Below are 72089 nucleotides of genomic sequence, written 5' to 3'. Positions count from 1 at the left end.
TCTTCTACCACTTAGTATATGAATATATTTATTTATAAATTATCTTCTATAAATTTAGATAATTCAATACATATGTCTTATTTCTACAACTAACATATAAGACCCTTAAGAGCATAGGGTAATTGATTTTCTATGAGTATTTCTGTTGTTATCTTTAGTGTTCAATAGAGGATTGAAATTTGAGAAAGTTTCTAATAATTGTTTAATAATTGATAATTTTTTTAATATAAACCTCATTTTGTTCCAAAATGATGGTATACTATAGCGACTAAGAGATCACGCTTTGTCCTCAGAAAATATAGGTTTGTATCCCAGCCTCAGCATTTTCTAGCTTTGTATTTGAGTAAATTGCCCAATCTAATTAAACCTATTTTCTTTGCAGTAAAATAGAGATGTGTGGAAACTTTCTCACAGGTCATGATTTGTAGTGAGAATTAAATCTTACCTTAGAAAAGTTCCTATCATAGGAAGTCTCAATATATCAAAACTATTATTTTTATCATTATATGTTGTCATTCAAGAATATTGAGTGACATTTTAAAATGATTCAGAACAATATTAAAGGGAAAATAATAATTTAAAATCATGGCCAGCAAAAACGCAAATAGATCAGGAACATAAAATCAGATGAATATGTAGATATGTAAACCTACAGTCTATGTTGGACGCTAAAATTGACTATCTGGGTTCTGTTAACCAAAGCAGAAAAGGAAACACAACCAATTATAAGGTTTGAAATGGTCATAAAGGAAAAACATACAAATTCTGCTAGAGAAATGAAGCTTTTCCTATTAGCTATAGGAAATAAACTTTTCATGCTGAGACTTCTGTTGGAAACACTGAATGATGTGGCTGGCAACACCCTTAACAATATCCCTGGAATTACTGAGCTAGCGCCATTTCCCTTGCCATTAGCACTTCTACATCTGAGGCACAGTACCGATGCACAAGTCAGTGAAAGCACTGTTGTAGCACTAAAAGAAATGTTCTCCAAAAGTGTGGCTCTCTGTTGACATTTAGCTTAATACATAGAAAACACCTAAGCAATCTAGATAGGTCCTCCAAACAATCCTACTTAAACATCTATAGTGTATTAGAAAGTTACACAGCACAATTCAGGATTGCTCCCAAAACATTTTAGCTCCTTTCTTTTCCTTAATCTTCCCCCAAGCCCTCACTCTGCTAGTTGGATTTGGAGGTAAACATATCCTTAAATTTGCCAAAAGAGGGAATCGCAACTCCATGTCTTCAGTAAATACTCGGTAATTCGGGATTTCTCCTTCATCCTCTTACTCAAGATGACACTAGACAGTAGAGTAAATCTTGGATAATTTCATGAGGATACAGATTTTAAATTCTGTGTCTGTCTTTATCTCCCCTGGATGCTAATTTGCTCTAGTGTCAAAACTCTGTACTGTCTGGTAGTTGGGCATTATGTTAACATCTACTCTCGAAACTGTAGTGCTGAAACTTGAGTCTCTCACTTAGGACACTGAGAATCCAGTGGCCCTCCCTTGTAGACTTGCCCTCACTTCAGCTCTCAATGGCACTGTAGGGTTTCTGAATTTCAATCAGGTTGTTCTTCCCCACTCTTGCTCTGGGCTCTCCGGCTCCATCTGCAGCCTCAGTTAACAAAGTTACTTCACTCTTCATTACAGCCCTCTGTCCCCCAATCCTCTCCACCACTGAAGCATGCTGAAGATTGCTTTCTCTGATACCTGTGATCAGGAAGAGATTTGACATATACTACACCTGCCCTTTTCTCTGCTCAAATATGCCATGTTGCCAATGCCACCATGCCATTCAGAGGTGGGAATGGCATGTTGGTATTGGGCACCCTGCAATGGTTCTCCTCCTAAAAGCCCCAATTAGACGTAAGTTCAAGCCTTTCTATTTTTGGCTCTCTGCTTTGTATACATGAAGTATCTATCCTTTGTCATCCATGCTTCATTATCCGGGACTGTCACCGAGGATGTTGAGTTACAGTTATTGCATCTATCTTCCTGTTCCTTTTCTTTTCTCTGGAACAAGAAAGGCTTTCTTTTTCTTCCTCTTCTGTCTAGAAGGGACTTGTGCTATGTGATAGCATCCTTATCCTTGAGGTGTCAGTAACCCATTCCTTTCCTTGGGGCCACAGTGGCAGTCAGCCTTTGTGGGAACATTATTAATGGGAAGCATAATAATTATTTCAGTTTATTATTTTCAGAATATTAACCCATTATGCAAAATTTTACTCAGCAGAATTTTTCATAACTGTTGATTACCAGATGGTCTGAGGTTGCTATATAATGTCTGGAATGGTACACATTCAAGATATTTTAATGTTCTTTCCATCCCCCTTCACAAGGGCCACATGATTGCACACCTTTAATCATGGTCATTGTGAATGACAAATGATGGACTTTGTGATATATAATCTACCCAATGACTCAAGGCATCCTAATACCACCATCTCCTATGTTCTTTTCTAACTTTTTACTGGGCAGCTAACGAGACTTTCCCACAAAGTTTATCCAGACCTTCTTCACTGTGAAAGGACCAAGCAGAATTGATGACTCTGGCCAGAATGCAGATGGCTTTTGGAGAGTGCAAGTTTTTTCTGGCTGTGTGCTAAGGTCCTGGATTAGAAAAGGGCCATACTGATATAGCATTTGTTTATTTATCAAATTTAACAAACATCTTTTGAATGCCAACTATAGGCAAAGTCTGAAATAATGCCATGAATAAGTGCATTAAAATCTCTCTGTCTACTTGGCCACAGCACAGACCTTTTGGCCTTTATTTTGATACACTCTTGGCACATGGAAAGAAATATCATACCATTGGGTCACTGTGCTGTTCTTCTTTTCTAGAATCAACTTTATCCTAAAGATTAGGGAGAAAAAAATATGTATATATAGCATAGAAGTTTAGGGTTTTTCATCTCCATAAGGTAACCATACAATTTCTGGATGATCCTAATATCCAAGTCCCTTTTCCCTTCATTAAGAAACCAATACTCATACTCTAATTCCAACCAACTCCCTCTAACATAGTTTGCCTCTTTGTGTGTTTTACCAGATATAACCAATATTTCATACCAGAATTTACCATTATAACTTTATATCTTATCTGCTAATCATGAATGTGATTTTTATACCTTCTGAAGCCAGATAGTTATAAATTCAGTTACACACTCTTTCAGATGCATTAAAGTGTCTTAGTGGAAAACAATACAGCTCTCCAACTGGCTATTTTTCTTACATCAACACAAACTCATTAGCTGTTTGAAGAGTCCCTTCATGTTTGTCCTCCTTCAGGGCTGGCAAAGTCTAAATTGATGAAGTGTAGCTAAGCTATGAGATTCTTCTTGATTCACCAGACACTTTGGTCTTAAGAGTCTTGAGATTTCTGAAGATATATATCTAGAGGAAGTAGAGAAAAGTATGTACTCATTTTAAGGATTAATTAGAAAAGAGAAGGTGTGCCTTCCTTTAATACTGATGCTAAAGAAACCATGACTACAGTGTTCATACACTTCGTTTTAAAGCAACAACGTTTTAAAGTCCCTAAGATGAGAGTTATGGCTACCTCCTCTTTATCCAGGACCATGAAACATCCACAACAGCAACTGCTACATATATGTTCCTTCAGGGCCTCATTTTCTCCATTGAAACACAAAAGGATGAAAGCGTAGCCTCAAACTCAGACAAGGAAGGTAGACAAAGACCTATAGGAGAGTTATTCTAGGAGTGAAGCTATTGAATTATTAAGATAAAATGGTCCAGTTAGTTAGAAGCTCCTGTAACATAATCAAATCCAATGAGAGAGAGACCAGGCAAACTCAGCTGTGGTTTCACTTTGATCTTCATCTCCAGTTTTGTCATCTGTTTATTTGCTCAGTAGACATACGTTAATCTGCACTTTTTACCAAATTAATTTGTATTAGTTGATTAATTTTTACTTTAACTAGGTTATAAATATATATACTTTAAAAAGTCTAATAATTCTATAAAGTTGAAATAAAAAAATACATTAGTCTCATGTCCCTCACTTCTACTACATTTCTGCTCCCCAGAAACAGCCACTTTCACCTTTTTAATTTTTTTAATTTAATTTTTATTTTATATTGAGGTATAGTTGATTTACAATGTTGTGTTAGTTTCAGGTGTACGGCAAAATGGTTCAGTTATACCTATACATATATCCATTCCTTTTCAGATTCTTTTCCCACATAGGTTATTAGAGAATATTGAGTAGAGTTCCCTGTGCTATACAGTAGATCCTTATTTGTTAACTATTTTATATATAGTAGTGTGTATATGTTAAAACCAACCCCCTAATTTATCCCTCCTCCCCAACTTTCCCCTTTGGTTACCATGAGTTTGTTTTTGAAGTCTGTGAGTCAGTTTCTGTTTTGTAAATAAGTTCATTTGTATCATCTTTTTAGATTCTACATATAAGTGATATCATATGATATTTGCCTTTCTCTGACTTACTTCACTTAGTATGATAATCTCTAGGTCCATCCAGGTTGCTAAAAATGGCATTATTTCATTATTTTCTATGGCTGAGTAATATTCCATTGTATATATGAACCACATCTTCTTTACTCATTCCTCTGTCAATGGACATTCAGATTGCTTCCCACTTTCACCTCTTTTAATAGTTTTCCTTATAGTTTACTCCATATTTTCAACTAATATACATATGTCTTGATTTTTAAAAAATTAGCTATTTTCCAAAAATTTCCTGTGGTAGCTAGTCTTCAAGACGACCCTCAGTAATTCTCACCTACTATTTCATGGTATTGTACAGTCTCCTCCCTCCTTGAATAGGTCTGAGTGGCTCATGTAACCAGCAGGATATAGTGGAAATGCTGGTGTGTGAGTTCCATAGGTAGGTCGTAAAACACACTGGATCTTCTACCTTGCTCACTCTTGGATCACTGACTATGGAGGAAGCCAGCTTCAATGCTGTGAGGACATTCAAGCAGCTCTATGGAGAGGTCCATGTGGTAAGGTCCATATGTGTTTGCCTCATGCCAACAGCACCAACCTGCCAGGCAAGTGAATGAACCATCTTGGAAGTTAATCCTCCAGCCCTATTAAAGTCTCCCAGCCACATTTTACTACATTTAGTCCCAAGATGTTGACTGGAATGTTATGAGAAACCTTGAGCCAGAACACCAACTAAGCTACTCTCAAATTCCTGACCCACAGAAACTGTGTGAGATAATAAATGTTTACTGTTGTTTTAATCTCTAAGCTTCAGAATAATTTACTTTGCAGTAGTTGATGTCATACATTTACTATAACAGAAGGTGAGTGTTTCAAAGAAGCTCTCTTTCAAGCCCCCCACCTCCTTCCCTGTTAACATACAAATTCACACTTCTTTCTTCATCCTTCTGACAGAGTAATTTCATCTCTTTGGGTTACAGCACTATTCATTGTTTATATTATGCATATATAATTATTCATGGCAGAATCACATAGTATTCTGTGATTATATTTCCTTTCTCCTACATTATTTCACGAGTATATGCTCAACATGTTAAAAAGTATTATGAAATATATCAATCTCATTCTTTTCCCCTTCAGAAATACTCTATATTGGTGTTCTTTGTGCTGCTATTCCAACCTAGACTGGCTGGCCCCTAGGGTACCACAAGTTTTGCTTGAGAATTCCCTCCACCATTATCACAGGAATTTCCATCAATGAGGGAATCTCTTATTCTCATGTTGTGGACCTATTTCTTGAATTCCACATCTATCTTCTTCTTGACTTATTTTGTTTTGTTGCAGCAAATTCTTCAATAGCTTTTCAAAAAAAGTACATGAATGATAAGATTTTAAAAGCTTGTATGAATATAAAATAATTTTATTCTTTTACATTAAATATTTCATTAAACTATCATTCTTTATTACTTTGTATTATTTATTTTAGGAACAAGCTGTGTCAGGGACTTAAAAGGCTGCTTTGGAACCATGCTTTTCAACGGTTTTCAATGAGCTTTCTCATGCTTTTCAATGAGAAAGCTCAAGTTTGGTCACACAAAAGTGTAAATTTTTATGCTTTTTTATTGAAGAATACCTAAAAGTGTTTTTGGCTTTGTTTTTATTTGAGGAAAAATAAACACACAGAAGTTGGAATAATCACACAAATATCATAATGTGATATTTAGTTCCTAATCACTTTTGTAAGAAAGAGAAAAGGAAGAGATAATGGTGAGTTAAGGTACAGATACCCTGAATCTGGTTTCATAATACTAGGTAATATAAGAAATCATAATTATGTGAAGATGGTAGTTCATATGTATCTTACATAATTTCTCAAATATTTCCCCAAATGCTGTATTTTGGTATTACATATCATAAATATATATATTATATAATATATAAAATTTATATAAGTATATAATATATAACCTATACATATTATATATTTATATATAGTATTAATTAGACAGAGGGCTAAAATTTGAAAATATTTTGTATGTTTATTCTGCATATTTTCTGAATTCAATAAATTCACAATCCTCTACATTACAAATTGAAATACACATTAGACATCGAAACATTTTACCATTCTAGCACTTGTCATCAAACTATCCCCTATATATGTTATAGTTTGATTAGTAGTTATTAATGGCTAAACATGGGGGAAAATGTTTGCAAAGCTCATTTAAACATCTGTAGATGTTGGGCACTCTACAATGCTATGTGAGACTTGTAATTAAGAAAATAATTTATTAAACAGAGGTCAATTCACAGCTAATGCAGTGCTATCTGTTTGTTAAGCTCTTTTTATAATAACATACATAATTATAAAATTATCTGTACTAATTATATTATTAAAGGCAAAAAGGTTGCCATCCTACCCAATGAATAAACACACATGGGCTTAACTTACTGAAGCCAACAGAAAAAAAGAGTGGTTAAGTGTAGTGGGGGCATAAAGTGTGGCCAGGGTACAGAAATAGAAGCCATTGATTGAAGCAAATAAAACTTAAAAGGTAAATTGATTTATATTCTCAAGACCCTGGTCAGGCAGGTCAAGGCACTTGAACTTGATTCTATAGACAATGGATTTAGTCGTGGTCAGAGTCTTTTTAAGATCATTGTATAAACCCTATTTGTTATTTAATACATATTAATTTATCACAAGGTGGTTAAGATATGTGACAGTGTTATTTTTTGTTTTATTTTTAAATTTTAATTTAATTTAATTTTTTATACAGCAGGTTCTTATTAGTCATCAATTTTATACACATCAGTGTATACATATCAACCCCAATCGCCCAATTCAGCACACCACCCCCACTACTCCCCCCATACGTTTGTTCTCTACAGCTGTGTCTCCATTTCTGCCCAGCAAACCGGTTCATCTGTACCATTTTTCTAGGTTCCACATATATGCGTTAATATACGGTATTTCTTTTTCTCTTTCTGACTTACTTCACTCTGGAAGACAGTCTCTAGATCCATCCACATCTCAACAAATGACCCAATTTCGTTCCTTTCTATGGCTGAGTAATATTCCATTGTATACATGTACCACATCTTTTTTATCCATTCGTCTGTCGATGGGCATTTAGGTTGCTTCCGTGACCTGGCTATTGTAAATACTGCTGCAATGAACATTGGGATTCATGTGTCGTTTTGAATTATGGTTTTCTCTGGGTATATGCCCAGTAGTGGGATTGCTGGATTATATTGTAAATCTATTTTTAGTTTTTTAAGGAATGTCCATACTGTCCTCCATAGTGGCTGTATCAATTTACATTCTCACCAACAGTGCAAGAGGGTTCCCTTTTCTCCACACCCTCTCCAGCATTTCTTGTTTGTAGATTTTCTGATGATGCCCGTTCTAACTGGTGTGAGTGATACCTCATTGTCATTTTGATTTGCATTTCTCTAATAATTAGTGATGTTGAGCAGCTTTTCATGTGATTCTTGGCCATCTGTATGTCTTCTTTGGAGAAGTTTCTATTTAGGTCTTCTGCACATTTTTGGATTGGGTTGTTTGTTTTTTTAATATTGAGCTGCATGAGCTGTTTATATATATTGGAGATTAATCATTTCTCCATTGATACATTTGCAAATACTTTCTCCCATTCTGAGGGTTGTCTTTTCTTCTTGTTTATGGTTTCCTTTGCTGTGCAAAAGCTTTGAAGTTTCATTAAGTCCCGTTTGTTTATTTTTGTTTTTATTTCCATTACTCTAGGAGGTGGACAAAGAAAGATCTTGCTGTGATTTATGTCAAAGAGTGTGCTTCCTGTGTTTTCCTCTAAGAGTTTTATAGTGTCCAGTCTTACATTTAGGTCTCTAATCATTTTGAGTTTGTTTTTGTGTACGGTGTTAGGGAGTGTTCTAATTTCATTCTTTTACATGTAGCTGTCCAGTTTTCCCAGCACCACTTATTGAAGAGGCTGTCTTTTCTCCATTGTATATCCTTGGCTCCTTTGTCATAGATTAGTTGACCATAAGTGCGTGGGTTTATCTCTGGGCTTTCTATCTTGTTCCATTGATCTATGTTTCTGTTTTTGTGCCAGTACCATATTGTTTTGATTACTGTAGCTTTGTAGTATAGTCTGAAGTCAGGGAGTCTGATTCCTCCAGCTCCATTTTTTTTCCTCAAGAATGCTTTGGCTATTTGGGGTCTTTTTTGTCTCCCTACAAATTTTAAGATGATTTGTCCTAGTTCTGTAAAAAATGCCATTGGTAATTTGATAGGGATTGCACTGAGTCTGTAGATTGCTTTGGGTAGTATAGTCATTTTCACAATATTGATTCTTCCAGTGCAAGAACATGCTATATCTTTCCATCTGTTTATAACATCTTTAATTTCTTTCATCAGTGTCTTGCAGTTTTTTGCATACAGGTCTTTTGTCTCCCCAGGTAGGATTATTCCTACGTATTGTATTCTTTTTTTTGTTGCAATGGTAAACAGGAGTGTTTCCTTAATTTCTCTATCAGATTTTTCATCATTAGTGTATAGGAATGCAAGAGATTTCTGTGCATTAATTTTGTATCCTGCAACTTTACCAAATTCATTGATTAGCTCTAGTAGTTTTCTGGGGGCATCTTTAGGATTCTCTATGTAAAGTATCATGTCATCTGCAAACCGTGACAGTATTACTTCTTCTTTACTAATTTGTATTCCTTTTATTTCTTTTTCTTCTCTGATTGCCATGACTAGGACTTCCAAAGCTATGTTGAATAATAGTGGTGAGAGTGGATATCTTTGTCTTGTTCCTGGTCTTAGAGGAAATGCTTTCAGTTTTTCACCATTGAGAATGATGTTTGCTGTGGGTTTGTCGTATATGGCCTTTATTATGTTGAGGTAGGATTCCTCTATGCCCACTTTCTGGAGGGTTTTTATAATGAATGGGTGTTGAATTTTGTCAAAAGCTTTTTCTGCATCTATTGAGATGATCATATGGTTTTTCTTCTTCAATTTGTTAATATGGTGTATAACACAGATTGATTTGGGTATATTGGAGGATCCTTGCATCCCTGGGATAAGTCCCACTTGATCATGGTGTATGATCCTTTTAATGTGTTGTTGGATTCTGTTTGCTAGTATTTTGTTGAGGATTTCTGCATCTATATTCATCAGTGATATTGGTCTGTAATCTGTTTTTGTAGAATCTTTGTCTGGTTTTGGTATCAGGGTGATGGTGGCCTCATAGAACGAGTTTGGGAGTGTTCCTCCTCTGCAGGTTTTTGGAAGAATTTGAGAAGATTGGCTCTCCTCTAAATGTTTGATAGAATTCACCTATGAAGCCACCTGATCCTGGAATTTTGTTTGTTGGAAGATTTTTAATCACAGTTTCAATTTCAGTACTTGTGATTGGTCTGTTCATATTTTCTATTTCTTCCTGGTGCAGTCTCCAAAGGTTATCCCTTTCTAAGAATTTGTCTGTTTCTTCCAGGTTGTCCATTTTATTGGCATAGAGTTGCTTGTAGTAGTCTCTTAGGATGCTTTGTATTTCTGGGGTTTCTGTTGTAACTTCTCCTTTTTCATTTCTAATTTTATTGATTTGAGTCCTCTCCCCCTTTTTCTTGATGAAACTGGCTAATGGTTTATCAATTTTGTTTCTTCTCAAAGAACCAGCTTTTATTTTTATTGATCTTTGCTAGTTTTTTCTTTGTTTCTATTTCATTTATTTCTGCTCTGATCTTGATGATTTCTTTCCTTCTGCTAACTTTGGGGGGTTCTTTGTTCTTCTTTCTCTAGTTCCTTTAGGTGTAAGGTTAGATGGTTTATTTGAGATTTTTCTCGTTTCTTGAGGTAGGCTTGTATAGCTATAAACTTGCCTCTTAGAACTGCTTTTGCTGCATCCCATAGGTTTTGGATCATCGTGTTTTTATTGTCATTTGTCTCTAGGTACTTTTTGATTTCCTCTTTGATTTCTTCAGTGATCTCTTGGGTATTTACTAACGTATATTTTAGCCTCCATGTGTTTTTGTTTTTTACGTCTTTTTCCCTGTAATTCATTTCTAATCTCATAGTGTTGTTGTCAGAAAAGATGCTTGGTATGATTTCAATTTTCTTAAATTTACTGAGGCTTGACTTGTGACCCAAAATGTGATCTATCCTGGAGAATGTTCTGTGCGCACTTGAGAAGAAAGTGTAATCTGCTGTTTTTGGATGGAATGTAGTAAAAATATCAATTAAATCTATCTGGTCTATTGTGTCATTTAAAGCTTCTGTTTCCTTATTTATTTTCATTTTGGATGATCTGTCCATTGGTGTAAGTGAGGTGTTAATGTCCCCCACTATTATTGTGTTACTATCGATTTCCTCTTTTATAGCTATTAGCAGTTGCCTTATGTATTGAGGTGCTCTATGTTGGGTGCATATATTTTTATAATTGTTTTATCTTCTTCTTGCATTATCCCTTGATCATTATGTAGTGTCCTTCTTTGTCTCTTGTAACATTCTTTATTTTAAAGTCTATTTTATCTGATATGAGTATTGCTACTCCAGCTTTCTTTTGATTTCCATTTGCATGGAATATCTTTTTCCATCCCCTCACTTTCAGTCTGCATGTGTCCCTAGGTCTGAAGTGGGTCTCTTGTAGACAGCATATATATAAGCCTCGTTTTTGTATCCATTCAGTAAGCCCGTGTCTTTTGGTAGGAGCATTTAATCCATTCACATTTAAGGTAATTATCAATATGTATGTTCCTATGACAATTTTCTTAATTGTTTTGGCTTTGTTTCTGTAGGTCCTTTTCTTCTCTTGTGTTTACCACTTAGAGAAGTTCCTTTAGCATTTGTTGTAGAGCTGGTTTGGTGGTGCTGAATTCTCTTAGCTTTTGCTTGTCTGTAAATCTTTTGATTTCTCCATCAAATCTGAAGGACATCTTTGCCGGGTAGAGTAATCTTGGTTGTAGATTCTTCCTTTTCATCACTTTAAGTATATCATGCCACTCCCTTCTGGCTTGTAGAGTTGCTGCTGAGAAATCAGCTGTTAACCTTGTGGGAGTTCCCTTGTATGTTATTTGTTGTTTTTCCCTTGCTGCTTTCAATAATTTTTCTATGTCTTTAATTTTTGCCTATTTGATTACTATGTGTCTCAGCATGTTTCTCCTTTGGTTTATCCTGTATGGGACTCTCTGTGCTTCCTGGACTTCGGTGGCTATTTTCTTTCCCATGATAGGGAAGTTTTCGACTATAATCTCTTCAAATATTTTCTCAGGTCCTTTCTCTCTCTCTTCTCTTTCTGGGACCCCTATAACGTGAATGTTGTTGCGTTTAATGTTGTCCCAGAGGTCTCTTAGGCTGTCTTCATTTCTTTTCATTCTTTTTTCTTTATTCTGTTCCACAGCAGTGAATTTCACCACTCTGTCTTCCAGGTCACCTATCTGTTCTTCTGCCTCGGTTCTTCTGCTATTGATTCCTTCTAGTGTAGTTTTCATTTCAGTTATTGTATTGTTCATCTCTGTTTGTTTGTTCTTGAATTCTTCTAGGTCTTTGTTAAACATTTCTTGCATCTTCTCGATGTTTGCCTCCATTTGTTTTCGAAGGTCCTGGATCATCTTCACTATCATTATTCTGAATTCTTTTTTCTGGAGGGTTGCCTATCTCCACTTCATTTAGTTTTTTTCTGGGGTTTTATCTTGTTCCTTCTTCTGGTACATAGCCCTCTGCCTTTTCATCTTGTCTATCTTTCTGTGAATGTGGTTTTTGCTGAGCTCTTTGTTGGGGCCAATGGCAGTTTCTGGGAGGGCTCACACCAAGGAGTACTTCCCAGAACTTCTGCTGCCTGTGTCCTTGTCCTTATGGTGAGACACAGTCACCCCCGGCTTCTGCAGTAGACTCTCCAACACTAGCAGGTAGGTCTGGTTAGTCTCCCATGGGGTCACTGCTCCTTCCTCTGGGTCCCAATGTGCACACTACTTTGTGTGTGCCCTCCAAGAGTGGAGTCTCTGTTTCCCCCAATCCTGTCGAAGTCCTGCAATCAAATCCCACTAGGCTTCAAAGTCTGATTCCCTAGCTATTCCTCCTCCCATTTCCGGACCCACAGGTTGGGAAGCCTGACATGGGCTCAGAACCTTCACTCCAGTTGGTGGACTTCTGTGGTATAAGTGTTCTCCAGTTTGTGAGTCACCCACCCAGCAGTTATGGGATTTGATTTTAGTGTGATTGTGCCCATCCTACCATCTCATTGTGGCTTCTCCTTTGTCTTTGGAGGTTGGGCATCTTTTTTGGTGAGTTCCAGTGTCTTCCTGTCGATGACTGTCCAGCAGCTAGTTGTGATTCTGGTGTTCTCACAAGAGGGAGTGAGAGCACGCCCTTCTACTCCACCATCTTGGTTCAGGTGGCCGAGTGTGTGTGACAGTGTTTTGTGTTGTGCCATATAAATAGAAATTATAACTTTCTTCTGTCATTTCCAGGACAGAAATCCAAATTATCCATTGTTTATTGTTTCTCACCTTGCTTCGTACATCCGTAGCTTGGCCAAACCTGTGGATTTTTATGCCTGAAATGTCTTGCCAGTTTCTCCCCCCTTTTAAACATTTTTATGACTGCTTAAAGTTAATTCCACAATCTTTTCCTAGTATTACTCTAGTGCCTCTCCTGTCATTCATTATCAACATTGTCTTTTGTTACCTTCCTAAAAAGTGAACTGAATCATTTCACTCATTTTCGTGTAACTCTTTCTTTGTTCTCCATTGATTAGAAATGTTTTAGACTAAAACCATATGTGTATCTGTATCCACACACAAACACTCACAGTACCTTTGCTGAAGCAGTTGTGCCATTCTGGGATACATAATGTATCTGATTTCAATTTTAAAATCGCAACCATTTTCTCACAGGTTTCAAGGTATACAATAGTTGCTGCCAATTGTTTACATATTTCTTCTCAGTAATATAACTGCATTTCCTTTCTGTCCATATTGGCAAGCATTCCCCTAAATGCTTCTATACACATCAATGTTCTTTTTCAAGAAGAGATCTCATAAAGAACCACCTCATTGTTAGTTGTTCATTAGCAGTTCTTTTACTGACAACTTGGATGTATGCCTCTTAATTTTGCAAGTATTTTAAAATTAAAATGACTTCCAAAGCATTTAAAATACTTCTTCTGGCAATAATGTCTGCTTGGAAGCAGAATTCTTAACTCTCCTCCCACAGGTCTTTTCTTTTATGATTCCATACCCTTGGGGGTTTTCTTAATAGTCTGAAATTCCACACTATAATTCATGTTTGTTGAAAGACATCTGAAATCATTGACATCCCTCAGGGTCTCAGGATTAAGTAACTATCATCTCTGTCCTCATGTAATTGGGCATGCTTAGGTCCATCTCAGAAATTCCTTCTTTCTCTTTTTCCTCCTCCATCCCTCCACTTCCTCGTAGAGGAAATCCATTTATGGTTCAGACAAGTTTCTCGAGGGACACATTTTCATCCCTGTGGAAGTACCTCAAGTCAAACTTCAATAGATGAACAATATCTCTTTGTATACATGACAAAGAGGTAACCGTGAAAGCAATGGTTGATTTTTATGAGATTCTAAGCAAGAACTCAGCCACCCTGGAGAAAGAAAGATTCATGTCTGCTGCTTAGGCATTAAAAGTCCTTTAGTCTCCTGTATGCTAGACAGCTATAAGAGATATGTTGAAAAGTATAGGCTAATCAGCGCTGGCACTATTTCTCAAAAGGTCTTGGATCTTTGAGTTGGATGGCCCACAGAGAATATGTCATCTAATCTTCTATTCGATTCAGGAATCTCTGACGCAGCATCCCTGAGATTCATTCAATGTGCCATGAGTCCTTTCTGAAGGGGTGGGACCCTAGCTGGACAGCTCCAGTTGTTAAACATAGGCAGCTGTGAGCAGCCACGTGCATTCCCTGAAGCTGCTCTGATGTTTCATAATACTCATGCTCACTTTCTGTGCTCCTATTAGATGTTCTTGCCTTTTCAATTTAACAGTATTCATTAATTCCTATTTACAGCTTTCAGTATTGCACCTTGAGCTCTTCTCAAATTACTCGAATTTAGTTAGGAACTTAAGGCTCATGAAAATATAGCAAAACCTGAACTTTGGCACATGTTATCAACATCAAAGAATGCATCTCCACACCGAACTTTGAAATTCAGTGGCACTTTCAGTTTCAAACACTGTCCTGCTCTCATAAGGAATTTGATGAAGAATAGAATACACATAGAATACACACCTTTTCCCTCCCATTTTTAGATGCACCAGTGAAGAGCTAAACTATGTGCGTCAGGCCACACATACTGCTAGAGACACGACTGGGAATATAGCCCAGGAAACTTGGCTCCCAGCCTGGTGTGCTTCTTACCACATGATCATCCTTTCTGACAAATATAAATCCACGTAGTACTCCTCCTGCTGAAACATGCAGGAGGCAACACACAATGACCAACTAGACTAGTCGGTGTACGTTACGCAAGTTTAACTGAATAATGTGTAGTTTCTAAGATTCCTGTTGCCACAGACTGGGAATATTCCACATTTTGTTAAAGTTCTCATGACACAGGGTATTTGTGAGGGTCCTTTTGTTACAAATTGCCCTAATAGTCACATTCTTGGCTCTTGTCTTGCCAGACACAGGTTTTGCTCCAATGGCATCTTTCTAGGAAGGCACTTCTGACGGTTGACAGCTGCAGCTGCTGCTGTGACATTCTTCATGGCCTCGGAGCTGTGCCCTCCAATATGCTTCCTGAGAGGCTGGGCTACTCTTTGCTTAAAATTTCAACTCTATGCTTCTAAACCTGAAACAGATGTTATCTTGGCTGCTGTCATTTGTCATAAGCTTCTCTATTTGCATTCTATACAAGGCAGGTAAAAGGCAGGTAATTTGCTGCCTCTCTGTAGAGAAAGGAAAAAAAGGAGAGAGAGTGAAACAAGAGAAAGAGAGAGAGAGAGACTAAATATAAAAATTAGAGGAATAAAGCCACATGGAGACAGAAAGTGCAACCACTTGAGCATCTATTATCCCAATATCATATGCTATAGTTTGACTACTACTGATTTGCTTGGCATCTCTTTTGAATCATATTTGTGGCCACCCAGATTAACTATGTGAGCTGATCTTTTGAGTTAATATCAGCTTGCTCTTTTCAGCTCCCATGTCATTTACTGTCTTAAAAAAAAAAAAATGTACTGCTTGTTACTCAACCTTCTGTGTTTTCAAAAACTCACAGTCCCTTTTTTTTTCTCCTTTTTTTGTATGGGAACCAGGAACTAGAAAGCATTAAATGAGGAAAATTAACCAGTCACAGAAAAGGTGGAAGCTCAGAGAAAAAAGGGTTTGTCTTTTATGGTTTGTACTTTGTAAGCTGTGGGTGTGACTCAATTTCCTCACCACCCACATAAAAAGGTTGCCACCCAATCACTGTTTTTTCTATCCAAAACCCCTCCCCTTTGATTTTGGCTAAGAGAGACCCTAGGAAAGACTGCCCTTTCTGGACGTTGCAGACTGTGACATATAAAAGCTGTTAGCTGCTCCTGTAGCCAGCAGCACTCAAACCTTGCAGAGTTTTGCTCTGAGAGTTTGTAATAAGACACACTCCTCTTACAAGAGTTCATGCTACAACCTAGCAAAGAACTTTAAATTTTTGGAAGAATACTATATTCATTTTGGCATTGTGCAGAGGTAAGCTATTTAGCTCAACAAGTTTATTTTGCATGCATTGCTTTTAAAGTAGCTCACATTTTAATTTTTTTAGAAATGAGATTGGATTATTATAACTTTTTTTTTCTATCTGTTCTATTATTTGGTGTCCATATATGTCTGGGGAACATTATCAGCACATTCTCTGTTATTACCTGTGATGCATTTTTCCTTTTCACTCTCAAGATGAATTTCAATTCCTAAAGATTTCCCTCTGAAAATAAATATGCAGTAATGCATTCTGTGGCTCAGGCGTTTGGGGTAAATGGCTCACATTCATTTTAGGGTTAGTAGCCATGCTGTTTATTTTTCTCTAGCTATAGGAAGTTCCTCTTAGGGGACTGCTTCATAACACCAAGTAAAATGTATAAAGACCACTACAGGTTGTCTTCTAGGCTTGAGTTCAGCATTTGCTTGGATTTTTTTGAAGAAAGTCAAGTCAAGCAATGATTTTGTAAATTCATACCCTCTGGCCCTATTTTTTTTTTTTCCTTTCATAGACCCTAACTCTACCTTTCTGCTTTAAGGCAAACTCTGTGGCCTCTCCCTCTCCACCTCTCAAAATGATAGCAATCTCTGCCATCAGCAGTGCACTCCTGTTCTCCCTTCTCTGTGAAGCAAGTGCCGTCATCTTACTCAATTCCACTGACTCATCCCCGCCAACCAATAATTTCACTGATATTGAAGCAGCTCTAAAAGCACAACTAGATTCTGCGGACATCCCCAAAGCCAGGCGGAAGCGCTACATTTCGCAGAATGACATGATCGCCATTCTTGATTATCATAACCAAGTTCGGGGCAAAGTGTTCCCACCAGCAGCAAACATGGAATATATGGTAAGAGAACCTTGTTTTCTTTGAATTCTGAGTGAGGACGTTTTACTTAAATTGTACATTAGGAGAATCTAAAGAATTCATATGTTAAGGGATATGGGGTTTTTTACACCTTTTAACTTAGGGAATGTTCTTAAGTGCCTGGTAAACTTAAGTACTGTTCCATCATATAATTAAAAGGGAGGAAAGGGGTCTAATATTTTTGTGTGAGTTCCATAACCATTAATGAATCAGGTCTTATATAAGAAAGAGGTAAAGAGTGGGGTGTGATGACTGATCACATTTGGAAGGTCCACTTAAAAAAAAAATTCACATGGAACTTTTTCTGTGCTTTGTTTATCTAATAGTCATATTTATCAGCTAAAATATTTTTTGAAAATGATTTTTTTTAATTATAGGTTTCATGTGCATGAATTATTCTCTGGGTAGGTGTCTCTTCCCTTTCTTGGACAAAGCTCTTCCTGACACTAATCTATTTGTATTCTCAGAGAACATGCTGACTTTTTCCTTCTTGTGATTTAATGCTTTGTCGTTCAGATAACAGTGAAGTCAGCACATTTGCACACTGTTCCAACTTGCCATGAACACATTCTTTGCTCTCTCTTAAAAATAAAAAATAGGCTCTCTGTGTTTAAATCATTTTACTTGGAAAGTTTTTTTAAAAAGTTGGTATTAAAAGGATAGATGTCTTTTTAAAGTTTCTTTGTTTTTGGTTTTGAATTTATACAAGGTTATGGTTTAACTTCCAGCACCTTCCAAGAGCACAGCTTGAAGCCTGTTTAAGGCAATGAAGACCACCAGTATGGTATTTCTAAGTTGGGGTGGGTATGGCAGTACCACTAACAACACTCTGTAAGTGCTGACCTAAAATTTGGGGGTTTCTGTCAGATTCTAAATGTATCTATTTTATTTAAATAAGCTTTTAAAGTTTGACTAATTGTAGAAATCAGTGTCACAAGAAAAATACAGACTTGCAAATGTAAGAGAGTCATGGTTCATAGAAGTACAATTTAGACTCTATGAAAATGCATTTTTCTAGGATTTTTAAATGAAAGTGGAAAAGAAGATGTCATCAGTCCTGGTGTATGAGGGGCAATATAGTCTCATGATTAAGAATATGTAGTCTGGAATCTAAATGTTTGGGTTCAAACCCCAGCCCTGGAATATAAGCTGAGTGAATTCATTAACCTAATTGTGTTTTATTTTCATCATCTCTAATATGAGGATAAAGGTAGTATCTGCCATATGGGGTTGTTATGAGGAATGTATGGAGTTGAGGACTAGAACAATTAGACCAGAGCCTACAGAAAACTAATGTTCAATAAACGTTAGTTTTTATGCGTTTCTGTGAGCTTACCGTGAAAGTGCCTGGTGAAAACCTGTTCAAGATCTAAAAATAGGAACAATTACTCACATTGAACAGGTGTTTCTAGAAGGTGATGCCCAGGTATAGAAAGGAGAGGAACAAACATGTTTTCAAACATCATGCATTATGAGAGAAATATGCATAAGATTCTATGTGAGCTCAAAAAGGTATGTTATCCAGACTGCAGGTTTAGGGAATACTTTCTGGCGGCAATCACATAGCTATGCAGACTAAGGTAAGGATCAAGACAAATGAACCGGCTTTGGAGAGGACTCCATGTGGGGTGAAATCCTAACTCTGCTGTGTACTTTGTGGCCTTGTGCAAGTTACTTAATATGCATAAGACTCAACTTCCTTCTCTGTGAAATGGGAACAATAATTTATATGATAACCAATCAATATATAATGCAATTTATTATTTCAATAATATTGAGGGAAGAGGGATCATCATGAATAATATGTGGGGTACAACGCAGTAGAAATATATTTTAAAAAGCCACATTTTTCTAGTTATACTTTTCCCCACTGATCAAGAATTAATTCGTTCCACATGCATTTATTAAATTGTTTCTATGTGCCAAGGACTTGGCTAATTGTTTCCACAGATGATCTCATTTGATAGCTCAGTCTCCCTGTGAGGTTAAGATTTCGATCCTCATTTTACCAATGAAATCACTTAGACACAGAGAAGTTAATGACTAGGTGAAGGTGGTTTGGATAATGAACGGTATCATTGGAATTAGAGTTAAGGTCTGTGTAATTTCAAATTTTATGCTTGTACTGGGGAGCATCTTTTCATTCTCTAGACCGAGCAAATACTACATTGGGGGAAACTGCTGGAGATGTCAGGATATCACTGTTTCCTTCTTTGCAATGCCAGCTGAAATCATATAGTTTTCATATTCTATTTGTCATTCCTTTCTTATTATTTGCTTTTCAAATATGGGAGCTACTACATAATAATTTATTTTGTAAGAACCAGATACAGTGCTTGTTATATAGTAAATGCTTTATAAATCCTTCTTCACTTAGTAAAGTTAACGAGAAACAGTAGTCAGGATATTAAGCTCTATAAAGTAACATTGTCTCAAATTATCATGTAAATACTGCATACACTTCATCACACATGTATCTATTCACTTAATATTTATGGAGCATTTACTATATGTTAGGTACTATTCTAAGCACCTAGGATAAATTCATGAATAAAATAGACAATCCTTGGCCTCCTGGGTGGGCAATCAGGCAATAAACAAGATAAATAAATTACATAGTATGTTAGAAGGTGATAAGGTTATGAAGAAAAATAAAGCAGGTTGAGGCTGGGACATTTAATAGTGTGGTCAGAGAAGGGCTCCCTGAGATGTCCTGGAGGAAGGTGAGGCAGTAAGCCACACTGATAGATGAGGGAAGACCATTCCAGACAGAGGGAAGAGAGTGGGCAAACTCCCTGAGGTGGGGGGAGAGGAACAGATTACTTCAGTTAGAAAAATGTGCTCAATTTAGTGAAATCCTAAGTCTCTGTGAGTAAATTGACCAACTGAAATAATTCACTGGATCCCTCATGCAGACTCAGAGGAACTTTGAGAGAAATAAAATCTAACAGGTCAGAGCAGGAATGTCAGTGACTTTAACCTGCAGGCCAGGTGAAAAATACAGATCTCAGTTGAACACTGTTACTTTTATTTTAATTTGTTTAACATTGCTTTGGATTGTGAACAATTCGAAAGTGAGTTCAATTCCTAGCCTCAAATATGGACCTCAAAAGCTTAGGACACTTACCTCAGTATGGCTACCAGCCCTGTGTTCAAACTGTCCCCATCAGTGGGTGATATCACTATGGGAGCCTCATAGAAGATGGTCTTCAGCTCAGGGCTCTTTCTATTTTTTTTTAAATTAACTTTTATTGGAGTATGCTTGCTTTACAATGTTGTGTTAGCCTCCACTGCACAACAAAATGAAGCAGCCATGCACATACAGATATCTCCTCCCTTTTGGACTTCCCTCCCATTTAGGTCACCACAGTGCATTAGGTAGAGTTCCCTGTGCTATATGGTATGTTCCCATCAGTTGTCTATTTTATACATAGTATCAATAATATATATGTATCAATCCCAGTCTCCCAATTCCTCCCACCCCACCCCTTTCCCCCTTGGTATCAGGGCTGTTTCTAATTGCACCAGCCTGATTTGCAATCCCCTTCATTCACAACTTTACTCTCTGAGCCTTTTCCCATGCCATTTCCTCACCTTCTAATGTCTCCTCCTTAACTTATTCCAATATTTATAATCCTACCCTTCAAGTTTTATGTAAGGATGTTGTGTCCTTCACTGATGTTTCTTACATTCACAGTCGTATTTGATTTCTCCTTCTTTTGAACCACTGTAGCCTATTACGTTTATCACCCTGCTCTTATTAAAATCAGACTCAATTTACAGTTATTTGTATATTTCTTGCAATCTTCCTAATTTTAAGCTTTCAGGGTGCTCAGTCTATGTTTATTCACCTTTGTATAACTATTTTCTTGGGAAATTTCTTGTGTATAGACAGTAATCAACCATTATTTGGTGAATTTGAAATCCCTATGAATTGTTACATGTTTATAACTTGAATCAATTTTGATATTATTATTTATATTTAAAGTTCGCTCATCATTTATAATAACATTTTATCCTGTGCACCTAAAATACGAAAGAAGTTTTTCAAAATTCTAAAAAACAAAAAGCGCCTTAAAATTAAATGATTTTATCCTCTTTAAGTACCTGGTTACGTTAGTGTATGCTTGAGTAAACTAAGTGGACACAATTTGAACACTAGAGTGTTGACATTCATATTTTAGTGTATAATATCTTCTTTGGGTATATTGGCCATGATTTTCCAAACACTGTATCCTTTCAAAAAATAATAATATAGATAGAGCTTAAGATATGCAAGTCAAACTCTTGGCTTCTGTTCTACGATTAGTTTTTTGACAAATTTCCACAGCTCCTTGGACACCAGCTGTTTTTCATTCTTCCTAAGGGCAACTTAAACCGTGACTCTAAACCACAGACCACACTAGTTTCTTAGAATAAGAATCATTCCCTAAAAGAATGAAATTACAAGACTCATACATGGAGTACAATTTGTAAGATATTTCTTGAATTTAAGGCAATTGAATAAATTAATTAAAAATACTTGAAGTCCTTCTGTGAGAGGATGAGATCCAAAGATAACAGAAATCTTTGTATTTAAACGGTAAACAAAACAGGAAAAACAAGCAGGAAAAAAAAAAACCTTAGGCACATAATTCAGTATAAGACGCTGCTGTGTAAGACTGATGTAATAAAAGAGTACAGACCAAAATACCATGGAGAAATCAAAGAAAGAAGAGGTAATCTCTATTTGGCAAAATCATGAAAGGCTGCTTAGAGGAAGGGTACATGAGATAGCTGCTCAGGAAAGGGTAGGACTGGATGTTATAGTAGGTAAAGCAATGAATGAACAAAATCGCCAGGAGAGAAAAAGCATAACACATTCGCCAATGTTTTCAAGGATTTTGAGAAAAGATTGAGGATCACTTAATACAAGAGCAATTAGGGAGGCCATGGAGGTTTTAGAGCAGGGTCAGAGGTGCATATGAGAAAGATGGCACTATCAATTGATGGAGTTTAGATTGGCTGTGAAGGTGACCCAAGAGGTGGCAACCACTGAATCAGCAGGGCCATTTTTTTTTTTTTTTTTTTTTTTTTGCCATACGCGGGCCTCTCCCTGTTGTGGCCTCTCCTGTTGCAGAGCACAGGCTCAGCGGCCATGGCTCATGGGCCCAGCCGCTCCGTGGCATGTGGGATCTTCCCGGACCGGGGCATGAACCCGCGTCCCCTGCATTGGCAGGCGGACTCTCAACCACTGCGCCACCAGGGAAGCCCAACAGGGCCATTCTTTTAGTCAAAGGTGAGGAGGAACTGGGCACCTATACCTACCACAGTGACAGGTATGAACAGTTAATGGAAGTAGTTCATGAGAACACATGGTAGCCATCTTCATAAATGGTAGAGAATGATGGAAAGACAGGTAGGGGACAGCGTGAAGATAATGATAGATATGAACTGAACAACTTAAAAATGAAAAAAAAATGTGTAATGTAATTTCAAGAAGCCAAAATAGCTATATTGGTAATATGCCCTATTTCATTTGTTTGGTGCCTGCAAATATTATTTGCAGAGCTAAGGGAGTAAGTCTCCTGTACTCTTCTGGAAAAGAGAAAAATAATAGTTACCAAGTCACAGCAGGTAGTAAAGTTACAGAAAGCATGACTCAAATGAATGAATGGAGAATAGATTAATCCGTCCTCAGAAATAGCCAGTAAAGTATTTGCCTACAGTAATTTATGTCTTGAGAATAAGGAAAAATTTGGATTTTGTTTATTTGGGCTTTGTGTGTAAGAGAATGTAGATAATGTAAAAGACTTTTTTTTTTAATTATTCATAGTTGACAAAACACTTGTGATGTCTATCCTTATCGTTTTTTTAAATGAAACCATATACTGGACCAGATGGCACCTTTCCTCTCATTTGGGAAGGATAACTCAATTTTCTTCTTATAAACATGAGAAATTTGATGTGTCTAACCTAAATTTTTTCAATGAATGCTTTTATGACCACTAGAAAGCCTCCTGAGAACATTGCCAGCCAGCAGGGAACTGAGAAAGATTGCTGACAGGAAGGCATTTCTCCAGCTCATTTGGAACTCCACATTCCTGTTCTCCTACATGTAGAACCTTTTAAGTGTCTTGGCTTCAAATGGAGACTGGGCACATTTTGTATGAATTTTCTTCCAAGGTGCATGTTGCATAGTATTAGTTACTTAGTATTGCTTATATATGAATATTTAGCTCTCCACTTATGGAGCCAGCTGAAAGTAAGGACATTTTGTTTATGATTGTTTTGAGTACAGGCTTTAAGATGTGCAAATGTAAAAACCTCACCATCAGTTGGTAGAAGGAAGAGCTTTGAATCATACATAGCTACATATATATCGACCATATTTCCTAGTATTCAACACTGCTTTTTTGGTGGCAAATTATATTTGACCATATGCAATGGTATAGAAAATTGTATTATATTCCTGCTGACTATTTATAGAACCTAGCATCATATCTGTCCCACAGAGAACACTCAGTAACAATCTATGGAACAACTGAATGAAGTCTTTTAACCTTTGCTGGGCATTCCATGTAAAGAGCACATGGCTATGGTGCTCAGGTGGGCAGGGGTCACTCAGTATTCAATCACTCATTCCACAGTATTTATTCATGTGCCTGGCATTGTGCTGAGGGTTTCAGCAGGGAGCAAAAAGACATTTCTTGATAGGAAGTACTGTGAATGGATGAGTAAGTGGGCAAAGCAGTGAGCTGTGTGCTAAAGTAGAATAAATACAGGTGCTTTGGGATCACATGGGGCATATCTGGCCCAGACTTGGACTGGGGGTAGAGACGCAAGGAAGGCTTCCAAAAGGAAATGATTTCAGCTATTAAATATGAAAAATAAATAAAAGTTATACAGGCAGGAGTTGGAAAGAGGGAATATGTGGTAGGTGGGGAAGGGTGTTTTGGGAAGGTGGATGGTACCTTGAAGGCATAGATGAAATTCAGTGTGGCTTGGATGTAGAGGATAAAAGAAAAAGTGATGTTTGATGAGGCTGGGAAGGCAAGCAGAAACTTGTTTGAGTTTTATTCTAAGATTAAGGGAAGTGGTTGAAGGTTTTAAGTTGTGTAATTAATTTGCCTTCAGAAGGGTCATTCTGGCTACAGGTTGAGAAAGGGATTGGAGACAGGCAGAAGTAATGGCACAGTCAAGAGACTGTTATAATAGCCTGGGCGAGAGATAATTGAGGCCTCAATGACATTTAAGGACATAGGGATGTGACAAAATGAATTTGGGGATCAAATCAGTATGTGTAAGTGATTTATATGAAGAAGTGGCATAAGGATTTATATGATGGAGAAGCCAAGGAGGATGCCTCCATTTTTGACTAGGACAATTGGGTTTCCCTGAGTTGGAGAACACAAAATAAAGTGCAGGTTTCTGGTAGTCATTAAGTAGCTGAAGGTTTATCAGGCAGGGTACACATCTACAGAGGTTGAAAAAAGTAGCTAGTGTGTGGGAGGGAACATTCTTCCAATACAAAGAATTTTTGGGAATATGCTTTGGTAATCAGAATGGACCACTTTACATAATGGGGGTAGGGTAGTGTCATGGAGACAGCATGGGTGCATGATTTTATGTCTGGGAATCTACTCAAGAATTTTTGCAAGAAAGTTTCATGTATCTTTTAAGAATTTTTTTTTTTTTTTTTTTTTTAGAATCAGTGCTGAGACTTAAGTCAACATGACTCCAAATCTATTTCAGGGGCCTAGATAGCACCAGGTCCATCTAGTCTTCTGTCACACTCAGGATAAGGTTTTTCTGGAAACTAATCAAAGGACTTCAGAAAAATCGAAGTTGACTAGTCTGGCTGGTGTCCTGAATTTAGTATATCTGAAAACCATTTAATAGTCAGTCAATGGCCACTAAATGGTTATGAACTTGAGATGTTTAATTGTCTATGAGAATTTCTGAAGAATGGCTTGGAAAGAAGGCAGGGAAGATAAAGACTAACAGCTTCAAATGGTCAAGAGAAATGTTTGGCATAAAATACATCATGGACTGAGGTTTGGAGGGGTATGATTTGAATGTTCCCAGTCTATGTTACCCATAGAGTCTAAAATCAGGTACCAAGCATTTTTTTGACACAAATATGGAAGAATGCCCCCAAAGTTGTGTGTTTAGACTAAACTTCATGACTCTTAAAATTTCACATCACATACTCCAAACTGAAACAGTCCAGGAATGTTGCTTAAGGGCACAATATTTTTTTACCCTACAAAGTGCATCAAATTCACATTTCATAATTTCATTAAATATGAACATTCTACCAAATCTGTCTCTGCATTCCAGTGAGATCATGTTTTCAGCAAGCAGTAGGTAGGCGGAAAGGCATTTGAATTCTTCTAAGTGGGCAACAGCAAGGTACGGGCTTTGCATGTGTCTCACAAGATAGTTTAACAATCAAGAAGTCAGTCTTTAGCTGATTGTAACACTGAGTTGGTGGAAAAAATTAACCACACATGAAAATGTCTTCCTGGCATATAACTACAGTATTAAATGACAGCTGGTGGGTATTAATTTCCCGGGAAAGGAGAACTGTTGCTAGAATCCATCAACAAATGGTCTTTAAATTTAAAGATAAAACATATGTTAAAGAGGGATTTAAGGAGGGGAATTAATAGGTTTTAAAACTTCTGAAATGTTCTCTAATTTTTATCTTCCACTGTCTGATGTTATGTTGCCAAGAAGCAAGGTCCTTGTTATCTATACACAGTTCTGTTTCTGATTAGTTTGTTGCTTCAGGGTTTATCTGTTTTCACTTTCTCTGATTGCCTGCTAAGTTGAGATTAAAGCTTGATGTGTCTCAAACTTCAGGCTGCCAGATAAGGTGATCAAAAGTGCACCTCTCATTACCTCTCACTTTAGGCATCTTTCTAGTTCACAGACACCACCACTCTTCCAGTGCCTGATCTTCCAATAATAATAGCATTTACCATTCTGTACACCCTGCCGTGCTAGAGCTGTGCTAAATTCTCTTCAACCACTATCTTGCCTAACCTTCACAACAGTCTCGTGAGATGGGGACAATTTTCCTCATTTAGAGACAGGAAATTTGAAGTTCGGAGAGCGTAAGTTGCTTCCCCCAGGTCCCAGAGTAAGTAAATCAAAATGATGAGAAAGCAATTCTGTATGACAACAGAGCCCATGCTTTGAAAGACTACAATACACACTCCCCTCCATGAGTTCATCTCCTGCTCTTGAGCCCGCTCCACATGCATTTTTATCTGAGGACATCGCTGAATATTAGAAAGTGTTTCTTCATATGGAATCAAATCTTGCTTCCTGTACTCTTTCTAATCTTGGCAACCACATAGGAAAACTCTGTATTACGATAGTGTTTCAAGTTTTTGAAGCCTGTGAGCATCTATGCCTTAAACCTTTGTCCCCCAGTCACCCAGCTCTTTCTAAGCCTCCAGCCCTTTTGTGTGAAATACCTGTACACACCACCTCTTGCAACCAGAGTATGACCAGCGTAAGGAAGGTGGCACGAAGATATTTGCTTTCTGAAAATCTTGGAAAAGGTAAGAAGTTGTGCCATTAAGGGAATGGAAAATCAAGTCCCTCCCCACCCCCCATGCTACCTCTTACATTACACATACACACAGGAATGGTGCCAGTTCGATCACCTTGGGATCTGCAAGCAGTATGGCTCTGAGCAAGGAATGCCTTTCACCAGGCTCTTGTCCTTGTTTGGGTTCCAACATGTGTGTGCTGTTCTGACAGTGAGGTGCCTGGAATTGATGTGACCCAGCCAACACAGAGTAGCGATGACAAATGATTCTCCATTTGTTCTACTTCTGTGGACACATCTTACAATGGGTTGGCAGATTAGGTAGCGTGTGCTCCTGTTGAGTCATATCAAATTCTCATGAACTAAGTGGCTTGTAGATCAAATGTGTGTTTTAAATACAGATGCAATGTTATTATGGAAAAGGATTGCCTTACTTTTAAATTTTTTTCTTTTTCCCCCCCAAATTTTGGATTCTCAGAAAGTTATGTACATGTTACTTCTTATATCTCAGTTAATAAAGCCATTTAGAGTTCCCTTGATTTCTGAATAAGGACCATGAATCTCATCTGTTCTCTCTATTCATATCCATGTCACCACAGACTACATGTTCCCTTCTCCTGGAATTGTCACTCTCAGAATGAATGATGTTGTCTTATTTGCACAGCAACATACAGGACAGTTGCTTTACCTCTCTCATCTGTAATTTTGTCATCCACAAATGCACAGAGCAAACATCCTCACAGAGCTTAGCAGCCAGTGTCTGTGACAGTCCAGACATTTTCCTGATGAATGCTATTTTTAATTTTTATCAAATCTTGGATCAACAGTATACCAGAACTGAGAGGAAGGATACTGATGTAAGTGCTTATAAATGAAAACTAACTTCCAGAAATGCCCCCTTCTTCCTAAACCTATTCTGTGGTGTGAGTATGGGGGGGGGGATGAGTAGGGGTGGGAGAGGAGAGGGGAGGCCCCAAGTCCTCGGCAATCAGAATGACACTCCACCAAATAAGCTTTAGACAATTACTTCTTACCAGAAGAGCACAGAACCACTTTGTAAGCACACATTCAAGGTCTCCAACTCTGAAATTTTGCTTCACTAGGTCCAGTTCCCTTGGAGATCCTGGAATGATTTTCCAGGTGAGAACTCTATAATGTGCTTTAAGAATATTTTATATCATGATTCAGGACACAAAACTGAGCTGAGGAAGATATTTTTTGGCTCAAATATCCATTTATTTATCAAGAGGCTATATACTGAAAGAATTAATATGTTAAACCAAAAGAAGAATTATTCCAGTGATAATTTCTATATTATTACAAAATTTCACTTGCATATTCACTCAGCACTCGTTTTCAGAAGACATCCTGTGGTTACTGTGGGTGAGCTACAGATGTCTGCAGTGTGGAACAACACTTAATTGGGAATTTACATGATTGACTAAGGACACTTCTAAAGAAGCAAACTTTTAAGTAGCACATTTTTTTGGAAGTGGCTTTATAAAACATGTTACATACATTATAAATGGATAATGGATAATGTATTACATACTAATTAATTTATATACATTTGCCATAATTTATTCACAATTATTCACTATTTATTTGGTAGTGCATTAATTGCCTGTCTCTTTCCTAAACTGTAAAGCAGAGTCCATGTCAGTCTTGCTGACTGTTGAATTCCCAGTACCCAATATTGCGCAGCCCTCCCAATAAGTAGTCAATTACTAGCTGCCTAGATTAACGAATTATCTAGGATTCTATTGGTTGATCTGGAAATTTGCATTTCTTGCATTTTCCATTGTTGATAACAAAACAGCAGTCCCCATCTGGTAAGTTTGGTGTAAGGAGATTTGGGGCCAAGACAGTTCCAGGGTCACTCTTTCTTGCCACCATCCTTGTGTATTAAGATCACACATCTACATAAGTGTAATGGTGACAATGATACCTTCCATCAGAGTTCATAAACTGTAGGCCCATTAACCATTCCAATTAGTAGTCATGTTTAATTTGCTCTGCAAGTGTTGAACTGTAGAGAATTTTACATTTAAAAGGCTATTTGGCAACATGTAGAAGTGGATACATTTCACATATACATCAGGATTTCTAGATTATCCTGAAAAGTTTTAAGGTTTAGAGACATGGTGCCCACTTCCTACTTGTCAGCAATTGGTTAAAAAGGAAGAGCCTCTTTGGGTGGGGATAAATTCACTCATTTCCAAGTCTCTCTCTCTCTCTCTTTCATATAACTGTCCGGATGTCAAGCAGCAGTTGCATTTTGGCATCTTACACCCAATACTCATTTTCATTACTAGACCAACCCCCAACCCAGTCAGTTGAGCTTGATTATATTTAAATAGCACTTTGGTATTTTCAAAGCACTTGACTGAGGTATAGATTGAGCCATGCATAGATTAAAGAACTGAAATTTCTTTTTCCTTTATTTCCTAATCACCAATCCTGTTTAAATAATCTTACCTCAAATTCTGAATGTTTTTCTTTTATCCATGCCTTCCTTAATTTATATATTAAGGCTTTATATGTAGGAAACACTCCCTCAGCTAGGAGTCTTTTTCAATAATCCAGATAACAAATGATGGTGGCTTCACTCAAGGTGGTGGTAATAATAGTGATGATCAGTGGGTATATTATGGATAGACAGGATTTTGATGGCAGGATCGACAAGATTTGCTGATAGAGCATATAAAGATTATTAAGCAAAGAAAGAGTAAAGATGGCTATGGACTCTCTGGCTTGAGCAACTACAAAAGCAATTGGTAAACTTTTTCTGTAAAGGACCAGATGGTAAATACGTTTAGCTTTGCAGACCCTGTGGTCCGTGCTGCCACTGTAACACAGAAACAGCTATAGATAACATATAAGTAGGCAATGGGATAGATCTGGTGACCCCTGAACCAGAAGAAAAAGAGTAATGTCATCCACTGATGGGAGGAAGACTGTAGGAGTAGCTGGTTAGAGGGTAGGGAGTGGCGGTAGGGTTGTGAATACTGGAACTCAATTTTGGACTTGTTAAGTAGAGGTTTAAAGTGGATAGGTGGATAAATCAGTCTGGAATTCAGTGGAGAGGTCTATAGATATAATTTGGAAGAGTACCACCAGCTTATAAATAGTATTTCAATGTGTGAGACTGGATGTGGTTACCTAGGCAGTGAATTGATGAAACAGAAGAGAGAGAGAGGGAGAGAGAGAGACAGACAGAGAGAGAGACAGACAGAGACATGGCTTCAGCCCTGGGAACCCTCCAGCATGCACAGGTTAGGGAGATGAGGAAGAATCAGCAAACATATGGAGGAAAACAAGGCAACAGCCAGAGAAAAACAAGGCAAGGGTGGGGTCATGAAACCAGGGGGTGGAAGTGGGTCCAGGAGGAGCAAGTGGTCAGGCATTCTAAAAGCTGCTGATAGAACAAATAACATGGTGACCAGGAAATGACCATTTATGATATTGATGTGAGCAATTTGGGTAGAGTGGAGGTAGAGGGGGGAACCTGCCTGGGGTGGGCTCAAGAGTAGAAGAAGAAAAACGGAAAATTCTCTGTTAAGACAACACTCAAATTTCATTGTAAAAGGAAGAAGAGGAATGGTGCATTGGAAGATGAAGATGAAAAGGGGTCAAGAGAAGTCCTTTTGTGTTTGTTTTTAAGGATTTTATGCTGCTGGCAATGATCCAGTTCAGAATACCTCTAAAAAAAGTATACTTTTACATCTTTTTTTTATAGAAATTTACCTTTCCCACCTACATAAAAGGTAGCACTCATCTTACCTGAGGAAACTCTTCACTATTTTCATTTAAACATTTAAAAAATGCTTAGGACCCCACGTTGATACTTTGTGGTATAATGTGGTCCCATATTTATGGTCATTTTTGAGGCTTGAGGGAATTTTTTTTAAATCAAGTTCCTTAACTGGTTCTTTTTAAAAGTATAATTGGTTTAATATCATTTAATTAATCTAATTAGTGTCCCCAATTTCCCATGGGAAATCCTTTTCTCTTCCTGTGCCGCACCCCACCCCCTCCAGTCTTACCAAGGCCCATTCTTCCCTCCTGTCTGGTTTAACACAGGGTCATATATTCAGCTCTCAGTTTCCTTTATTGGCACTTCACAAGCATTTCCACCGAAAGGGAATAAACCCCAATTTCAAAACAAAACCACAACCATGCCCATGAAGTGTTTTTTAAAAGCTTCTGGCAGCCCTCAGGGAAAATAATTTTGTCATCACTTAATATCTTTTTAATGGCTCTTTCTCACTTCTATAAGTCAGCACTTCTTTCCCAATCTAACCCAGAAAAAGAACAAAGAGCCCCAGCTGAGTTATTTTTAAAAGCCAAAAACTTGTCTATCTAAACTGCCTTTACTTTTTATCTAAATATATAAGAAATGACCACATGTCAGTCCAAGAAAATAAGTGTCTATACGACATGCCATACTGTTTCCAATGTCATTGCTATCAGAGTATCCATGACAATAACCAATTTAGAAATGTGTTTTCAAAAACTCAGTGTGATAATTTTATTTTTTAGTATTTTATGTCTTTGAAGATGGTTTCCATGTGCAGAACAGATTTTTTAAGAGGTCATTTTCAAATTTAATATTTCTTGTTCTCCTCTAATTTAGCTTCATTTTCATATATTTTTGTTCTATTCCGAAATCTAGCAAGTTTTGGCATCACATTTGTTTAATGTTTGTTACTACTTACAAATCTAATTAATTTAAATTTTAAGCTGCATTTATAGATTTAACATATTTGACCTTTAGTACTTCAACTGGCTTATTGAAAATAATTTCCATATATTTAAATGTCTTAAAAGCCTAAGCAACACAGTGACTCTTAAGTTCTAAATTTTGCAATACTGTTTAAAAATTGTAACAAGATTTTCTTAAAATTTTTAACTTAAAACCACAAATATAAATAATTATTGATATATTTTATGTTGAAATTACAAGGCTAACATATTGCTTTAATAACCTGTTGCCATATTCTCTGAACCACTATAAATATTAATAACATCAAATATGTACAGGTTCGTTACCTAGAAATATTTATCCTTTTTAACATCTTATATTTAATTCTTTCAAACACGTCTACCTTTAATTCTTATGTTTGGAATTAAAAGATGTTACCCACTTGAAAAAAAACAGTATGTCACATCAAACAATGTTGGGGATATATTCTCAAGTAATTTTCAGGGTTGCCTTTCAGTTGGTCTACATTTCTTATTGTCCGGAGATAGTGACTGGGGTTTAAGAAGGCAGTTTCGGATGTCCCGGTGCCCACTGTGTTGTGGGTAACAAAACTTAAGGAAATGGCTGATAAAACAACCTCATCTTTGGGCTGGATCATATCACTCTCTAATTCTTCAATTTATGGAAGTCAGTGATTTTCTCCCATGCTGAGACATTCTTTGACTCAATTTTGTATTTCTTTGGCTTAACCTCTGAAGACCTCTGGATTTGAGGTCTTTTCATTCTTTTCATATGCCTCCTATCTCTTGGAGCCACACTCTTCTAGCTATTGAAATGACATCAGTTTGAATTCTGGATGCTTCTCATGGCTTAATCAGACTATGTGGTTTCCACAGACAAGGTGCTTAAATTTGTTGATAAGCAGAGTAGTTCATGGTAAACATTTTAGTCCAGAGCTAAATCAATCAGTTTACAAGCTGACCAACTAAATGGCTCGTAACAGCAAAGAATGGAAGAAAATCCTGTGGAGCAATAGGGCACATATATAGGCTTCTGTGCGCTCTGACACCGTTTTAAGCCATCTTCATTTTGTGAGTTATCTAATCATAATATCTAACTTCTACTAGCTCCTGTAAATGTTTTTTTGTCTCCATGCATCATTTTCTTAATTTTTGCCTAATTTTTAGAAGGCATGATATTTTAAGTGTTCACAACTCAGTTATCTGTGAAAGTATTTTATCCATTTAGAGGGACAAGAACTAGAAATACAGAATTTGAGGCTAGCTGCATAAAAGCTGAGTAAATATAAGGTGTTTAGCTTTTCTAACAAATGATCATAATATGTTGCATATTTGCTAGTCATTCCATAGAATGTTAAGTAAGTACACACCTGTGACCTTTTTTCTTTTGCTGTATTTGTAGGGTATGATACTAAACTTATTTCAAATAAATATCACAGGTGTTCAGCAAAATTCAGCAGATAGACTATCCACTAAGCATCTAGAAATGTATATATTAGTCAAATGCTTAGGTGATTACAACTTCATTCCCTAAATTTGTATAAGTTGTTAGAATTCTTTCACATGGTTAAACTGGCAACATTCATCACAATTTAGAGCTTCTGGATAAGAAAGAAGCTATCCTTATTTGCTGTTTTCAACCCTGAAAGACCTCTCATCATATTAATAGATTTAAATACCACTGTGGATTAAAGGGATACATCACTCACCCATATTCTCCTGGGAGTTGTAACCAGTGGAGAAAGACGGAGACAGCAAATACGGTAGATATGCAATTCCTAAATTTCAGAGCAGGATCTTCCCCTCTTTACAGGATGGGTGTGAGTCCTGCCTGGGGACAAACAGGCAAGAAAGAGCACAGGACTTTCTGACTTCTTCTGCAGTAGGCATCAGAGAGACAGTTGGTATGTCTCCCATGGGAAGGCAAAATGATCCCACTCTCTGTGTGGGACCTGGCCAGTGCTGCCAGGGTCTCCAGCATCTTCCTTCAGGGACAGGCAGAAATCCCTCCCATCAGTTTCCTAAAAGAAAACATGAAGAGATGAAAAAAAGTGGTCATCTCTCCTCCCTCACAACTATCATCTCAAAAATTTTAATTATGGTATCTCTACATAGAAACACCTAAAAACGTAGGCAACGGTAATGCTAAATACATGGTCTTCCTATCAAAATCCTTTATAATAATTTTAAAATGGTGCTCATGTAAGATATTTTTCAGGCATGAACTCTTTGGTTTATCTCTTTGACATACACATTTTAAGTATATGAGTAAGCATATAGAATTATATATGCTAAGTTACCTTAAATTTGTTAACTGCCTTAAATATTTTAAATTATTTTGTGAAGAATCTAGGTTTCCTCTTTCTGTGGTATGGAAAAGGCTAGAACTGAACAAGTCATAGGTCAATATAACAGATCTTCCTGATTCTGATGCTGGAGTTACTCAGGGATACTAAATCATGAAATGCTGAAGAGGAAAGGGACCTTAGAGATGAGTTAACTGGGAGACAGAATAATTGACATGTCCTCAGTCAGAGATGATCTTAGCAGTAGGCTTAGGGTTAGAATACAGGATATTTACTTTCTTTTTCAGTATTATTTGTGCCATGCAGTGCTGATATTTCAGAACAAGACTATAAGAAAGACTGTTTTTAGAAAGATTATATAAAAACACAGAAAAGCCGTGTTTTTAGCAGTTACTGTTCTGAGTGCACACCACTTCAATATGTTAATAATATTTAGATGTATTTTTTTTCCAAAGTGACTACAATTAGCTCAGAGACATAATTTGTTGATGCTATTCCGTCTAAAATTCATTTGTGATCTAATGGTAATATTTTGCATTTTGGTGAACTGAAATCCATATTTTGTAAATCCATATTTCATTAAAAATATCAGAAGAATAAATACTAGATGAATCCATTATTAGCCAAACAAAATGCTTTTAAAAGTTAATTTCAGTTCTAGAATACTATGATTTTCATTGCAAATTTAGTTTGGTTCACTGATATTTCTGCACAGAATTTTTACAAACAAAAGGAGAGGTTTGAAGTAATAATTCATAAAACATATCAAATGATTATTTTACAGAGCTAAGTGTGAAAGAATAATACAAAGTATTTTTTATAACTGTAAAAAAGCATGATATCAATTCAAAGGAGAAGACAAGTATATAAAGAGAGACTAACTTTTAAAATATTATAGAATGAGTATTTTCCATTTATATACTACATTTAACACTGATTACTTACTTATTAAAAGGGTATTATGTAATGTTTTGCCACATTTAATTAATCCACAAAATGGGCAGATTATATTATGGATAATTAAGGAAAGTGTATTTTATTATAGCTTTTTGAATGATCTTTCTTTTTACACAGACAGTGGAGATATGACCACTGTCACCATAGAATGACTCCAGATCCTTTCTTGATAATTCTGATTTCATGTAATTTTGTGAGTGAATTTATTTTAATGTAATTCTAGATAGATTTATGTAAGATGACTTTGTTTTTCTAATTTAAGACAACTTCTAAGTGGCTAACAAATCTTTTTTCAGGGTGGGTGCCATGGCCTTCTAGGGTAAAAATGTCTCCGAAGGGTTCATCAATTTTTTTTCCTATTTTATTTCAAAGTCACTAAATTAATTTCCTTTCACTTAAATACACTGTTACATTAAGTAAATCTATGTTTCTAGCTCATAACAATTAAAAGTTCTAATATTATTATTACTATCAAATATTCAAATGATATAAAATATCATTTATATCATATTATAATTTAATATAGTTTGACACTTAAAAGTTGGAATAAATGCAAATCAAAACCACAGTGAGACATAATCTCACACCTGTTAGAATGACTATTGTCTAAAAGTCAAGAAATAACAAGTGTTGGTGAGGATGTAGGGAAAAGAGAACCTTGGGCACTGTTGGTGGGAATGCAAATTGGTGCAGCCACTATGGAAAACAGTATAGAGTGTCCTCAAAAAATTAAAATAGAACTACCATATGATATAGCAATTCCACTTCTGGGTATTAGTCTGGAAACTAAAATACTAACTCAAAAAGATACCTTCACCCCCATGTTCATAACAGCACTATTTACAATAGCCAAGATATGGAAGCAGCCTAATTGTCCGTCAACAAATAAGTAGATAAATGGAATATTATTCAGCCATAATAAACAAGGAAATCTTGCCATTTGTGACAACATGCATGGAACTTAAGGGCATTATGGTAAGTGAAATAAGTCAGAAAGAGACAAATAACTTATGATCTCATATATATGTGGAATCTAAAAACAACAACAACAAAAACAATACTGAACTCAGAGATCTAGAGAGCAGATAGGTGGCTGCCAGAGGTTGGGGGGTGGGGTGTGTGAAATATGTGAAGGTGGTTGAAAGGTACAGACTCTCAGTTATAAAATAAATCCTGAGGATGTAATATACAGCATGGTGACTATAGTTAATAATACTGTATTGTACATTTGAGTGCTGCTAAGAGAATACATCTTAAAAGTTCTCTTCACAAGAAAAGAAATTTGTAACTGTGTGTGGTGACGGATGTTAACTAGACTTATTGTGGTGATCATTTCACAATATATATGTACATAAAAATCATTAAGTTGTACACCTGAAACTAATAATGTTATATATCAATTATATCTCAATAAAAAAGTTGGACTATGAGACATTGTTAATTTTGGTACATTGATTTGAATAAATTTGATCTCATTAATTTTTAAGATATATCAATAGCATGGCTCCTTTTTGCTGTGAATAAACTCCAGGGAAATCAACTGACTTTGGTGGATTCAAACTTCAGTGGTCAGTATGAGGTATCTCCAAGTTACATCTGGATACGATATTTTTGTTAATCTATCCTTTACCAAAATTTATGTCTGGATTTTGGGTCTAGATGGCCCTGTAAAAACAATAAAGATTTTTGAGGAATAACAATATTGCACTGTAGAACTTTGAATAACAATGGTCTAAATTTGCTTTCTTCTAGTCAGGAAGCAGAGTTGAAAGAACTTTAGGAAATAGTAGTGCCATTTCTTTTCTCTTTTTGTTTGTTACTAGCAAACCCAGTAAAGCTGAAGGTCTTTTTCACTTTCACAGGTCTGGGATGAAAATCTTGCAAAATCTGCAGAGGCTTGGGCAGCTACTTGCATTTGGGACCATGGGCCTTCTTACTTATTGAGATTTTTGGGTCAAAATCTATCTGTACGAACTGGAAGGTAGGAAGTAGTTTCACTGATACTGTTTATCCATGCAACTTTATTGCTTATGGAATCCAAGGGTTAGTGACACCAATTTCAAGTAATATCTACAAGAGGGCTCACTATGTGTCAGGCACTGATGCTTGGCCTATGACTGTTTTAGATGTCTTCAAGGATTATTTAATTTTTTAAAAGGGCCTAGTAAAACCAGTTTTCCCTTTCACCCTTGGAACGCCCTCCTTTAGCCTGTATTCTACCCTTATCTCACAGAATCTTTGAAAGGATCAGGCTGTATCCTGTATCCTATTTCTTCTACTTCAGAAAAATCCCTTGATGGTGGCAGAAGCCATTATTGTGTATGCAACCTTCCCATGTTTGCATATACCTGTATCTGTGTGTGTTGTACAAATTCAATATATTTACACATATATGTATATATAAATAGGCACACGTATGTATATGCAAGTATATGCAACAATGGATAAAGCTGTTCCCAGTAATAGGATAATTTTTCTACCACTGTGGAATGTCATCATCCAATATTCCAAAGACTCATTCTCTTCCACATAGGGGAGGAAAATCAGGTGGTAAAACAAGATAAAGATGATAATTCCTGAAAGATTTGCATTTCTCTTTTTGAAACAACCAGACACATACTTAGACAAACACAGGATCACTTGCTCCAGTCCTGGGCATTTTCATGCTTGGCTCTACTTGGAGGAATAGAGGATTCTACTAGGTGATGATGGTAATTGTGAGGGGTGGGTATGTTCTTGATTTACCATGAATAATCTGCAAAAGGACCAATTAACTTATAATTTAACGTGAGTCCACTATATATTGCCACTACTGTACTCTAAGTTTTCATTGTGTTTCTTGATATCTAGATATCGCTCTATTCTCCAGTTGGTCAAGCCATGGTATGATGAAGTGAAAGATTATGCTTTTCCGTATCCCCAGGATTGCAATCCCAGATGTCCTATGAGATGTTTTGGCCCCATGTGCACACATTATACACAGGTTAATTTAATTGTTTTGTTCATTTTTGATTCATACTTTTAAAAAATGCTCTTACTATTTTGGTGAACATGAATTTTCTTAGCTCCAACTTCAATAACAGTATATCGATTTACTTTCTCAGATGGTTTGGGCCACTTCCAATCGAATAGGATGTGCAATTCATACTTGTCAAAACATGAATGTTTGGGGAGCTGTATGGCGCCGTGCAGTTTATTTGGTATGCAACTATGCCCCAAAGTAAGTATCCAGTTGGATTTTACTTCTTGGAATCTTTAATGATGTTAAATATCTTCAGTCTGATAGATACTTTTAACAGGTAAATAATATGAGTAAGACTTAACTAACAAGCACTAATCCTCAAATCTTCCATCTTCTTGTATATCTGAAAAGTTATAAGCTGAAAGGTTTCTTTTCACAAGGATTCTAGATTAAAATTGCAGGCAAGACTATTTGTGATTTGGAGAGTCACTAAATTCTCCTTACCATCTTTCTTTAGGCATGGTAATTATAAAATAAACATATGCTTTTAGGCTTTTGATAGCTATATAAAAGGCATCAGGAAAGGATCTTCTAGGGAATTTATCAACACCACAGTATTCTCATCAATCAGTACTAGAATGTTGGCTTAGCTTTTTCACTAGGAAAGCAAAACAAGCCCTTCTCCTTTCTTTTAAGAGTAAAATTACAATCACAGTTTACTTTTTCCATAGATGGTTAAGGAGGCATTCAGAATCAGAAGGGAAAATTTAAATGCTATGACTTCTTTTTAATGAAAGCTTTGCCATGATTTAAATTTCAGTACAAAAAATATTCAGTAATTTCTTCTTATGGCATACATAAAAAGGTATTGTGAAAATTGATCAAAGATTATAAAATAGGCTCATATTTATGAACATTCTTTATAATATGAGGATAAATAAGCATTTGTTAACATCTGATAAAATGCCTTTTTGATAACAATGACTCTTCGGATAAAATGTTCCAGTATTTATACATGAGTCTGTTCTCATTTGGAATAAATACTAAAATGTACAAAGGATTTATGACACTCCTGGTGTCTTCCAAAGTAAGTCCCAAACAAAGATTTTCTCCAGCTTTGCCAGTATGGGGAGGGAATGAGAAAATGTTTCACAAATAACTGCATTACTCATTTATATGGTAGTATGCCAGTGGCAGTGTTTTTGCAAAGTTAGAAAAATAGCAATTTTCCTGATGGTCCCCTCTCCACAGTTATTAGAATAGTAAGATTTGGAAAGTAAAATGTGGCTGCATTATGATAAGCATTAAAACTGCATTTGTTTGATATTTTCAGTTTTATACTGTATATTTTCCTATTAAGACTTTAACCCTTCTTTCTGACATAAATTGGCCAAGTAGTACTCAAATAGTGAGAGGTTTTTTTATAACATTCATTTAACTATTCTGTTTTTGGCCAATGATTGGAATTTTGTAATATTATTGATGAAATGTCTGATTATTTTGTAAGTCTAAGAGTTTAAGATATTGTGTTAGTATGCTATATTTGCTGTGATAGAGAACAATTCTTTTGAAACCTAGGCAATGAAGAAAGTTTTAAAATCCTGACTGATAGTTGACTATGTTTCTTCCAATCCCAATATGGACTTATCTCAAGTATAACTGTTTTTCAGGGGCAAAATAAAACAGAGAAGGAAAGGGGTTGGGGGGGGGAGACAGAGACAGAGACAGAGATAGAGAGAGAGAGAGAGAAATGAGAGAATGAGAATGAATTGAATTAGATGAAATAGAATAAAAATTAGAAGGAAAAATAATATGTTTATCAACTGACTGATCTACTACTGAATACAATTATCTTCCATTCGTATAAAAGTTTGTAATATAATATATAATAATTTTTATATAATAAAATTGTATTTCTAAGTTAACATTACCAAAAATATGTGCTGTGTAATTTCTAAAAGCTATGTAGAATAAGTTGAAAAATATGAAATTAAAATACCACAGGCTGGGTTCATATATTTTTATAGGTTTGGGTAAAGATATAGAGGGAAATAAGATTATGAAAATAGAGTGGGAGAGATTAGTATAAAGGAGTGAGCTGCACTCTTGAGGGATGGACCTCCTTGAATGTTCATAAGCAAACATGTAACATTACCAAAATTATGCTTGAGGAAGCTTCTCTGGAAGGCAGAGTGTAGAATAAGCTAGATAGAGGTGGGCAGCCTTGTAATCTCATCTCAACTTTTCCTTTACAGATATTTTATAGATAAAAATGTGACTTTTCAACTGACTGAATAAGGATATTTTCATGTCTGGTAGATGCACTGTATGAGTCACCTGCTTGGTCTTATTTAGGTCTCAAAGATGAGACCCACTTGTTTCATATTTTAGCCTTTACACTGTTGTCTTATCTTCAACCTTGACTTTTTACTATCTACAACCAAATTTTCTCCTGACCATTCAACTCCCTTCACATCACTGGCTGTATAGTACCGTAGTTACTAATCACCATGCTACTGAGAATACATTCATTGCCTCCTTCCTCACAGCTAAAAGCTTAATAACATAAGGCATTGTGGCTGTTTTTAACTATCCTAAATGGTGAATTGGGTGTATCACTATAATCATGGCCATAATTACAGATGAAGAAAAATATTGATAACACATAATGATTCAGTTAAATAGGTTCAGCATTATCAAAAAACTAATAGTATTACTAAAAATTATAACTATGAGTTTACATATGGGAAAATGTTTTGCAATCACCATTAATGGCTGCTTCTGTGAGCCATTATTCTCTTACTGAGTTTTCCGTTATCTCATTTTATGAATACTGAGAATCTAAACTATTTTTTCAACTTGAGGAAGAAATCCTTTGAACACTTAAAACCTATTTTTTATGCTTGTAACAACTTCTTGCTCATTTCACCGTTTCTAAGCATCCCAGAATTACATGTATATATCTTTATATATATAATGGACATGTATATATCTAGATCTGTATATAATTTACTATCTTTATAATAATATTAGCATGAGTTTTTAAGAAGTAAGTTTAAGTGGACACAGCCCATGTGCTCCAGAAGGCTGCTGCAGGAACGAGGCAGCTGTGGTGAGTGGATAGAGCATCAAGCCTGGTGTCGGATGACTAATAATGTCACCATGCATTGTAGTGCCTCACTTCTTATCTGTAAATTAACATAATATTAATTTAATCAGAAAGAAAACATTTTAAAAGTAAGATATACAGGACAAGTTACTGTAGAAATAAGAAATGGTTATAACTTTTAGTGCTTTTCTAAAACGACAGACTTCTAAAAATATCATCACATGTCAACACGTGATCTTGTGCTTAAGGACAATCAGATTTTAATGAATGGGCAAGTAGTACTAATGCTCTCTTCTTTTTTTTTCAAGGGGCAACTGGATTGGAGAAGCACCATATAAAGTAGGGGTACCATGTTCAGCTTGTCCTCCCAGTTACGGGGGGTCTTGTACTGACAATCTTTGTTTTGCAGGAGTAACGTCAAACTACCTATACTGGTTTAAATAAGCTTGTCTTTTCCTCCAGGAAATATAATGGTTTCTGGGAATCATAGGCATATATATATATTGAGTTTTGCACATATTATACATATTTTATCATAATCTTGTTTTCCTTTTATTATTCATTGTATAAATTCGTGTTTGTCTATTATGTCTGTTTAATCCTTGGAGGTAAACAAAGCATCCATTTCTGTTTTCTGACCTCTAAGCCTAAATTAAAATATTGTGTATGTAGTATTGACATAGTTGATGCATCCAATCCCAAAACTTGTTTTCCAAAGGAATTATGTTCTTAAGGAATAGAATATATATTTGGCCTATAATGTATGTGTGTGTATATACGCACACATAGATGATATAACACATAGATAATATGATTTTGTAGTTAACTTGAGGGAAATTTTTAAAAATCCTATTCTAAAATGTATGTGAGGTGGTGGGCTATCTTCAGCACCCACTTCTATAGTGCCCCAAAAGTGATAATTTGCAAAATAACACTTAGTAATATCTGGATATAATAATTTAATTAAGCAACCACAGATTTCATTCTGGAGATATTTTATCTTACTTGGGTTCACCAAAAGATACTCTTGACTTATATAAGGTTCAAATCATGCCTTTTGCTTAATCTCTTTTATTGAATCTTGTTTTGAGTGGTTACGATGGGCAAGGCACTCTGATAGTTATGTTCTGATCAAGCAAAGATTATGATATTATTCCTGACTTCAAGAAGCTCACAAAAATATTCAGGAAATAATGCCACCTAATTATATTGCTGTAAAATTATTATTTTTTTAACAGATTTATTTTCCATGTAATTTTGAGGAAGTGAGTGCAACAATGTTCACATGTTGAATAGGTGGAATAGGTGATAGGCCACACTGTGTAATATGTAAGGTTTCTGATTAGCATGAAAATGTAGCTATAGCGTCTGGAACTAAATGAGGCAGGGAAAAATTAACAACTGCCTAGGGATTACTGGGTGAGAGTAAATAGTTGTGGTTTTGGAAGGCAGAAAGCAAGACCTAAGTAAACTGAGAAGGTCCGAGAGAAATGAGCTTCAGGTATGAAAAGTCACAGGTAAGAAAAGTCGCAGAAATAGGGTTACTGCACACACACACACACACACCGGTGGAGAGCTTCTGAAGGGCATATACTGAAGGTCTAGTGTAACTTGAAGCCTTTCAGCAGGAGGTGAGGGATGTCAGAAAGAAACATTGTAGGTGTCAAGGATACCTCCAGCTCTCCATTGCTTTGCCCATCCTTACTTGGTGAGAATCAATCTAATCACCATGGTCCTTGAGCACCATGTGCAAGTTCCCATGTGCACATCACAGACAGTTATGATTTTGTTAAAGGGGCCTCTTCAGATGATTTTCTAAGGACTAATTACTAAATTTTATTCCCATATCTAAGTAGAAGAATAATTTTCAGTTCTCCATTAAGTTTGGTGGAAATCAAATCAAAGTCACTATGAAAATTTCACTCATGTGACTTTGAAAATGCTTATTTCCAAATCAGGGAATCACTTTCAGAGAGGAGAATTCAACACATGGGTCAAGACACTTAACACATTACATTTCAAGTGTGCATGCATTTGTGTGTGTGTGTGTGTGTGTATTTCAGGTTATGCAATGCTTCAACAGAATCACAGAATAAGTAAACACGGTTAGTTCCAGAGTACAAATAACAGAAGAAAACTGCTTGTTTAAAACTCCCTACACGTTTGCAATTTCTTAGGGTAGATGCGCTGAAAGGTGACAGGTAGATAATTAAATCCAATGGTGGAAACATCCACCATCTGAAGTTCAGGTTTACATGATGACAAACAATTGGCCTGATTCCTTTTACGAACTGAATCTGACCAAATGTTTTCATATCATACTACTTTGCTTTTGTGGGGACATACACTTTATTAAAACTAAACATTTTGGAGACTAAAATGAAAAATAGAAATAACAGTAAGAATCAGGCCCCAATTCAACTTTTAACTAACATATATATCGGCAGTTGAAGAGAAAGCTCATTAGCGCGATATTCATTTGATTTATCTAGAAAATATTTCCTTCCTTGAGTTTGCTAAACTAGTTCTACAGAAGTAGGAAAAGTACTATTAAACCAGAAAAGGTTACTATCAGTTCCAGTTCTGTTGCTGGTTTACTTGTGTAGCTTCGTTTCTCAAGTCTCAAAAAGTATAATGATATTTTGTCACGTGAAGGTAAGATTACCATAGTAACAGAAATGTATGAATATTAAAATTATCATTCATGTTGTGAGACTTTTATTTGAGATAAAATTATTTGAGCTCCCCTTTGGCAGAAATTCTGTCTTATCTTTGTATTTATACCAGCTTCTTATATAGTGGCTGTAATGTAATAAATGTTTACATGAATGGGTTTTTAGAAGTAACTAAAAAGTCCAGAATTGCAAGGATTTAGAGGAACCCCACCTTTCCACGTTTCATTAAGACAAAAATGTCTTAAATACAAAGCTTTGAGTGCATGAACAATCCAGATAAATCATCAAACATATCAGATTATGACTGTGGTTCACACACTCATAACTTGTACACAACAGTTCTTTCCAAATCACAACTAGAACTGTAAGTTTATTTATAACTTAACAACTCAGCTGAAAATATAACGGGTATATTTGTTATTCTATCTGTACTTTTTAAAGTTAGTAATATGAAGTGGCCATGTGAAATGTTTTATTTTCCAGGCTAAAGCAAATGAAAGTTTGCTAGTATCAACACAGAGTGTCATGTTTTTTCACAGCATGCAACAATGGTGCTAGGATAGCTATTTCTCACTGTAATTCCCAGAGCACAAAGGGTGTGGGTATAAGCTATTTCATAAGAGCAGCTTTAAATAGTCATTACTGAGGTTTTCATTTTAATAGGTTTCATTCAAAATAAATAGTAATTGGCATGCATGTTCTACAGCATTGGTTTTATCTTTGGTATAGATTTTTCATGTCATCCTTTATTCAGTAGAAAAGTAAAAAAATTTCTGTCTCGATATAGATTCTTTTGGCTTCCGTGTCATCAAAAGACTGGAAAAATTACAATTTTTGCTGTTAAACTGATGGATTTCTTTACAGAATTGTATCTGAGTTGTGTAGGCACACCCTTAATGTTGCTGGTTATGATGGATAAGCATGCTTTTAAGATGTGGCAGAAACAGTTTTTATTGTTATCATGCTTTTGTCTGTTCAGTAGTCTAAGCAGCATCACTTCTGTGGTCCATTAGGGCTTCCCTACCAAATTCAATTGGCAGTGCTGTGGTGTTCATTTGAAACCTTCATGGAAATATTCATTTGAAAGCTCCATGCAGCTTTAGCGAAGAGTTGACCAAACACTAGGGAAAGTTCAACTGATACAATTTACTCAGAATATTTGAACTGAAACAATATATCTTTTTCTCATTAATACATGCTTGTGTTAGATCGACTTATAACATCTACATAAGCAAATCTAAAACACACTTAGGCCAGTTACGTGTTTTGTGTTCATATCCTGCTTAACATAAGTTAAACAGATAATTTGAATGTGTCCAGGAAGGAAAAGTCATGGTTAACCTGGGGTCTGTGTTCTCCCCCGTGTATAACAGCATTCCCTATGTTCTGCAGTAGCACAGGACACAAATCTTGACATGGATGTAGGGAAGCCTTTTCCTGCAGAAGTGTTTAGGTAGAGTGAAATTAGATTTCTATCAATGTCTAATATTATCTTTGTTTTATATATATTTTTTGTATTGTTGTTATATGTGTAAGGGAAGACATATTTAAACGCATGCAGAATGATTTTTAAAAATTATGTCATGGTCTGACTTTGACTTATGAGAGGTCAATCAAAAACTTAGAAAGTTACACAGTTCACTGGTTAATGGTGCTGAAAATGCATAACAACCACCGTATGCTTGCTACAATTTTGAAGTTCCTTTGGAATTAAAGTTTTTATTAAGTGTGAACTATCAATATCTATTCTGGTGCTAAACATGTGGTGCTAAATGAATTGTTACTGTTAGGAGCTTAGGGACTCTTTTTATTCAGAGTTAAAAGTGTTATCCATTCAATTCCTGATTTAGAAATATTAATAAAGTCCTATTAAATTAATCTTAACCAAAATAAGCCAGTACACTCAATTTTTTAATCTAATAGCCCAACATTATTTAGGTGTTACAGAATGTAAATATATTTCTTAGAAGTTTTCAATTTTTTTTAAAGGCATTTTTTAGCACGGCGATGTAAAATTCAAGTAAAGGTTAGATTACACCTACACCAACCATGCTGCAGGCACCGGCGCCCTCTGGTGGTTAAAAGAACAAATTCTTGATGGCTACTTGGCCTGCAACAAAACCATTTCTTCCGTTCAATAAAAATTTAAGCTGAACAGTTTTAAATTCTTGGATACTCTCTAAATCCGAGAGCATTAAAAAGTGCTTGACTCTATTGACATAATTTTCTAGGAAGATAATAGAGATAATATATCTTGACATCCATTTTCCTAAATAATAATGTTTTTTTAAATGATATTCCAGATCTGAGGTGCTTATTAAAGTGTTCTTTTTGTGAAGTAGGTATTAATAAAATACATTTTTAATTTTGTTTACATCATAAATACAATAAGAGTTAAAATTATCAAACAGAATTATAGTGCATCTCACTTTCAGAAGTGATCATTTATTTTTATATATTAAAACAATTCCATATATCAAAGGATTATCTCTCCACTTTTATGTGTTGATCTATAATTTGATAATGTTCTTTGGTCATACTATTGAGCTAATGATAACATTTTATTATTCCATCCAAAGTCTTTCTAGACTTAAAAATGTACAGAAAAACTTAGAATTATATACCCTGTAACCAATGAAGGCAACATCTTTAGATAAACTTTCACTTGAGTTGTGCAACTGACTAAGTGTGATAATCTGTTTTGACAAAGATATTTCTTAAACTGCGTTAGCATAACCAAATGAAATATGCTTTGAAGCAGTTTTCCAAATTAGTATTTTCAAACATTTTAAAGCAATAGAACTCTTTGTATGATCTCAATCCTGCACAAAGCTCTAACATATAATATACATATAATGGACCTACTTATTTCCCAAACCCTCTTCTGTGCCTTGGAAGTTTCTTCTGAGAGCCCTAGGATTCCATTGAACCATTAGAAAAACATTGATCTAAATCATCCAGTTCTCCCCATTTTCTCTAAAATAATCAGCTAATTAAAGACACAAAAAATTGAGACTCAGTGTTTTGCAATGGTTATCTTAAATACCCACTTCACTTTGCACATGTTAGAAGCCAAACTGATGGAGCTTCAAATACTGACTTTAAGTGGTGCTTGGTTATAGATTACAGCATCTTGTGTTTTGTTATTTGACAAACAGAATTTTGGTACCATAATAATTTGAGAATTAGAGATAATTCTGATGCACGTATGAAAATAAAGTGTTTAAAAATAGCTAAATGTTTCAAATATGTACATAATCCTAAAATATATTGTATCATTTTAGATTTTTTAAAGATTAATTTGATATTTTTTATTCATTACCTAATACTGTGGCAGTAAAAGGTGCCTTTGATATTGTGATATAATGTCATGAATGTGTGCATTTATAAAACCTGTGTAAACATCTACCTTTATAAAGCATAACAAGTGTAGCTTTTTGAGCTCTGCTGTATTTTTCTTTCAATAAAATATTATAATTAATTGTTTTGTTTTTAGGGTTTTAATTAATAACAATTAATCTAATTGTTTTCTTGCTTTCAGTAGTTTTACAATAGAATTAGAAGTAGATGGCATGATAGTTTTGACAAGGAATGGACTACTTTTCTAAAGCAGAAATGATTATATCTTTGAGCATCACTGAAATACATCAGATCTTCTGTTTTTCTTTTTTTCCATTTCTTTTTTTCCTTCCCTGCCTCTTTCCTTCCTTCTTCCATTTTTTTTTTCTATTTAATTCAAAAAATATTTTGAGGTACCAATATAAAACACGGTTCCATGGAAAAAGAGGAAAAGAACATTATATCAAGAAGTTCTGGCTGAGGAAAACTGCAGCAGTTGAACATAAAAATTTTCATGCTTCCCCATATTAAGGGCAAGAAGAGAAACCTTAGGCATTCCTGGGGGAGAAGCACCACCTCTGGTCACTAGTTGGCCCAAGGCTGTTGGTTACAGGGTGGCTCTGCCTTGCAGAGGGTTACTCCCAGGCTAGTTTGCTGAGAAGGACCCAAATCTAGGACTTAATTTAAAATTTAAATTTCTCCTTATTTCACAGAAGATAAGAAAGCCTCACTAACTTAAGCCTTTTCAGAATGTCTCCCACCCCCCAGAACTCTGTGGCTCCCTCGCAGCTTCTCTTTCTCTTCTAGTCTTCCCTTTTCACTTTATTTCCTCCTCTTTTATGCCTCCAGTTTCTCATCCATATGTTTGGAAAGTTCTTTCCTTCTCTACAGGAGGTGGGGCTTCATTCATTGATATGTGTGTGTGTGTGTGTGTGTGTGTTGCAGTTTATAGCCCCTCGGACTAGGCCGGATGGATGCAAAAGAAGTCTTGTTCCTGAGTCTTGCACACCTCTGACAGTGAAGAAATAGGGGGCTGGTGGGTGCCTGATGCCATTCAGTCTTCCCCAATAGTGAGAGCGATAACTGACCACCTCATGAGAAGCAGGCCTACCCTGATAAGGCAAACATCAGCTTTCCCAGAAACAGCTGAGTATGCTCTTGGGAGCAAAGCCTATTCCCACTGCCAGTGACTCTGACCCAGTTCCTTCTGAGACAGTAACCTTGGCATTGCAGTACCAAGGGCGCCAACTTCTTCCTGACCTGTGCTTGCACTGTTAAGCCAACACTGCAGGAGCGACTGGCTTTGTCTTAGCAAACTGGAGAGGTGGCACCAACCTTACTTGAATCTCTCTGGCCCCAAATGTCTCCCTTGATGAAAGAGGAGTGAGGTCTTGACATGTTTCCTTTATTGATAGCCTATTGATTGAAGCTAATGTGGCCACTTATCCAGGGGCACTTTTGTTTTACCAAATGTGAGTGTAGACAGGGATTTGTTCTGTGAGTTTTCACATAATAAATTGAGCAATGTCCTTAATTATCTCTTCAGAAATGATTTTTTTCTAACATAAAAATGGTTAAACGGTACATGAAAATTCTACAAGCCTTAGAATCCGCCATTTTCTACAAAAATTGTGTATGCTTTTACCCTTTGACCCAGCAATTCCTATTCCACAAATCCATTCCAGAGATACACTGGCAATATATGAAATGACATGTGTACAACATTAATCATTATCGCATTATTCTAGTAAAGGGCCAGGCACAACTCAAAGGTCCATCATAAGGGGACTGGCATAAGAGAATACTATGCAAATGAATGTGGAGTGAGAAAAATCTCTAAATTGATAGAGTGTTCTGCCAGGATGTGAGTAAAAGTGAAAAGCAGGATATATAAGAGTGTAACTAGCGAGTTAACCTTGTAAGAAAGACAAGAGGGAGTAATACATATATACACACAGGAAATAATAGATATTTGTTTTTAATTGGTGAAAATAAAGCTGGACCAGTAAATTTAAAACAAATAAAGATGATTACTTCCAGGAATACGAAAGAAACAGTATGGAGGGGACAAAAATTTTTCAAATGATTTTGAAAGACAGTGTTTTGAGGGTACAACCTCAGTGGAGTACATTGCAAATACAGAGCTACAAATAAATACAAAACTTTATCAGAAGTCTGTCAGTAATAACATTAGTGGGAGAAGGAAGAGCAAGAATAATGCAAGTAAATAACTAGGTTACTCTTTTTAATTGTTTAATTAATTAATTATTGTTGTACAGTCACTTCCCTTTTTATTGCCTTATTTTGTTAGAGAGCCATAAACTCTAAATAATCTTGTAATTTGGCCATCTGCAAATGTTGGCCATCTGCAAATGTTGAGATTAATAATCTACTCCATAATTAACCCATAAAATTATACAGATTTAGATTTGGATGAGGTTTTAGAAATTTATCTATGACATTTTCTCAGATTTATTGCAGCCAATATAGTTACTTTTACATGTTTTACCTTTGTGAAAATTTCTATATATTATTTATATGAATATTGTTGGCAGTTAAAAATCCAAGAGCCAAATTTATGACCTGTTCCTTCCCAAGTGAATAATAATAGTTAATAAAAAATAATAAGGATAGCTCTTTCTGAAGCCATGGTTGGCTCCAGGGTGGACACCACTGCCTCCTTCCATGGCTCAGATGCCGGCCTCTGATCCACCTTGCAATTCCCTCTTCTCTCAGAACCTCAGAATAGCCCAGGGAGCCATGTGTATGACAGGGTCTTGGTGCTCTGGCCGGGTGTCAGGCCTGAGCCTCTGAGGTGGGAGAGCTGAGTTCAGGACAGTGGTCCACCAGAGACCTCCTGGCCCCATACAATACCAAACGGAGAAAGCTCTCCCACAGATCTCCATCTCAATGCTAAGACCCAGCTCCACTCAATGACCAACAAGCTACAGTGCTGGACACCCCATGACAAAAAACTGGAAAGACAGGAACACACCCCCACCCATTAGCAGAGAGGCTGCCTAAAATCATAATAAGTTCACAGACACCCAAAAACACACTACTGGACGTGGTCCTGCCCACGAGAAAGGCAAGATCCAGCCTCATCCACCAGAACACAGGCACCAGTCCCCTCCACCAGGAAGCCTACACAACCCACTGAACCAACCTTACCCACTGATAAGGTTTACCACAAACAATGGGAATTACCAACCTGCAGCCTGTGAAAAGGAGACCCCAAACACAGTAAGTTAAGCAAAAGGAGAAGACAGAGAAACACACAGCAGATGAAGGAGCAAAGTAAAAACACACTAAACGAAACAAATGAAGAGGAAATAGGCTGTCTACCTAAAAAAGAATTCAGACTAATGACAGTAAAAATCATGGGAACAGAATGGAGAAAATACAAGAAACATTTAACAAGGACCTACAAAAACTAAAGAGGAAACAAACAATGAAGAACAACACAATAAATGAAATTAAAATTCTCTAAAAAGACTCAATAGCAGAATAACTGAGGCAGAAGAACAGATAAGTGACTTGGAAGATAAAATAGCGGAAATAACTACTGCAGAGCAGAATAAAGAAAAAAGAATTGAGGACAATTTCAGAGACCTCTGGGACAACATTTAACACACAAACATTTGAATCGTAAGGGTCCCAGAAGAAGAAGAGAAAAAGAAAGGAACTGAGAAAATATCTGAAGAGATTATAGTTGAAAACTTCACTAATATGTGACAGGAAATAGTCAGTCAAGCCCAGGAAGCACAGAGAGCCCCATAAGGATAAATCCAAGGAGAAACAAGACAAGACATATATTAATCAAACTATCAAAAATTAAATACAAAGAAAAATATTAAAAGCAGTAAGGGAAAAACAACAAATAACATACAAGGGAATCCCCATAAGGTTAACAGCTGATCTTTCAGCAGAAACTCTGCAAGCCAGAAGGGAGTGGCAGGACATATTTAAAGTGATGAAAGGCAAAAACCTACAACCAAGATTACTCTACCCAGCAAGGATCTCATTCAGATTTGACAGAGAAATTAAAACCTTTACAGACAAGCAAAAGTTCAGAGAATTCAGCACCACCAAACCAGCAAATGATAAAGGAACAAATGATAAAGGAACAACAAATGATAAACGAACTTCTCTAGGCAGGAAACACAAGAGAAGGAAAAGACCTACAAAAACCAATCCCAAACAATTAAGAAAATGTTAATAGGAACATACATATAGATAATAACCTTAAATGTAAATGTATTAAATACTCCAACCAAAATACATAGACTGGTTGAATGGATACAGAAACATGATCTGTATATATGCTGTCTACAGGAGACCCACTTCAGACCTAAGGACACATACAGACTGAAAGTGAGGGGATGGAAAAAGATATTCCATGCAAAAGGAAATAAAGAGAAAGCTGGAGTAGCAATTCTCACATCAGACAAAATAGACTTTAAAATACAGGCTATTACAGAGAAACAGGACACTACATAATGATCAAGGGATCAATCCAAGAAGAAAATATAACAATTGTAAATATTTATACACCCAACATAGGAGGACCTCAATACATAAGGCAAATGCTAACAGCCATAAAAGGGGAAATCGACAGTAACAAGATTAGAGTCAGGGACTTTAACACCCCACTTTCACCAATGGACAGATCACCCAAAATGAAAATAAATAAGGAAATACAAGCTTTAAATGACACATTAAACAAGATGGACTTAATTGATATTTATAGGACATTCCATCCAAAAACAACAGAATACACTTTCTTCTCTAGTGCTCATGGAACATTCTCCAGAACAGATCATATCTTGGGTCACAAATCAAGGCTTGGGAAATTTAAGAAAATTGAACTGGTATCAAGAATCATTTCCGACCACAACAGTATAACACTAGATATCAGTTACAGGAAAAAAAAACTGTAAAAAATCAAAACATATGGAGGCTAAACAATACAGTACTAAATAAACAAGACGTCACTGAAGAAATCAAAGAGGAAATAAAAAAATACCTAGAAACAAATGACAATGAAAACATGATGACCCAAAACCTATGGGATGCAGCAAAAGCAGTTCTAAGAGGAAGTTTATAGCAATACAATCCTACCTCAAGAAACAAGAAACATCTCAAATAAACAACCTAACCTTACACCTAAAGCAATTACAGAAAGAAGAACAAGAAACAAAAAAAAAACCTGCCAAAGTTAGCAGAAGGAAAGAAATCATAAAGATCAGATTAGAAATAAATGAAAAAGAAATGAAGGAAACAATAGCAAAGATGAATAAAACTAAAAGCTGGGTCTTTGAGAAGGTAAATAAAATTGATAAACCATTAGCCAGACTCATCAAAAAAAAGAGGGAAAAGACTCAAATCAATAGAATTAGAAGTGGAAAAGGAGAAGTAACAACTGACACTGCAGAAATACAAAGGATATGAGAGATTACTACAAGCAACTATACGCCAGTAAAATGGACAACCTGGAAAAAATGGACACATTCCTAGAAAAGCACAACCTTCCGAGACTGAACCAGGAAGAAATAGAAAATATAAACAGACCAATAACAAGCACTGAAATTGAGACTGTGATTTAAAATCTTCCAAAAAACAAGCCCAGTACCAGATGGCTTCACAGGCGAATTCTATCAAACGTTTAGAGAAGAGCTAACACCTATCCTTCTCAAACTCTTCCAAAATATAGCAGAGGGAGGAAGACTCCTAACCTCATTCTATGAGGCCACCATCACCCTGATACCAAAACCAACAAAGATGCCACAAAAAAGAAAACTGTAGGCCACTATCATTGATTAACATAGATGCAAAAATCCTCAACAAAATACTAGCAAACAGAATCCAACAGCACATTAAAAGGGTCATACACCATGATCAAGTGGCGTTTATTCCATGAATGCAAGTATTCTTCAATATATGCAGATCAATCAACGTGATACATCATATTAACAAATTGAAGGAGAAAAACCATATGATCATCTCAATAGCTGCAGAGAAAGCTTTCAACAAAATTCAACACCTGTTTATGATAAAAACCCTCCAGAAAGTAGGTACAGAGGGAACTTACCTCAACATAATAAAGGCCATATATGACAAACCCACAGCCAACATCGTCCTCAATGGTGAAAAACTGAAACAATTTCCACTAAGATCAGGAACAAGACAAGGTTGCCCACTCTCACTACTATTATTCAACATAGTTTTGGAAGTTTTAGCCACAGCAATCAGAGAAGAAAAAGGAATCCAAATTGGAAAAGAAGTAAAACTGTCACTGTTTGCAGATGACATGACACTATACATAGAGAATCCTAAAGATGCTAACAGAAAACTACTAGAGCTAATCAATGAATTTGGTAAAGTAGCAGAATACAAAATTAGTGTGCAGAAATCTCTTGCATTCCTATACACTAATGATGAAAAATCTGAAAGAGAAATTAAGGAAACACTCCCATTTACCACTTCAACAATAATAAAATACGTAGGAATAAACCTACCTAAGGAGACAAAAGACCTGTATGCAGAAAAATATAAGACAAATGAAACAAATTAAAGTTGATACAAACAGATGGAGAGATATACCATGTTCTTGGATTGGAAGAATCAACATTGTGAAAATGACTGTACTACCCAAAGCAATCTACAGATTTAATGCAATCCCTATCAAACTACCCATGGCATTTTTCACAGAACTAGAACAAAAAATTTCACAATTTGTATGGAAACACAAAAGACCCCGAATAGTCAAAGCAAGCTTCAGAAAGAAATACAGAGCTGGAGGAAACAGGCTCCCTAACTTCAGACTATACTACAAAGCTACAGTAGTCAAAACAGTATGGTACTGGCACAAAAACAGAAATATAGATCAATGGAACAGGATAGAAAGCCCAGAGATACACCCACGCACATATGTTCACCTTACTTTTGATAAAGGAGAGAAGAATATACAATGGAGAAAAGACAGCATCTTCAATAAGTGGTGCTGGGAAAACAGGACAGCTACATGTAAAAGAATGTAATTAGAACACTCTCTAATACCATACACAAAAATAAACTCAAAATGGATTATGGACCTAAAACTAAGGCCAGACACTATAAAACTCTTAGAGGAAAACACAGGCAGAACACTCCATGACATAAATCACAGCAAGACCCTTTTTGACCCACCTCCTAGAAAAATGGAAATAAAAACAAAAACTAACAAATGGTACCTAATGAAACTTTAAAGCTTTTGCACAACAAAGGAACGATAGACAAGACGAAAAGACAACCCTCAGAATGGGAGAAAATATTTGCTAATGAAGCAAGTGACAAAGGATTAATCTCCAAATTAACATGCAGCTCATGCAGCTCAATATCAGAAAAACAAGCAACCCAATCCAAAAATGGGCAGAAGACCTAAATAGACATTTCTCCAAAGAAGATACGCAGATTGCCAACAAATACATGAAAGGATGTTCAACATCACTAATCATTAGAGAAATGCAAATCAAAACTACAATGAAGTATAACCTCACACCAGTCAGAATGGCCATCATCAAAAAATCTACACACAATAAATGCTGGAGAGGGCATGGAGTAAAGGGAACCCTCTTGCACTGTTGGCTGGAATGTTAATTGATTCAGCCACTATGGAGAGCAGTATGGAGGTTCCTTAAAAAACTAAAAATAGAACTACCATACAACCGAGCAATCCCACTACTGGGCATATACCCTGAGAAAACCATAATTCAGAAATAGTCATGTACCACAATGGTCATGGTGGCTCTATTTACAATAGCCAGGACATGGAAGCAACCCAAGTGTCCATCACTGGATGAATGGATAAAGAAGATGTGGCACATATATACAATGGAATATTACTCAGCCATAAGAAGAAACAAAATTGAGTTATTTGTAGAGAGCTGGATGGACCTAGAGTCTGTCATACAGAGTGAAGTCAGAAAGAGAAAAACAAATACTTTATGCTAATGCATATATATGGAATCTAAAAAAAAAAAATGTTTCTGAAGAACTTAGGGGTAGCACAGGAATAAAGATGAAGACGTAGAGAATGGACTTGAGGATACGGGGAGTGGGAAGGGTAAGGTGGGATGAAGAGAGTGTCATGGACATATATACATTACCAAATGTAAAACAGATAGCTAGTGGGAAGCAGCCGTAGAGCACGGGGAGATCAGCTCGGTGCTTTGTGACCAGCTAGAGGGGTGGGATAGGGAGGGTGTGAGGGAGATGCAAGAGGGAGGAGATATAGGGATATATGTATATGTATATGTATAGCTGATTCACTTTGTTATAAAGCAGAAACTAACACACCATTGTAAAGCAATTACACTCCAATAAAGATGTTAAAAAAAAAGAATTTGAGAAACTGGCATAGAATTGTAAATATTAAAAGATGATTCAATGCTGTACTTTATATTTACTGAAAAGTATTTTCAAAGCTGAATTAACTACAGGTAATTTGTATGTAGTAAACATTTAGAAACAGATTACAATGTAAGGGTTGATCCTCTTAAGTAACTTTAATGAGTTTTGGCCAAATATAACTTTATTATATAAACAATTGGTTTATATTCAACTCTACTACTTAAATATTATTCAGGGCATTTAAAATCACCTATTCTATTTTCTAGGTTTTTAAAATTTTTAAACAAGCAAAATACACAAGTGAAAAATGATCTAACAAAAACTTAATGCCATAATAAAATCATTTTATTAACATTTTTATATGCTTCACATACATACACATTTGTAAATATTGAAAAAAGTGTCCATATTATTTGCATTCTGCTCAGTTCAGTAGTGAAAAAGATAGCTACAATGTAGTATGAAATGTGCTCTAATGCTATGTCCCAAGAGAGAGCACCTAAGGGAGACCTGGGCGTTGTGAGTGGGTGTGGGTGCTTAAGAGGCTTTCTGAAGGAGATAATTGAACTAATTCCCCTCTCCCCATAACCCTTTTAATCTATAGTCATAACCCGACTTATACATGCCTCTGAGTTACTGAGATTTTTCCCAAAGTGATTTGCCAAACAGATTTTAAAAGCTCTACACTCTCAATCATGACATATAAAAAGAAAATCACACTTAAACCCATCATAGTCAAATTGCTAAAAGTCAAAGACAATGAAAGATCTTAAAGGTAACTAGAAATAGAGGTCCCTGGTCATTAAGGGAGCAATAATAAGACTGATGGATGACTTTTCAATGGAAACTCTATTAGATGGAATGCAAGGGAATAATGCCCTTAAAGTATTAAAAGGAGAAAATCTTCAAGACAGAATTCAACACCCATAGAAACCATCCTTCAAAAATGAAGAAGAAATAAACATACTTGTGGATTACAAGAAAACAAATTTAAGAGAACTGTTGCCCAAATATCTGTATTGTGAGAGGTACTGTCAGGAGTTCTTCAGCTATACTGAAGGGGATCCTAGCTGGAAAAATGAAGTTACAGGAGGCAATGAAGAACACCAGAAAGGTGAATATGAGAGTAAGTATAAATAAATATTAACTGCTTAAAATGACGATAATCATGATGCTGTGTGGATTTTAAAATGTATATACAATAGTATATGTGATAACAATGATACAAAGGAGGATAAATGGAATTAAACTGTTATAAGATTCTTGCATTGATTAGGAAATGGTAGCAGTATTAATTTAAGAAATCATATTGTAATTTCTAGAGCAGATAAATAATGTAAAAATAACCTAATAGATCAGGAAAATTGAAAGGAATTGATTAATTGAAAGAAGTCAAGAAAGGAGGAACTTAGAAACAAAGAAGAGATGAGACAAAGGGAAAATCAATGGCTGGATGTTAGTTTAAAATCCAACTAAATCAACTATACATTAGAGACTCATATTTATCTTGATCCACAGGAAGATATAAGAAGTATCAATATTATGCACAAAATAACATAGCTTCAATATCAAGAAATGACAACTAAAAGAAAAAATAGGCCATTCAACAATTTAGAGGGTGGGTGGGCTTAACACATGTCTTAGTAAGTTATAGAATTATCAGACAAAAATATCAGGAAGGACATAGAAGATCTGATCAACCAATATAAATTATTTGATACATATAGAGACATATCAAAGAGTTCATCCAACAACAGAATAATGTTCTATATGTGTGTTAATGGACCATTTATCAAATTGGACCATATGCTGAGCCAGAAAGCAGCAAATTTCAAAAGACTGAAATCACACAGTGTATGTTCTTTGATCATAATGAAATTAAACTAGAAAAAAAAGATAAATATAAATAAAACAATCCCAACTGTTTGAAAATTAAGTAATTTATCCATTGGTCAAAGATGAAATCACAAGGGTTTTATAAATATCTTTAACTGAATGATAATGAAAAAGTTACCAAAACATTTGGGTAATACAACTAAAGCACTGTTCAATATAGAGTTATAGCTTTAAATGCATAGAGTAGAAAGGAAAAAAGTTAAAAATTAATGATTTAAACCTCTATCACAAGAATCTCACAAAGAAATAACAAAATAAATTCAAAGATTATAGAAGAAAAAAGAATAATAAGAGAAAAAATAGATGAAAGAAATCAGGTAATGATAGAGAACGCAGACAAATCAAAAAGGTTCTTATTTGAAAAGATTAATAAAAGTGATACCCCCTTAACAAGATATATCAAGAATGAAAAACTGGAACCCACTATGATCTTGCAAATATTAAAATATAATAAATATATTATAAATAGCTTTATGCCAATGCATTTGAAAATTCTGATAAAATAAGCAAAACAGTTGAGAAAACTTAACAAAACTTCCACAGGAAAAAATGAAAAAGTTTAATAAAACATATCTACTAAATGAATTGAATAGGTAATTAAAAACATTCCTTCACTACTGTGTAGCACAGGGAAATATATTCAATACCCTTTTATAAACCATAATGGAAAAGAATATCTATCTATCACCTATCTATCTATCTGAATCACTTTGCTGTACACCAGAAACTAACACAACATTGTAAATCAACTATACTTCAATTAAAAAAAAAAAAAACTTAGAAAAAAAATTCCTTCAAAGAACACTTCAGAACCAGATGATTTCCCAAGTGAATTATCCAAGAATTTGAGAAAATGTAATAGTAAAATTCCATAGACTCTTCCAAAAAGTAGTAAAATGAAGGATACTTTCCAATTTGTTTTATGTGGCCAGCATAACATTGATATATCAACCTGTCAAAGACATTACAAGAAAAAATAATTACAGGCCAATACCTCTCAAAAAATACATGTTAGAAAAAAAGGTTAAAGAAAAACGCTTAGGTGATACAAACAAAATTTATTTAACATTTCATGAAGTGGACCATCTCCTTTCAGAGAACTACCAAATGGGACAGAAGGCAAGAGACTTTTATAGGATAAAGAATAAAGAACAAGGAAGAGACAAATAGAAAATGGCTGATTGCTGGGGCCACATAGTTAACCTTGTTTTGGGTAAGAAGCCCCAGGTTGACTTGGTGTTTGGGGATTGGCTGACTGAATATACTGTGTTTCTGGTCAAGGGAAGCATTTACAGGAAAACACTAAATGCAAATGTTATGTAAGTTTCTTTTCAGCTTGCTGATTTGTTGCCCCCATCAGTACTTCCTCCATCTGGGGCCTAGAAAGTTATTTCAACACAAGACACTAAAATACTAAATAAAATATTCAAATAGAACCCAGTTAAAAAAACTATATATATATATATGATAGTGTATTATGTTTATTATGATGAATATTTATTCTACTAGTTTAAAGTTTATTTACCATTCAGAAATCAATGTAATTATCATCATTATTAGAATAAAGAAGAAAATTCATATATCATCTGAATAAAATCAGAAAGATCATTTGATAAAAATTAGCACACTAACAAAAAAAAAGTAATTTCTCATTGGTTTGGAAAAGAACGGAACTTCCTTAATCCGATTAAAGCTATTGACAACTGTCTTACTGCTGCCATCCTACTTAATCTGGTTAAACACCAAACACAATGTTCTACTGAGGTAAGAATAAAACAATGATGTACACTATCATCACTTCTATTCAATATTTCTACTTCAGCCTTAGTCACTGTAATACGAAAAGGGGAAAAATATATAAAATATAGAAAAGACAAATTTAAAACTGTCATTATTAGCGCAAGGCATGATTGCATACATAGAAAATCCAAAAGAATTTACAAATAATTAGAACTAATAAGTAAATGAACAAGGTCACTGCTCATTATAGATATCATATATAAATGCCAGTTTGAATTTCTTCTTACTAGCAACTAAAACTAAATGAACATTTAAAAATTCACTTATAATTGTACCAAAGTACTACATAGTTATATATTTAATGAATTATATGTACAACCTTTACCCTAAAAAACCCCAAAAAAACAAATGCTGAGAGAAGTTTGATTTAATTGTTGATTGAAATGTACATATCTTTTTCATGCATTGGAAAACTCAATATTTTAAAGATGCCAATACCCTCCAAATTGATCTACAAATTCAATACAATCCCTATTAAAGTTCCAGTGTGTTTTTGTGTGTATGTGAAAATCAGTCAGGTGAATTGAAAATTTATATGAAAAAGCAGAAAACCTAAAATACCCAAGAAAATCTTGAATTTCAGGAGCAAAGAAATGGAGGAAGTACATTACCAGATCTCAGAACTAATTTTACAACTACTGTAAAGTCAGGGTAGTATTGGCACAAAGACAGACAAATCAAAATGAGTAGACCCCTACATATACGGTTCCTGATTTATGACACAGGCACCACTGCAGTTCATTAGGAAAGGTTGATATTTTCTATAAATGGTTCCTTATCAATCTGATATCCATTTGAAAAAGATACTAAGCACTACTTCACACAATACACAAAAATTAATTTGAGACAGACTCATAGATATACAAGTGAAAAGTATAAAAATCAAGTTTCTAGAAGGAAACCTAAGAGAAGAACTTCATAACTTTGGGGTAGACAAACATTCTCAAACAAGACACAATAAACTTTAAACCTAAAAGGATAGATTGATAAATTGAACTTCATTAAAATTAAGACCTTCTGCTTATCAAAAAATGGCATCAAGAGAATGAAAAGGTAAAACATGAAGACAGTCTCTTCAATAAGTTGTGCTGGGAAAACTGGACAGTTACACGTAAAAGAATGAAACTAGAACATTTCCTCACACCATATTAAAAAAAACCTCAAAATTGATTAAAGACCTAAATCTGAGAACTGAAACCATAAAGAATCACTATTGAATCACTATTGAATCACTATTCTCCCTCCTAGAAGAGAACATAGGCAGAACACTCTTTGACATAAATCACAGCAATATTTTTTCAGATCTGTCTCCTAAGGCAAAAGAAATAAAAGTAAAACTAAACAAGTGGGACCTAGTTAAACTTAAAAGCTTTTGCACAGCAATGGAAACCACTGACAGAATGAAAAGACAACTTACCAAATGGGAGAAAATATTTGTAAATGATATGACTGATAAGGGGTTAATATCTAAAATATACAAACAGCTCATACAACTCCATATCAACAAAACAAACAAACAACCCAATTAAAAAATGGGCAAAACACCTGAATAGACATTTTTTTCCAAAGAATACATACAGATTGCTAACAGGCACATGAAAAGGTGCTCAACATGGCTAATGATTAGAGAAATGCAAGTCAAAACCACAAGATATCACTTCACAGCTCTCAGAATGACTATCATCAAAGTCTACAAATAACAAATATTGGCAAGGATGTGGAGAAAAGGGAACACTTGCAGACTATTGGTGAGAATGTAACTTGGAGCAGCCACTATGGAAAACAGTGTGGAGGTTCCTCAGAAAGCTAAAAATAGAACTACCGTATGATCCAGCAATTTCGCTCCTGGGTATATATCTGAGAAAAACAAAAACACTAATTTGAAAAGATACATGCACCCCAACGTTCATAGTAGCATTATTTGCAATAGCCAAGATATGGAAACAACCCAAGGGTCCATCAATAAATGAATGGATAAAGAAATTATTATATGTGTGTGTGTATATATATATATATATATATATATATACACACACACACACACACACACACACACACACACATGCACACAATGGAATACTACTTGCCCACAAAGAAGAATGAAATTTTGCCATTTGCAACAACATGGACGGCCCTGGAGGGTATTATGCTTAGTGAAGTAAGTCAGATAGAGGAAGACAAATACTGTATGTTATCATTTATATGTGGAATCTGAAAAATAAAACAAACATATATATAACAAAACAGAAACAGACTCATTGATATAGAGAACAACTAGTGGTTACCAGTGGGGAGAGGTAAGTGGGGAGGGGCAAGAGAGTGGTAGGTGAGTAAGGGGTACAAACTACTAGATATAAAATATATAACCTACAGGATATATTGTATAGCACAGGGAAATAGAGCTATTATATTGCAAAAAGTTTAACTGGAGTATAATCTATAAAATATTGAATCACTATGCTTTACACCTGAAACTAATATACTGCTATAAATCAACTTCAATTATAAAAAAAAAAGCAAAGCATGAACTGGCAGAAACACTTTATAATGCACTTCTGGAAGTTTTTATATCCAGAATTATTGAATAAATCAATTAGAAAAAGACAGACATAATTCTAAAAAATGACAACACATTTGAGTTTTTATTTTCAAAGATCTAACTGGCTTTTATTCAAAATTGCTTGGTCATTATTTATACCATCTTATTCCCTTTATATATTTATAGGCTTCTTTTATTCCTGAAGAAATTAAATATAGTTATTTTATACTCTGTATCTGCTAATTCAAATATCTGAATTTCTTGCTGGTTTGTTTTTGTTGTGATTTTGACAATGCCCCGTTTCCCTTCCCGCCACCTCACACAACAAGGAAGGTTATCTGTAGATTATCTGAGGCCTGGGTTGAAGCCCCGTCGCTCTAAGATGAGCTTGCTTTGCTGCAGTTAGTCCCAAAAGGACGCTACCAATCTGGAACTACTTTAAATTAAGTTCCTTGATTCAGATTTTTAAGACCGCAAAAAGGGTGGATTTAGACTGGAAACATCTGTCGTGTAAGGGCTAGGTTGTGGTTACAAATTCTCAAGGACGATTTTATTTTCTTACCACCTAGTGCCAAGATCAAGTCAGGCAAGTTTTCCAGCTGTCCCCTCCTGTGTAATGGGTTTATTTCTCACCCTCTCTTACACTGACTGAAGGGGTCCAGCTTTATGTGAAGTCCCCTATGAGGCTACCCACCTGCTTCCTCTTTTATTATAACGTTCCTCAGATTCCTTCCTTCTGTGTCAGCTCAGAAATGAATTAAAGCAAATAAATATTCTATGCAGAATTTTAATAATTTCAAGTGTGAGGGGTTTTCAAAGTATTTCTTTTACCACACTACTAAAAACAGAGTTGTATTTTACATAATCTGAATAGGGTTTGAACCATAAGCAAGGGTATCTTCAGCTAGTAAGTGGCAGAGCCAGGATTTGAACGCAGACAAATTAACTCCAGACTGTGTTCTTAACCACTACTCAATTTTGTATGTAGATTTCTTGACATGGTTACTAGAGAATTAATGGAAATTTGATAAATATTGAATAATGGCATTGTTCCTAATTAAAGACCAAATAACTGGTTATAAATAATAACAATAACTATTGTTCTCATAAGTAATAACACTCAAGTGATTATAGAAGTGAAAGTAGTTGAGTAAAGAAAATCAAGGAACCATGTCTTAGATGGATTCTCCATATGTTGCTATGTTCACCCAAAATTGCAACAGGAGAAATGATCTTGGATTTGGATCCACCATCTGACAGTAAATCATCAAACACACATTAATATCTTTTTGATCCTTCCCTGAAGTTAGGCACTTTGTTGTGTATAATTTAACTTCTTATAAACTCATATTATTTGTAGAATAAAATATTTTTTACATTTTGACTTTCCTCCTCCTAAATCAAAATAAATCTTTCATTTTTGCAATTTGAATTTTGTAAAACATTTATGAAACTACCATAATTTGATTACATTCTCCATTGAAATTTTGGTATGTAATTCTGCTGTTTAAACTTTTCCCTTTCAGAGATCTCATCAAGTTTCTTGTCAAGCAGAGATTTTTCCCCATAAGTTTAAAAGAGTACTATATGTTCCAGTAATTTGAGCTTTCATGGATAGATGGTTGAGAAAAAAATCCCAATATATAATATTTTAATATGATAATGAAAGTGCATTCACATTCATGTATAGTTTAAAAACCTTTAGCATGTAATTAAAACTTGGTTTTAGTTGTTTTGAATACTTTTTTGATTCTAAAATTTTTAAAGAGTAGAAATAGTCGCCCAAACCACAACTCTAGATGCTGAAACTAACCAGACTCCAATATGAATATAGAAATGGAATATGTAATTTAAGTACAATGACATAAAATTTAGATGGCTTTAGATTTTTTTGGCTAAATGCTATATTGTTATTCCAAAAGACTAACCGGATGTCTGGCGTTGGGCAAAGAGTAGACTGAGAGTTGGGGAACATTAACTAGAAGTCACAAAATGTGCAAGGTAACATTTTTATAACAAAAAAATCTAATGTTAAGTCTCTTCCACCAAAGAGGTTAACACTTTCTCTAGAATACTTTTTTGTTGTTGTTTCATCATAAAATATAATTTTTCTACTGGTTATCTCAGGCTCACAGTTACCTAAAGAAAGAGATGAATTTGAGGCTTGCCTTAGAGACACTACATTTTATATCGATGAATAATTCAAATAAATGCTTTGGTAAAGCAAATAGTTTGAGAAACAATGAAAGGAAAGAATGCAAGTTACCTTATTGCTATCATTTCAAGTTATAAAACATTAATTCACTAAAAAAAAAAAGTGGATATAATTTTCACTACACTTTCACTTACGGTTTTCACTGACAAAAAAAGAAAGTCCAAGAGGTTTCCATAGAGGATCGAGAGGGCTTCAGATAAAAATTTAAATTCCTGCTTAAAACATATAAGCATATCTTGGTTAAAACATATAACCAAGAGATTGTACCCACTGGAGGACAGAGGAGACTATTAAACTAGAAAAACAGGAAGCACCTTGCTCAATATGAGCAATAGGTTAGAAAGTCTGTCTTTCTAGTTCTAATACATAGTATCTCTTTTTTTCCCACCTGGATTTGCCAAATGGGGAACAACATGGCATTTTTGGACATGGATTATGAATGGACACACATCTACACTGATATTTCCCCTACAACGTAAGCCAGCCTGTTCACTAGGAAGATCACATCAGTACCCAGAAGAGATGTTCTTGAGCAGAGCTTAGTCGCTGAAAGTAGCCATGCCTATATAGAGTTCTCTCCCTTGTTTTATAATGGGATCGTTCTTCCACTGGAAGCCAAAGGACCCCAGTATTAGCTGACGCACTTTCATTTGAAACAGTTATCTTTGAAGTAATTTCCCCAACGAATTCTTTTGCTGCGATCAGTTAACCTGAGGTTAAGAGAAGAAATAACTCCAATAAACAACTGTCGATCGAGCACAATTATACACTGCGATGGCAGCAATTCTAGACCATAAAAGAATTTCCAATGTTTGAAATCAAAATATGAGTATGAAGATTATTTTCCATTCAGTCATTATTATCTTCTTTGGATTAAAAGTTTCAGTTTCACCAGATTCCTCAGATCTGTTTCTTTTTAGTATTTTGTTTAAAAGTTGCCCTTTTTTCTCCCACTAGTTTTGCTTCCCAGAACAAATATGCATTTCCACTAACCACGGCCCGCAGTTTGGCTGGTTCCTGAGCAAAGGTCTTAGTGCCTGCTTGTACTCAATCACTTTTCAAAAGGTAGAAAACCAGCTTCTGGCTTAGAGGGAAAAAAGTTTACACTCTCTTTGACCTGTGTATAATGCATGTCTGCATTCAGGATATTAGTCCATCAATTATTTGAGAACTTAAAAAGCAAGGGACTCTCCCTCAGCCTCCCATGGCAGCTATGTCTGTGGGCTCACCTGATTTTAATATATTAGGCCCCCTTTCCTCACTTTCTGTACCACATCATTGTGTAGTGCCCTTCTTTGTCTCTTGTAATAGTCTTTACTTTAGTCTATTTTGTCTGATAGGAGAACTGCTACTCCAGCTTTCTTTTGATTTCCATTTGCATGGAATATCTTTTTCCATCCCCTCACTTTCAGTCTGTATGTGTCCCTAGGTCTGAAGTGGGTCTCTTGTAGACAGCATAGGTATGGGTCTTGTTTTTGTATCCATTCAGCCAGTCTATGTCTTTTGGTTGGAGCATTTAATCCATTTACATTTAAGGTAATTATTGATATGTATGTTCCTATTACCATTTTCTTAATTGTTTTGGGTTTGTTATCGTACGTCTTTTCCTTTTCTTGTGTTTCCTGCCTAGAGAAGTTCCTTTAGCATTTGTTGTAAAGCTGGTTTGGTGGTGCTGAATTCTCTTAGCTTTTGCTTGTCTGTAAAGGTTTTAAGTTCTCCGTCGAATCTGAATGAGATCCTTGCTGGGTACAGTAATCTTGGCTGTAGGTTTTTGCCTTTCATCACTTTAAATATGTCCTGCCATTCCCTTCTGGCTTGCAGAGTTTCTGCTGAAAGATCAGCTATTAACCTTAGGGGGATTCCCTTGTGTGTTATTTGTTACTTTTCCCTTCCTGCTTTTAATATTTTTTCCTTGTATTTAATTTTTGATAGTTTGATTAATATTTGTCTTGGCATGTTTCTCCTTGGATTTATCCTGTATGGGACTCTCTGCACTTCCTGGAATTGATTGACTATTTCCTTACCTATATTAGGGAAGTCTTCAATGATAATATCTTCAAATATTTTCTCAGTCCCTTTTATTTCTCTTCGTCTTCTGGGACCCGTATAATTCGAATGTTGGTGCATTTAATGTGTCCCAGAAGCCTCTCAGATTGTCCTCAATTGTTTTCATTCCTTTTTCTTTATTTTGCTCTGTGGTAGTTATTTCCACTATTTTGTCTTCCAGGTCACTAATCCATTCTTCTGCCTCAGTTATTCTGCTATTGCTTCCTCCTAGAGAATTTTTAATTTCTTTTATTGTGTTGGTCATCACTGTTTGTTTGCTCTTTAGTTCTTCTAGGTCCTTGTTAAATGTTTCTTGCATTTCCTCTATTCTATTTCCAAGATTTTGGCTCATCTTTACTCTCATTACTCTGAATTCTTTTTCAGGTAGACTGCCTATTTCCTCTTCATTTGTTTGGTCTGTTGGGTTCTTACCTTGCTCCTTCATCTGCTATGTATTTCTCTGTCTTCTCATTTTGCTTAACTTATTGTGTTTGGGGTCTCCATTTAGCAGGCTGCTGGTTCATAGTTGCCGTTGTTTTTGGTGTCTGCCCCCAGTGGCTAAGGTTGGTTCAGTGGGTTGTGTAGGCTTCCTGGTGGAGGGGACTGGTGCCTGTGTTCTGGTGGATGAGGCTGGATCTTGTCTTTCTGGTGGGCAGGACCATGTCCGGTGGTGTGTTTTGGGGTATCTGTGATCTTATTATGATTTTAGGCAGCCTCTCTGCTAATGGGTGGGACTGTGTTCCTGTCTTGCTAGTTGTTTGTCATGGGGTATCCAGCACTGTAGCTTGCTGGTCGTTGAGTGGAGCTGGGTCTTAGCGTTGAGATGGAGATATGTGGGAGAGCTTTCTCCGTTTGATATTATGTGGGGCCAGGAGGTCTCTGTTGGACCAATGTCCTGAACTCGGCTCTCCCACCTCAGAGGCTCAGGCCTGACACCCGGCCAGAGCACCAAGACTCTGTCAGCCACACAGCTCAGAAGAAAAGGGATAGAAAGAAAGAAGAAAGAAAGAGAGACAGAAAGAAAGAAAGGAAGGAAAGAAGGAAGGGAGAATGAAAGAGAAAGAAAGAAAGAAAGAATAAAATTATTAAAATAGAAAAAAATTATTAAAAATAAAAAAATATAAAAGTAACTTAAAAAAGAATGAAAGAAAGAAGAGAGCAACCAAACCAGAAAACAAATCCACCAATGATAACAAGCACTAAAAGGTATACTTTTTTTTCCTTTGTGTTAGTTTAGCTTCACTTGCTCACAGGGTACAGTGTTGAGAGATTCATTTTCATAGGCTTTAAGAATTGTGTTGGAAACCAGAATGAGTGAAAGGGCCAAGGATCATTTTTGCAAAATCTCTGTATTTGAGGTTCTGGAGGAAGGAGTAGGAGGGAGTCAGCATCCAGAATATATGTAGAATTAGGGACCTATGGTGTGTCAAGTGGGTTGTTTGGAGTTTGTTCGCAATGTTCATGTACCCTGGGTGAAAAACGTCAGGAGAGTTAAGGTCAGTGTTCAAACTCTCAGAGCACCAAAATTAAGACCCATGAACATTTAATTCCACTAGGAAGTTTATATATGTGTGTGTGTGTGTGTGTGTATTCCCCATATGCAGGCCATCCTAAAAAACAGTAGGGTGCATTTTCTTACTGTGTTCTTTCCAGCTATGTGTTATTACTGTCCCATGTAAATTCCCTGACTTTATTCTCAGCTTGCATCTCCTGACTTTCAGAATGTCCTTGCCTCCTTCCTTAATCTATTTAATAACTGTCTGACTCCACGAGATCTAGTTTTCAAGTCCCACGTCTTCCAGGGCCTTCCTGGACCCCTGCGGCTTGCAGAGAGCTCTCAGCCTTCACTATCCTCTTCTCCAGCACCACTGTCTGTTCCCCTCAGTTCATCCTTTAAAGGTAGATTGCACTATAACATCATGATTTATGGATCCATCATCTCCTCAGCTAGATTGCACATTTTTGAGTGGCAATGATAAATTAACTTACCTGTCTTTCATAAAATGTGGTTTCTATAATAGATCAAATCATTTGTTATATCCTCAATACATATTTGATGAATAAATGCATGAATGATAAAAGATCAGCTCTGAGCACCATCTCAGGGAAAGGCTACCACCTCAAGATGAGATTTTGCTTTTCTTTCTGGTATTGATGCTTCTACTGGTGAGGTCAAGGGTTGGAGTGGGGGAGGTGTTGTTATGGGACCCCTCCTCCCCAGAAAGAGCATTAGAAGGAACCAGGAATGCAGCTACCGCAGTGTGGTAAACCGTGGGATGGCAGGGGCAGAGGAATAGCGCCTGATCCCAAATGCCCAGACAGATGTAGACCACAGCTCCTCCTCTGCAGATGGAACGTAAGAGCAGCCTCACAGGAAAAATATAGAGTGGAGATAAAGAACAGGAGAATTCAGAAATAAAACTGGGAGGGGACTTGAAGCCATACACCATAACTAGAGTCTGGATGGTTAACTCCTACAATTTCAGTAGGAATTAAGAAAGAAAAGTTATTTAGAAGTGTCTTGTCTTTGATAACCAAAGCAGTTGTACTATCCAATAGTTGTTAATATTTATTGAATACTTACTATGTCCCAAGGCTCTTAAGTATATTGTATATGTAGGTAATATTATATAATTACATTCATCTTAAAGATAAGAAATCTGAGGCACAGAAATATTAAGTCACTTGCTCAAGGTCAAACAGCTGGTAACTGGAAGAAGCAGCATGTGAACCCAGGTCAAAATAGAAAATCTGTTGCTGCGAATATAGATTTAAGTTTTGATACACAGCTAATTATAAAAAACACAGTTTTGCTGACTAAATGGCAATTAGTTTGTAGTCCACTTTCCCCCAAAATCTTCAATACTGTTCCACCAGATTCCATGATTAAATGTCAAACTATAAAAATTAAGGATAGGCAAAACTTGTGGCAGTTAGAATTCTGAGAATATCCAGACAATTTTTTTCAAATGTTTTGGGTTTGGCAAAGCCTCCTAACACGTTTTGCCAAGTCTTTTTCTCCTTAATTTTTAAATCCCTGTATATTTCAAGTGAAATACAATACGTTTCTGATTCATTTACACTGAGCTCATCAAAACTTTGGTAAGAGTTATCTTATGGAAAAAGCCCTTTTCCCCCTTGAGGAAATCATGTTTTACTGATATCTAACTGCATCCAATGCATAAAGTTCAAGATGTCTTCTAACATTCACCAAAGCTAAAGTGGCTTCTAAGACTGGAAAACCAATCAACTACTAGGTTAATTTACAGTGGCATTGTTAGGGGAATCTATCAATGGACGATGGCCTTGTTTGAACCTGTGACCTATGGTGTATTTTGGTAATGTAATAATGAAAACAGGGATAAAAAATAAGTACATAAAAGCAGCATTTTCATATAAAACATTTGTGTACACATCTACCTGAATTGCATTCAGTTGTAAGGTATCTTAACTATCCAAAATCAAACTCTTTAAAACACTAACTGATAAATAAATAAATAAATCTTTAAATTGCCTAAAAATATGTAGAAAAGAAATGCATTTTTTTTTCACACTTAAGAGGCTCAACAATAATGTCAGGTTCTAAGTATTCAAAGTATTTTGATTTGATCGCTATCTTTCTTAGTAATCAAAGAGATACCTCTCAGGTCCTTGTTAAGGTTGTCTTAGTCACTTAGTGAAAGGTCTCTTGGTTGCTTCCAACTTTTGGCAACTCTGAACAAAGCTGCTATAAACCTTCATGTGGAGCTTCTTGTGAGGATAAGTTTTCAAATACCTAGGAGTGTGATTAGTGGGTTTTATGCTAAGCATATGTTTACTTTTGTAAGAAATTGCCAAAATGTCTTCCAAAGTGCGTCCTTTACTTTGTGATAGTGATTTATCATTTAAATGCCATCTTAAGTCACCTGTAGTATAGCAATTAGAAAATGCTCATTTTTGTATTATTCGTTCTTTGTGAATTATACAATTATGTTTGCGTGTGTATGTCTGTGTGTGTGATAGCGTGTGTGTGATAGTGTGTGTCACAATGGTAGTGATGCAAGAACAGCTCCTCTCCCCCTCCCATCCACCTTTTCTCCTTCCCTGCACCACAGCTGGGAAATTAACATGAGTCCTAAATTCATTGCTTATAATTAGGGATAAGAAAGGATATGAGCCCTCACTCATAGCTGATTAATTCTCAATTTCATGGCTTCTTGATTTAATTTATGGTTACAGAATATATTATAATTCTTAAACTATTAATATTTTGTATGTTGTGCTTATTTAACATTTATTCAACAGCTGCTTATTCGTTTTGTACAATATGTCAAACATTGTATATTTATTCACCCTTTGATTCATGAGATTAAATGCTAGGTTTTTGTAGGACCATGTTAGTCACCTACAAAGCAAAAATAATAATTATCATAAGTAGGGATACAGTCTACTTTACCAACTCAAAATGTAGTATTTTATATCTGCAGAGTGTAAGCATAGGTATACTGTAGTCTTATTTAACATAAGAACAAAAGAATTTCTGTTCTGGGCTTCATTCACTATTCATACAATATACCATGGGCTTTTTCAGTGGTGTTAAACACGTGGGAGGGTATGTGTTTTTTTTTCTTGAAACTTTCTCCCCTCTTGCTCTGTTGTTTCCCTTCCTCTGGCCACCCATCTGTGACATTTGTTGGCCCCTCTTCCTCTGCCTACTTTTTAAATATTGTGTTTCCCATATTTCCTGTCTTAGTAATTCTCGTATATCTCTCAGGATGATCTCATCCACACCCCCAAAGTCTATTACACATTGAAGAATCACAAATTTATAAACTCTAGTTTCTCCTTCTTTGTCATCCTCTAGACTGGAATTCCATCTGCTTACTGAAAATTTGTCCCTGGAGGTCCTGAAAACAGCACATATTTAACTGGTCTAAAACTGAACTCATTATCTTCCACCAATAGCTACATTTTTCCTCCCTCCCATCCTCCCTCCCTTTCTTCCCTTTTCTTTCCTTCTTTCTTTGTTGAAATAGATACTTCATGCAACAAGTTAAAAACAAAGTACAATCAATACAAAGTAATTCCTCAAAGGCAACTGTTCTCAAGTTACTTGTATGTCCTCCTATAGACATTCAATGCAAATTATATATATATATATATATACATATATATGTCTGTTGTCAATTTTTAGCACAATTGATAGCATATGCACAATGTTCTGCATCTTGCTTTTCTCATTTAACATATTTTGGAAATCAGTCCATCTCAATAAACACAGACCTGACTCATTGCTTTGAATGAATACAGCATGTACACATTTATATGGGTAAACATAGCATAACCTATTGATGGACAATTTCATTTGTTTTTGATTTTTGTTACTGTAAAAATGCTAAAATTAATGATGAAATGCATGTTGTGCATGTATCTATAGGCTGAAATCATAGAAAGTAAAATTATTAGTCAAAGGGGAAGTGCATTAAAAATTTTAATGGATATGGATTAATTTATCCCTAGTCCACATCCACATCCATACCCTGGTCAAACTTTTTTTTTTTTTTTTTTCCTGCGGTACGCGGGCCTCTCACTGTTGTGGCCTCTCCCGTTGCGGAGCACAGGCTCCGGACGCGCAGGCTCAGCAGCCATGGCTCACGGGCCCAGCCGCTCCGCGGCATGTGGGATCTTCCCAGACAGGGGCACGAACCCGTGTCCCCTGCATCGGCAGGCGGACTCTCAACCACTGCGTCACCAGGAAAGCCCCTGGTCAAAATATTTTTATCAATATTTTTCCGTTTTTGCATATTTGGTTAGAGAAAAATGATATCTCAGCATAGATTAATTTTTATTTCTCATCTTGTGGGTGGTTTTTAACATTAATTTTAAATGGTTTCAAATGTCTACTTGTTTTCCTATTTGTATATTCTTTTTTTCTTCTACATTTGAATAACCTCTTTGTTTATTAAATGTATTAGCTTCTTACCTGGAATACCTATTAAAAACACCTTTTTCACAGTTTTTCATTTATCTTTTCCAATTGATTTGGCTTTTTTTTTTTCTTGCAGGATTAGCTAAATTTTTATGAAATAAAATTAATTTTTCTATACTTTAACAGCTTTAGTGCAAATGTTATACTGGATTTATGAAAAAAATGAGTTTTCCCTTTTCTGTAATACTCTGATATGATGTAAATAATACTAAAGTTACATATTTTTAAAACTTTGGTAGGAGTTTTCTGCTTTTCTAGTTGGACCTGTTACTTTGTTGGGGGAGTGGGTCTTTAAATACTTTTCTGTAATTGTTGGTACCTTTCAGTTCTCTAGTTCTTCTTGGGTAGTTTGGTAAAAACAAATTTTCACTTTAATTAGACTTTAAAATATAATTGCTTCACTTTGAGCAAGACGATATCTTATACTTCTTTTAATTCCCAAGTGTCTGTGATTACTCACTCAGCATTTGTATTTTGTGTATTTGTGATATCTCTATTTATTTAGATGATCTATATTTTTAACATTCTTTGGCATTTTCAAAAACTGCTCTTGGTATCATTTTTATTGCTTTTAAAATGCATTAATTCTATTTTTATCTTCACCTTTTTCTTCTGTGCTTTCA

General features: G+C 35.6%; 1 protein-coding gene across 2 annotated transcripts; it reads left to right on the top strand.

Moving 5' to 3' along the window:
* The first annotated feature begins 15933 nt into the window (after positions 1 to 15933).
* Positions 15934 to 46976, top strand: PI15 (peptidase inhibitor 15). Of its 2 annotated transcripts, XM_022595382.2 has the most exons (6): positions 15934 to 16122; positions 16668 to 16976; positions 36389 to 36507; positions 37377 to 37509; positions 37631 to 37746; positions 40906 to 46976. In XM_022595382.2, exons 2-6 carry the CDS (start codon positions 16704 to 16706, stop codon positions 41039 to 41041), a joined length of 777 nt encoding a protein of 258 aa, XP_022451090.1. In that variant the 5' UTR covers positions 15934 to 16122; positions 16668 to 16703; the 3' UTR covers positions 41042 to 46976. The 2 variants fall into 2 exon arrangements, with proteins under 2 accessions (XP_022451090.1, XP_089755158.1); XM_089899032.1 differs by lacking the exon at positions 15934 to 16122 and having other exon boundaries at positions 16387 to 16976.
* The last annotated feature ends 25113 nt before the right edge of the window (positions 46977 to 72089 follow it).

This window comes from Delphinapterus leucas, chromosome 17, assembly GCF_059928025.1.
Source record: "Delphinapterus leucas isolate spDelLeu-1000000601 "Yukka" chromosome 17, BTC_Dleu_Yukka2, whole genome shotgun sequence".
NCBI classification, from domain to species: Eukaryota; Metazoa; Chordata; class Mammalia; order Artiodactyla; family Monodontidae; genus Delphinapterus; species Delphinapterus leucas.
The sequence above is the reverse complement of the archived record's forward strand: the minus strand, read 5'-3'. Positions and strand labels throughout refer to the sequence as shown.

Coding starts and splice junctions, on each gene's coding strand:
- PI15 (XM_022595382.2), top strand. CDS start 16,704: ATGATAGCAATCTCTGCCATCAGCAGTGCACTCCTGTTCTCCCTTCTC. Junction 16,977..36,388: donor CAGCAAACATGGAATATATG/GTAAGAGAACCT, acceptor TCACTTTCACAG/GTCTGGGATGAAAATCTTGC. Junction 37,510..37,630: donor TGTGCACACATTATACACAG/GTTAATTTAATT, acceptor TTACTTTCTCAG/ATGGTTTGGGCCACTTCCAA.